This window comes from Somniosus microcephalus, chromosome 7 (genome assembly GCF_052327205.1).
Source record: "Somniosus microcephalus isolate GS21.2 chromosome 7, FLI_Smic_1.0, whole genome shotgun sequence".
Lineage (NCBI taxonomy): Eukaryota > Metazoa > Chordata > Chondrichthyes > Squaliformes > Somniosidae > Somniosus > Somniosus microcephalus.
Window position 1 is genome coordinate 70,543,065 of NC_140993.1, and position 72,089 is coordinate 70,615,153.

Consider the following 72,089-nt stretch of genomic DNA (forward strand, 5'->3'; position numbering starts at 1 on the left):
TAAAACCTCAGCGACACAAGCTGTAAACAGAAATATAGGCTTCTGAGATAAAGATCAGTTGTTTAACAAAGTTGTAAACATACAAGCTTTGAAATGGGAATTGGTTCCCACTAAAACAATGACCCTATTGAAATGGCAGTTTGGTGCTTCCGAACGGTCTGGAGTTTGGAGGGAACACAATGAAATGCCCAGTTTAAAGTGTTAAAGAACTAACACATGAAACAGAAACACAAATATTAAAAAACCCTGGCCTAGATATTCATTAAGGCGCTGCCAGCTTTGCGCCCAGTTAACGCCTAAAGAGTGATTTCGCGCCAAAAATGAGTTTGCGCAGATATTCAGCGCAGCGGTATTGGCGGCGGTAGCCGTTAGCGCTGCGCCGGCACCAATGACGTCATCAGTGTGCGCAGTGCCCCGGTACCGCCCCGAAACCGGCCCGATCCCCATATTTAGTTGCGGCCACCTCCTCCGAAGCGGCCGCAAACAGCGACCAGAAAACGGGGCCGTGCTGAATCCTTAGTGGGGCGCTTTAAAGGGGAAGGTGCGGCCGGCCGCTTTTTCGGCGGCCGCCTGCCCGCACCTCCTTCCCCAGCCTCCTCCACACCTCCCCCCCCCCGCGGCATTGCCGGCTGGTTTGCGGTAGCCCGGCACTTCTCCGTTGTGCCGGGCTCTTTTGCCGGCACTCGCGATCGGGGCTCCGGCTGTTGCAGGCACCTCCCCCTTAAGAGAAGGAGGAGGCCTGCAGTACCGCAGCCTGCCGCTCCGCAGCGGCTGGCGCAGCGGCGCCAAGAGCGCTGATATTCAGTGTCAGCGCCCCAAGCGGAGGCGGGCACACCCTGGTATAGCGCCCGCTTCCGAATTGGGGCGCTAACAATGAATATCTGATGATTGCTATAGGCTTCCCGCCCAGCGCTAACTTCTGGGCGCTAGCCAGCTGGCGGGGCCATAGTGAATTTCTAGGCCCATGTGCCTTTGAAAAGATGACATCAAGTAAAAGAAACACCTGCTGGTCAAATAGTTTTTATGTTAAACTTGGAAGACAGGAAACATAAGATTAAATATGCAACCAATTGAGATAGCTAGAAAACAAGTAAACACTCAGTCAAAGTGTCTTTAATTTATACATAGTAAATATGATACTAACAAGAACACTTTGAAGATATGACTTCAATAGATACACCAAGCAATTACATTGTGTTTGTATTGAACTTGGAGCAGTTAGGAGACTCAACGTCTGCTAAAACCAGTAAAGCCAATATTAAGAATTGAATGGAAAACCTTCGGGAAGAATGGCATCAAACAGAAACCATTGCTGTCATATTGTTTTTATGATAGTTTTTGGAACACCTAAAGGTAGAGACATAATTATGCATGCAGCAGCTAAATTGACAGTAAGAATAGAAAGCATTCAACAGAGAGAATGAATAAGACAATTAGCTTACATCAGCAGAGAACTTCAAAGAATAAACCACTGCAAAAAGGGTATAAAAGCTAGACCTTTTCAAACAGAAAGTCAGAAGTCGCTGAATGGGCCAAGCGTTTCTCAACTTTACAGGCACCATCTGTAAGTTTTTAACTTTGAGTCTCGGGGATCAAACAGTACTATAATTTGATTTTGGTGGATGTTCTGGATTTAGAAATAAGTAAGAAATGTAGAAAGGTAACGAAGTAAAAATTTGAAAATAAGGATCTCTGAGAAATAAGAAATGTAAGCTATTTGTATTTTGAATTGTTAATGTTGTGACTGACTCAACAGCTGTTAACTGAATGTCGGCTCTTAAATAAAACTATATTTTTAGAATTGTCTCAAAGAGTATTTCTGTATAAACTCACGAACCCAATTTCTGTACTCTCTTTTGTAAGTAGTTGCAGAATTCTGGGGGTTATTCCAGACCCTCATGATATCCGGAAGGTTACAGTCTAGTTAAACTTATTAAAAGTGCTAGCCGGAGGACGGTAACATCTTCAGTCATTCCTTTCCTTTAGGGAGAGATAGCCTGAACCTTTAGACCCATTTAAGCGTCTTATAAAATTCGGCTATCTCTAACTTTAGTTGAAGGTGAACGTCTGGGGAACACGCCTGATCTGGGGTAGCCCGAAAAGGGCTAGGACTTGTAATTATCCCTTCATATAGTAGTGGTAGGAGTGACCACCGTACGGTCCTTGTGGAGATGAAGTCCCGTCTTCACACTAAGGACACTCTCCATCATGTTGTGTGGCACTACCACCATGCTAAATGGGATAACAACAACAACTTGTATTTATATAGCACCTTTAACATAGTAAAACATCCCAAGGCGCTTCACAGAAGTGTTATAAGACAAAAAATTTGACACCGAGCCACATAAAGAGAAATTAGGCCAAATGACCAAAAGCTTGGTCAAAGAGGTAGGTTTTAAGGAGCGCCTTAAAGGAGGAAAGAGAGGTAGAGAGGTTTAGGATGGGAATTCCAGAGCTAAGGGCCTAGGCAACTGAAGGCACGGCCACCAATGGCTATAATCAGGGATGCTCAAGAGGGCAGGATTAGAGGAATGCAGAAATCTCAGGGGGTTGTGAAGCTGGAGGAGATTACAGAGATAAGGAGAGGCGAGGCCGTGGAGGGATTTGAAAACAAGGATGAGAATTTTGAAATTGAGGCATTGCTTAACCGGGAGCCGATGTAGGTCAGCGAGCACAGGGGTGATTGGTGAACGGGACTTGATGCGAGTTAGGACATGGGCAGCCGAGTTTTGGATGACCTCAAGTTTACGTAGGGTAGAACATGGGAGGCCAGCCAGGAGTGTGTTGGAATAGGCAAGTCTAGAAGTAACAAAGGCATGGATGAGGGTTTCAGCAGCAGATGAGCTGAGGCAGGGGCAGAGACGGGCGATTCAGAACAGATCTAGCAGCTCAAAACTGGGCATCCATGAGGCGCTGTGGGACATCAACAGCAGCAGAATTGTATTCCAACACAATCTGTAAAGTCATGGTCCAGCATATCCTTCCCTCTACCATTGTCATCAAGCCAGGAGACCAACCCTGGTTCAATGAGGAGTGTAGAAGAGCATGCCAGGAGCAGCACCAGGTCTACCTAGAAATGAAGTGCGAACCCGGTGCAGGTACAACACAGGACTACATACATGCTAAACAGCGCAAACAGCATGCTATAGATAGAGCTAAGCGATCCTACAACCAACGATTCAGACCAAAACTGTGCAGTCTTGCCACATCCAGTCGTGAATGGTGGTGCACAATTAAACAACTAATGGGAGGAGGCAGCTCTGTGAAGATTCCCATCCTCAATGATGACGTGAGTGCAAAAGACAAGGCTGAAGCGTTCGCAACCATCTTCAGCCATAACTGCCGAGTGGATGATCCACCTCGGCCTCCTCCTGAGGTCCCCACCATTATAGGAGCCAGCTTTCAGCCAATTCGATTCACTCCACATGATATCAAGAAACAACTGAGCGAGGGCTATGGGCCCTGACAAAATCCCTGCTGTCGTGTTGAAGACTTGTGCTCCAGAACTAGCCGCGCCTCTAGCCAAGCTGTTCCAGTGCAGCTATAACACTGTCATCTACCCGACAATGTGGAAAATTGCCCAAGCATGTCCTGTCCACAAAAAGCAGGACAGATCCAATCGGACCAATTACCGCCCCATCAGTCTACTCTTAATCATTAGCAAAGTGATGGTAGGTGTCATCGACAGTGCTCAGTTTGTGTTTCACCAGGACCACTTGGCTCCAGACCTCATTACAGCCTTAGTTCAAACATGGACAAAAGAGCTGAATTCCAGCGGTGAGGTGAGAGTGACTGCCCTTGACACCAAGGTAGCATTTGACCCTAGAAAAATTGAAGTCAATGGGAATCAAGGGGAAAACTCTCCACTGGCTGGAGTTATACCTAGCACAAAGGAAGATAGTTGTGGTGGTTGGAGGTCAATCATCTCAGCCCCAGGACATCGCTGCAGGAGTTCCTCCGGGCAGTGTCCTAGGCCCAACCATCTTCAGCTGCTTCATCAATGACCTTCCCTCCATCATAAGGTCAGAAGTGGGATGTTCGCTGATGATTGCACAGTGTTCAGCTCCACCCTCAGTGCTTCTTCCAAATGGTATCCACAGATAAGGAAGCAGTCCGTGCCCACATGCAGCAAGACTTGGACAACATTCAGGCTTGGGCTGATAAGTGGCAAGTAACATACGTGCCACACAAGTGCCATTGCTCCTGGCTTAGGTGCAGGTAGGAGAAGTGTTTCCTGAAGACCCTAGGTGGGTAAGGCCTCCTGCTGAGAGCCCTCCTCCCCCTCCTCCTTATCCTCCCTCTGCAAGCAGCTTGTCTTTTTTACTACAATAGCAAAATACTGCGGATGCTGGAAATCTGAAATAACAACAGAAAATGCTGGAAACACTCAGCAGGCCAGGTAGCATCCATGGAGAGAGAAACAGAGTCAACGCTTCAGGTCTGGGACCCTTCATCAGAACTGACGAAGGGTCCCAGACCTGAAGCGTTGACTCTGTTTCTCTCTCCACGGATGCTGCCTGGCCTGCTGAGTGTTTCCAGCATTTTCTGTTTGTTATTTTGTCTTTTTTACTACTTCTGCGCCATCTCCCTATCTAACCTGCAAGTTGGATGTATCCCTTTATGCAGCGCTGGTGGGGCGGGGGGGGACCTCCCTCTTTTATGCATGTTCAGCTGTGGGTGTTTAGGAGAGGGTGTTGAATGGAGTGGTGAGGTTGAAAATGGCAGGTGGTGCGTCAAATCAGTGTTACACGCTGACGTCACAATCTGCCTACTCTGCATACTGCCAGTGCATGCACATACCGCCTGCAGTATCGCCCTTACCAAGATGGCATTCAGTGCAGGCCCCGCTGGAAGTAGGCGGAAGCGAGGCGGGCACCACCTTTCCTTCAAAACCAGCCAAAACTACCGGTGCTACGGAGCCGAATTACGCGACCTCTGACTTTATTTCAGATTTCCAGCAATTGCGGCTTTCCTTTCCTCTCAACGTAGCCTGTTCTCATCGTCGTGTTCAAATCCCTCCATAGCCTCGCCCTTCCCTATCTCTGTAACCTCCTCAAGCCCTATAAACCTCCTAGAACTCTTGGTTCCTCCAACTCTGGTGTCTTGTTCATCCCCTACTCCCTTTGCCCCACCATTGACAGCTGTGCTTTCAGCCGTCTAGGCCCTAATCTCTGGAATTCCCTCCCCGAACCATTCCAGCGCTCTCACCTCCTTTAAGACCCTCCTTAAGATCCATATCTTTGACCAAGCTTTTAATCACCCATCTTAATATCTTCTACTTTGGCTTGTCTGGTTATGTTCCTGTGAAGCATCTTGGGATGTTTCACTATGTTACAGGTGCTATATAAATGAAATGTTGTTGTTTGGTTTAAACTTCAGCTGTTTTCCACCAGGTGGCGCCTGTGACCTATAATTCAACTGTATTGATAAACAGGAGAAACTGATTAAGAGTCATTTATGCAGGAGGTATTTTTATTGCTGTAATATCTTATACTCAGGGTCCCTAATATAAAATGCTATCCTATAGCATAGATTGATTCACTGTTACTGCTCCAAGGCCTATGCTTAGACTTTCTTTTAATGAAATTACCGACAGAATAGCTCCTGGCAGGTATTAGACGGAATAAAATGGAAGTGGGCTGATTACACCTAAGTTTTCTATGTCAGCTCATCGCCTGGAATTTTGGGTAAGAGATGGGCGGAACCGCCGGAGAGACCGCTAGAATTGGCCATTTACAGCATTTCTCTGAGGGTTACGTCCATCCCCTGCTGAAAGAAATAAAGACTTGCATTTATATAATGCCTTTCACGACCACCGGACGTCCCAAACCACTTTACAACCAATTAAGTACTTTTTGAAGTGTAGTCACTATCGTAATGTTTTATTTATTTGTTCATGGGATGTGGGTGTCACTGGCAAGGCCAGCATTTATTGCTCTTCTCTAATTGCCCTTGAGAAGGTGGTGGTGAGCCACCTTCTTGAACCGCTGCAGTCCGTGTGGTGAAGATACTCCCACAGTGATGTTAGGTAGGGAGTTCCAGGATTTTGACCCAGCGACGATGAAGGATCGGCGATATACTTCCAAGTCAGGATGGTGTGTGACTTGGAGGGGAACTTGGAGGTGGTGGTGTTCCCATGCACCTGCTGCCCTTGTCCTTCTAGGTGGAAGAGGTCGCGGGTTTGGGAGGTGCTGCCGAAGAAGCCTTGGCGAGTTGCTGCAGTGCATCTTGTAGATGGTACACACTGCAGCCACGGTACGCCGGTGGTGGAGTAAATATTTAAGGTGGTGGATGGGTGCCATCAAGCGGGCTGCTTTGTCCTGGATGGTGTCGAGCTTCTTGAGTGTTGTTGGAGCTGCACTCATCCAGGCAAGTGGACAGTATTCCATCACACTCCTGACTTGTGCCTTGTAGATGGTGGAAAGGCTTTGGGAAGTCAAGAGATGAGACACTCGCCGCAGAATACCCAGCCTCTGACCTGCTCTTGTTGCCACTGGAGTTATGTGTCTGGTCCAGTTAAGTTTCTGGTCAATGGTGACCCCTAGGATATTGATGGTGGGGGATTCGGCGATGGTAATGCCGATAAATGTCAAGGAGCGGTGGTTAGATGCTCGCTTGTTGGAGATAGTCATTGCCTGGCACGAATGTTACCTGCCACTTATCAGCCAAAGCCTGAATGTGATCCAGGTCTTGCTGCATGTGGGCATTGACTGCTTCATTATCTGAGGAGTTGCATCAGCGAACATCCCCACTTCTGACCTTATGATGGAGGGAAGGTCATTGATGAAGCAGCTGAAGATGGTTGGGCCTAGGACACTGCCCTGAGGAACTCCTGCAGCAATGTCCTGGGGCTGGGATGATTGACCTCCAATCACCACAACCATCTTCTTTTGTGCTAGGTATGAATCCAGCTAGTGGAGAGTTTTCTTCCGATTCCCATTGACTTCAGTTTTACTAGGATTCCTTGATGCCACACTCGGTCAAATTCTGCCTTGATGTCAAGGGCAGTCACTCTCACCTCACCTCTGGAATTCAGCTCTTTTGTCCATGCTTGGACCAAAGCTGTAATGAGGTCTGGAGCCGAGTGGTCCTGGTGGAACCCAAACTGGGCATCAGTGAGCAGGTTATTGGTGAGTAAGTGCTGCTTGATAGCACTGTTGACGACACCTTCCATCACTTTGCTGATGATTGAGAGTAGACTGATTGGTTTTGTCCTGCTTTTTGTGGACAGGACATACCTGGGCAGTTTTCCACATTGTCAGATAGATGCCAGTGTTGTAGCTGTACTGGAACAGCTTGGCTAGAGGCGCGGCTAGTTCTGGAGTACAAGTCTTCAGCACGATAGCCGGGATGTTGTCGGGGCCCATAGCCTTTGCTGTATCCAGTGCGCTCAGCCGTTTCTTGATATCACGTGGAGTGAATCGAATTGGCTGAAGACTGGCTTCTGTGGTGGTGGGGACCTCAGGAGGAGGCCGATATGGATCATCCACTCGGCACTTCTGGCTGAAGATGGTTGCAACCGCTTTAGCTTTGTCTTTTGCACTCACATGCTGGGCTCCACCATCATTAAGGATGGGGATATTCATGGAACCTCCTCCTCCCGTTAGTTGTTTAATGGTCCACCACCATTCACAACTGGATGTGGCAGGACTGCAGAGCTTGGATCTGATCTGTTGATTGTGGGATCCTTAGCTCTGTCTATAGCATGCTGCTTCCGCATTTTAGCATGCGTGTAGTCCTGTGTTGCAGCTTCCCCAGGTTGGCACCGCATTTTTAGGTATGCCTGGTGCTGCTCCTGGCATGCTCTTCTACACTCCTTATTGAACCAGGGTTGGTCCCCTGGCTTGATGGTAATGGTAGAGTGAGGGATACGCCGGGCCATGAGGTTACAGATTGTGGTAGAATACAATTCTGCTGTAATGTGGAAAACGCAGCAGGCAATTTGCGCACAGCAAGCTCCCAGAAACAGCAATGTGATAATGACCAGGTAATCTGTTTTAGTAATGTTGATTGAGGGATAAATATTGGCTAGGATACTGGGAATAGCTGCCCTAGTCTTCTTCAAAATAGTGCCATAGGACATTTTACATCCACCTCTGACAGTGCAGCGCTCCCTCAGTACTGAACTGGAGTATCAACGTAGATTTTTGTGCTTAAGTCACTGGGGTGGGACTATGAACCCATAACCTTCTGATTCAGATGCAAGCGTGCTATCAACTGAGCCACGGCTGACACTTAAAGGTACAGCAGGAGATTGGGTGAACCCTGCAGAAATTGGGCAGATCTAAAGCGCAGACTAGGGGACGGGAGAGGAAAATTGCGTGTAACTCATATTTAAAGGGACAAGACGATTAAAGGGGGGAGTCATAATAGGGGAACAAAAATTCTTACAGTCTTCAGAGAGCCTCAGAAGGCATCTCCACCATTACCTTTTGTCAAGGCTGAAGGGCTGGTAGACTAAGAAGAGACACCCCAAAACTGAAGGGAAAGGAAATCCAAGGGACAGACATCTTGTCAGCTGTGGCTCAGTGGGTAGCACGCTCACCGCTGAGGAATGTTGAGAGTTCAAGCCCCACTCTAGCGATTTGGGCATATAAATCTAGGCAACACTTCAATGCAGTACTAAGGGAGTGCTGCACTGTCGGAGGTGCCATCTTTTGGATGAGACATTAAACCAAGGCCCTATCTGCCCTCTCATATGGTCATAAAAGATCCCATGGCACTATTTTGAAAAAGAGTAGGGGAAATGTCAATATTTATACCTCAACCAACACCGAATATATATGGTTATTTATTTCATGGCTGTTTGCACGAACTTGCTGTGTGCATATTAGCTGTCACGTTTCCTACAACAGTGACTACACTTCAAAAGTACTTAATTGGCTGTAAAGCGCTTTGGGATGTGCTGAGATCATGAAAGGCGCTATATAAATGCAAGTTCATTCTTTCTTCTTTAAGAGTGTGCAGGCACAAAGGTTAAGTGAATGGGCAATGAGGTGGCAGATGGAGTACAATGTGGGGAAATGCAAGGTTATTCACTTTGGTAGGAAGAATAGAGAAACAGAATATTTTTTAAATGGTAGGAAACTATTAAAGGTTGGTGTTCAGAGAGATTTAGATGTCCTCATACAGGAAACACAGAAAGTTAGCATGCAGGTACAGCAGGCAATTAGGAAGGCAAATGGCATGTTGGCCTTTATTGCAAGGGGGCTGGAGTACAAGAGTAAGGAAGTCTTATTACAATTGTACAGGGCTTTGGTGAGACCAAACCTGGAGTACTGTGCACAGTTTTAGTCTCCTTATCTGAGGAAGGACATACTTGCCTTAGAGACGGTGCAACAAAGATTCACTAGATTGACCCCTGGGATGAGAGGGTTGTCCTATGAGGAGAGATTGAGTAAATTGGGCCTATACTCTCTGGAGTTTAGAAGAATGAGAGGTGATCTCATTGAAACATACAAGATTCTGAGGGGGATTGACAGGGTAGATGCTGAGAGGTTGTTTCCCCCTGGCTGGAGCGTCTGGAAGGAGGGGGCATAGTCTCAGGATAAGGGGTTAGCCATTTAACAACAACAACTTATATTTATATAGTGCCTTTAATGTAATAAAATGTTGAGACTGAGAGGGCGAGCAATTTCTTCACTCAGAGGGTTGTGAATCTTTGGAATTCTCTGCCCCAGAGGGCTGTGGATGCTGAGTCGTTGAGCATATTCAAGGCTGAGATAGATAGATTTTTGGACTCTAGGGGAATCAAGGGATATGGGGATCGGGCAGGAAAGTGGAGTTGAAGTTGAAGATCAGCCATGATCTTATTGAATGGCGGAGCAGGCTCGAGGGGCCGTATGGCCTACTCCTACTCCTAATTCTTATGTTCTTAAGTGACGGAACAGTCCTGCACCAGGCTACCTGTATAATGACTACTGAAATGGAGGTAGGGCTGCATGAGATGGTAGCATGGAGGGTTGCTACCACACAGTGCCATCCACACACGAGGGTGGAGCCAAGCTTCAGGCTACAGCTGTCACTGCACTACTTCTGCTGCATGGTAGCTGCCGGTCTGCTGCATGGTAGCTGCCGGTCTGCTGCATGGTAGCTGCCGGTCTGCTGCATGGTAGCTGCAGGTCCTTGCAGCAAATGTCCAAAGAAGATTTACAAGGATGATACCAGAAATGCGAGGGTATACATATCAGGAAAGGATGAACAGGCTGGATCTCTTTTCTCTTGAAAAAAGAAGGCTGAGGGCTGACCTAATAGAGGTCTTTTAAATTATGAAAAATTTTAATAGAGTGGATACAGAGAGAATGTTTCCACTTGTGGGGCAGAGCATAACTAGAGGCCATCAATATAAGGTAGTCACCAAGAAATCCAACAGGTAATTCAGCAGAAACTTCTTTACCCAAAGAGTGGTGAGAATGTGGAACTCGCTACCACAGGGAGTGGTTGAAGTGAACAGTATAGATGCATTTAAGGGGAAGCTGGACAAGCATATGAAGGAAAAGAGAATAGAGAGTTATGCTGATAGATTTAGATGAGGAAAGACGGGAGGAGGCTCGTGTGGAGCATAAACGCCGGCATGGACTGGTTGGGCCGAATGGCCTATTTCTGTGCCGTATATCCTATGTAATGTAATCCTATGTAGCTCAGCAGCTGCCTGTCTGCTGACGCTGATCCAGACAGTGCCCTGCAATCTTTGCCAAGTAGGTGTTGCAGGGCATGCAGAATTGGTTGGTGGCATCTGGATGGGTGGGGTCAATCAGGCAATGTTACCTCTTGATCACCCTGGCATGCCTTCTTTCATACAGTGTCACTGAATGCAGGATAAACGGTGATTGTGGTGCTTCCAAGGAAACATCCAATCATATTGTTACTTCAAATCCCTTTATGGCTTCTCCCCTCCCTATCTCTGTAACTTCCTCCAACCTTACAACCCTCTGAGAGCTCTGTGTTCCTCCAATTCTGGCCTCTTGTGCATCCCTCACTTCCTTCGCCCCATAATTGGTGGCCGTGCCTTTAGCTGCCTTGGCCCTAAGCTCTGGAATTCCCTCCCTCCGCCTCTCCACCTCTCAGATCCTCCTTTAAAGACACTCCTTCAAATCCACCTCTTTGACCAAATTTGCGGCCACCTGGCCTAATATCTCCTTATGTGTTCAGTCTCAAATTTTGTCTGATTACGCTTCTGTGAAGCACCTTGGGACATTTTACTATGTCAAAGGTGCTATATAAATGCAAATTGTTGTTTTGTTGCCATTAAATGGCCCATCCTTTGTTCTGCTATGTACCTTCAGTGACCCATTTTTAAATGTACAAAAAATACATATTTATCAGCTTGAGGTTATAGTAACAGCACCAGTGCTATTCAGGCTTGTCAGGAGCACAATAATTACACCATGTTATTAATAGGCACAGCTGGACAGTGGTCAAAGCTCCCTCTTGGTCTGAATGGGCTTCAGTACAGGTCAAGATGGTCACTAACACTAACATATATATATAATAAATACCGGATGTAGACTGGTTTGTTACATGTCACTGCAAAAGGTTGCAATTAGAAAGTGAGGGGGAGCAGCAACTCTTTAAAGTAATTTTATCATCCTTTGTAAGCTATCAACAGAACCAGATCTGAACTCTAACATTCTGTCAGCATCTAATAATAGCCCACTGTTCAGCCGCTGTCTTTGTTTGTCAGTCATGTGAGAGTACCCTGCATCAATAAATTCAATCATTTATTTTCTTTATTTCAAAACAACTACAAAGAGGGGACTGGGTGATGTTAATTGGGTAAGAACATTGTCCTTTCAGTGCTGGGCTCTGGCTTTGAACCCAGCCCAGACTGAGGATGTGTGCTTTTGTTTTGCAAAGCTAGGAATGATGGGCGAGCGGGAAAGGATATGATATTGAGGAAGAGACTGGGTGTGATCTTTGAGTGACAACACCCTAGAAGCTGAGTTTGAATCTACTTTGAGCAAGTAGGATGAATGTCTTTAATAGCTGTAAGGATCTGAGGTGAAATGAGTTTCATGGACGGTTAGTACAAAATGGAGTGCTCTTCTAAGGTTTAGATTAAAGCATTTTAATGGGAAAATGTTAGGGAGGTGGTGCAGCGGGTTAGTCACCGGCCTCTCACCTTTGGACCTAAATTTGAATTTAGCTAAGACATGAGATGAAGATCTTCTCTGCTGGTTGTGAGGGCACTATGTTAAAAGATTCACAATTCAAATTCTAGTTAGCATGGGCCCATAGATCAAAGCTACCCCTAATTTAGGTAAAATTGACATCCTCACTCAGAGGGGTCATAGGGTGACTGGTGTAGGAAACACATGTCACATTGGTGCAATAGCGGGTGCTCTTCTGGAGTTAGAGCTGAGGCACATTATTGGGGTAGAACAGCTGGAGTTTTACTCTGCATCTAACGCATATTGCACCTGACTTGGTAGTGTTTGATGGGGCAGTATACAGCGTTCTTTACTCTGTATCTAACGCATATTGCACCTGACTTGGTAGTGTTTGATGGGGCAGTATACAGCATTCTTTACTCTGTATCTAATCCATGTTGCACCAACCCTAGGAATGTTATCCCACTCCAGAAACTTGAGCACAAAATCTAGGCTGACACTCCAGTACTGAGGGAGTGCAGCACTGTCAGAGGTGCCATCTTTCAGATGAGAAGTTAAAATCAAGGCAATTCCCTAGCAATAATATGCCTTGCTTTGATAAGCACAAAATAAAACTATAAAAAATAATTTTAAAAGAGATGGGGCGGCTAAATTAGGATGTGTGGTGCCTGTTTTTTAGGCACTACGCGGCCAAATACACAACTTATATTTATATAGCGCCTTTAACGTAATAAAACGTCCCAAGGCGCTTCACAGGAGTGTTATCAAAAAATAAATTTGACACCGAGCCATATGAGGCAGATGACCAAAAGCTTGGTCAAAGAGGTAGGTTTTAAGGAGCATCTTAAAGAAGAAAAGAGAAAAGAGAAGTGGAGAGGCGGAGAGATTTAGGGCGGGAATTCTAGAGCTTAGAACCAGGCAGCTGAAGGCACAACCTCAAATGGTGGAGTATTTAAAATCAGGGATGTTCAAAAGGCCAGAATAGGCAGAATGCAGAGGTCTAGGGGGTCTATAGGTTGGAGGAGATCACAGAGATAAGGAGGGGCGAGACCATGGAGGGGTATGAAACATAGAAACATAGAAGATAGGAGCAGGAGTAGGCCATTCGGCCCCTCGAGCTTGCGCCGCCATTCAATGAGATCATGGCTGATCATCCAAACTCAGTACCCTATCCCTGCCTTCTCCCCATATCCCTTGATCCCTTTAGCCTTAAGAAATATATCCAACTCCTTCTTGAATATATTTAATGAATTGGCCTCTACTGCCTTCTGTGGTAGAGAATTCCACAGATTCACCACTCTCTGGGTGAAGAAATTCCTCCTCATTTCTGTCCTAAATGGCATACCCCTTATCCTTAGACTGTGACCCCTGGTTCTGGACTCCCCAACCATCGGGAACATTCTTCCTGCATCTAGTCTGTCCAGTCCTGTTAGAATTTTATAAGTTTCAATGAGATCACCTCTCATTCTTCTAAACTCCAGCAAGTACAAGCCCAATCGACCCAATCTCTCCTCATACGTCATTCCTGCCATCAAGGATGAAAACAAGGATGAGAATTTTAAAATCGAGACGTTGCTTAACTGGGAGCTAATGTAGGTCAGAAAGCACAGGGGAAATGAGTGAGCGGAACTTGGTGCGAGTTAGCAGGTGGGCAGCAGAGTTTTGGATGACCTCAAGTTTATGGAGGGTAGAACTAGGGAGGCCGGCCAGCAGTGCACTGGAATAATCAAGTCTCGAGGTGATAAAGACATGGATGAAGGCTTTTAGCAGCAGATAAGTTGAGGTAAGGGTGGAGATGGGCGATATTACGAAGATGGAAATGGGCGGTCTTAGTGATAGAACGGATATGAGGCAGGAAGCTCAATTCATGATCAAATATGACACCAAGGTTGCGAACAATCTTGGTCAGCCTTAGACAGTTGCCGGGGAGAGAGATCGAATCAGTGTAAAGGGAAGGGAGTTTGTGGCATGAACCGAAGACAATGGCTTCGGTCTTCCCGATATTTCATTGGAGGAAATTTCTACTCATCCAGTGCGGGATGCCCGACAGGGCGGCAGTCGAACACCTTTCGCTCCGGACTCCAGGCGACTGCAATCCCATCCAGGTGGACGATGGTGGAGAGGCGTTGGAGCAGAATTTTGTGGTTAACCGTGTCAAAGGCAGCAGACAGGTCCAGAGGACAAGAAGGGATAGATTACCTTTGTCGCAGTCAATTAGGATGTCATTTGTGACCTTGGCAAGAGCAGTTTCAGTACTGTGACAGGGGCAGAAGCCTGATTGGAGGGATTCAAACAAGGAGTTCAAATAAGACTCGAAAATGGGGTCCAAGATGACGGGGAGTGTGCAGAACGCTATCTTGGTAAAGGGGTTTGCGTGCATGTGCCTAATAACCGCCGGCAGCATGTAGAGCAGCGAGATGATGACGCGAATGGGTGTGCAACGCTGATTTGAAGCCACTGCTGCAATTTTACAACTCCCCACTCCAGCCAATGCCCTGTCTTAAACTCGCACAGCTGCACACAACATTAAGCTGAATGAAGGACCCTCCACCAGTGCTATTTAAAGGGAACATTAAGGTTAGTTGCTGGATTATTTCTTCTGGCTGGTGCAAATGTACACATTTTTGGAGATTTCCTATACATGGCTAAACTTTGAATACTCTACAGGAAGTGGTCTGGTTGCTCTTGCAGTACTTTTTTTGTCATATAAAATATTGTGCTGAAAGAAGTTGCTTCCAGGCATGGGTGGCCTAGTAGGGCTTCCTCTGGGAATTGAACATGACTGGGAGAATGAAGAGAGGCCACACAGAGCAGGACAAACTGCTAGAAGAGGGAAGTGGAGGAGGGGGAGAAGGGGACTCAGCAGGAGGGTCTTCGAGGATTCTCTTACCTCAACTTCAGCGAGGACCAATGCATGAAATGTCTTCGCTTCACAAAAGAGGTTGTCAGTGAAAGCTGCCAACTGCTGCAGCCACAACTGCAGCCTCAAAGCAGCGCAAGGACAGCATTGCCTATGGCTGTCAAGGTGACCGTGGCTCTTAACTTTTATACGTCTGGCTCCTTTCAGGCTGCTGGAGGTAGAAGCAACATCTCGCAGTTTGCAGTGCACTGCTGTATAAGGGGGGTCATTGAGGCTCTCTATACAAAGAGAAACACATTCGTCTCATTCCCTCTTGCCAAAGACAAGCAGGATCGGGTATCAAGATGTGTGGTAGTTGATGTGCCTTCAATAACTCAAAGACAAGGGCCTAGAAATTCGGTTGTGGGTCCGCCAGGGCTTTAGCGCCCGAAATTTTGCGCCGGCGTTAATGCCGCTGCGCCCGATGAAAATTCGGTTGCCCCGGGCCCAGACGGCGGCGGGCGCTAATGGAGGGTTTTTGCGCCTCACTATGGGCGTTCAGTGCAGTTTTGAGGCGCTAATCCCCCGCTGCGGCACCCGAGGCGGTGCGGCAGGCTGGGGTACTGCAGGCCTCCTCCTTCTGTTAAGGAGGAGCTGCCTGCAGCCGACCGCTGGCCGGTCGATTCGCCCGACAAATGAGCCCGGCACCTCGGGGAAGAGCCGGGCTCGCGGGCCACACACATCAGTGCCGCGGGGGGGTGGTGGAGGAGTCCGGGGAGGGAGGTGCGGGCAGGCGGCCGCCGGGAAAGCGGCCGGCCGCCGCTCCACCTTTATGCGCCGGCGCAAAGGTGTGTAACATCCCTTTCAACAATCGTTGGTTGCGGCTGCCACGGGCGAGGCGGCCGCAACTGAATTTGGGCTTGGGGCCGGGTTACCACGGCAACCGGGACGCTGCGCACACCGATGACGTCATCGGTGCCGGCGCAGCGCTACCGGCTAACGCCGATGGTAGGGCCCAACGCAATTTCGTTACCAGCTATAATTCCGGCGCAAGACCCTCTAACGCCTCTAATTGGGCGCTAACCCCACCGAATTTCTAGGCCAAGGAGTTTAAAGGATTCAACTAAAGGCTTTTAATCACTAAGAACATTGCAGCATTGCAGGTCTTCCCACATCGGGTTCGTCTGGTAGGAATGACTCGTACAGCTCTTGAGACCTTTATATGGCAAAAGACAGGGGCGTAGCCAATACACACAATAGGAACAAAAGGGGGCGGTTCACACAATACAAGCAGGTAAAACACATGGGCTGATGAAGGCATATATTTCATCACATTCACCCCTTCTACAGATTTAGTCTGTCCAGGGGTGTGATAGTCCTTCCTGAACATCGCAACAGTACCTCGGGTTCCGACCAGGAGTCCGTGGTGCCCTCCTGGGCATACCCATGTGCTGGGGGTGTTGCAGGTACTTCTGGGGGTGGTGAGGATACCTCTGGGGATGGTGGAGGTTCTTCTGGGGGTGGTGGTGATGGGTCGTCGTCGTCGCTTCCTGCCGAGGCGAGGTCCTTTATGGACACGGTGTCTTCACGCCCGTCGGCGTGCTTGACGTACGCGTACTGTGGGTTTGCGTGGAGTAGGTGTACTGCCTCCACGAGGGGATCCGTTTTGTGGCCCCTCACATGCTCCCGTAACAGGACTGTCCCTGGGGTTGAGAGCCACAAGGGTAGGGATACTCCTGAGGTTGATTTGCGGGGAAAAACAAACATCTTCTCGTGAGGAGTGGCGTCAGTAGCAGTACACAGTAGCGACCTTATCGAGTGGAGTACGTCTGGGAGGACCTCCTGCCAGCGGGAGGTGGGGAGGCCTTTAGACCTTAGTGCTAAGGTGACCGCCTTCCACACTGTCGCGTTCTCCCTCTCCACTTGCCCATTACCCCGGGGGTTATAACTAGTGGTCCGACTCGTGGCTATCCCCTTCGACAGCAGGTATTGGCGCAGTTCATCGCTCATGAACGACGCCCCCCTGTCAGTGTGGATGTAGTTAGGCATGCCGAACGTGCAAAACAGGTTGCCGAGGCACTTGATGACCATGGCACTGGTCATATCTGGGCAGGGGTAGGCGAATGGGAAGCGGGAGTACTCGTCCACAATGTTGAGAAAGTACACATTGCGGTCGGTGGAGGGGAGTGGTCCCTTGAAATCTAAGCTCAGGCGCTCGAATGGCTGTGTAGCTTTGATCAGGTGGGCTCGGTCGGGCCTGAAAAAACGGGGCTTGCATTCCGCACAGGTGCGGCAGTCCCTGGTCATAGACCGGACCTCCTCGATGGAATAGGGCAGGTTACGGGATTTTATAAAGTGGAATAGCCGGGTGACCCCCGGGTGGCAGAGGCCATTGTGGAGGCCCTGTAGCCTGTCCCCCTGGATGCTGGCACACATCCCTCGTGATAGGGCGTCGGGGGATTCGTTGAGGGCCCCCGGCCTATATATTATGTCGTACTCAAACGTGGAGAGTTCGATCCGCCACCTGAGAATTTTGTCGTTCTTGATCTTCCCCCCCTGTTTGTTGTTAAACATGAAGGCTACCGACCGCTGGTTGGTAAGCAGGGTGAAGCGTTTGCCGGCTAGGTAGTGCCTCCAGTGCCGCACTGCCTCCACTATGGCCTGGGCCTCCTTCTCTACCGAGGAGTGCCTGATCTCGGGCCCTTGGAGGGTTCTTGAGAAAAAGGCTACGGGCCGCCCATCCTGGTTGAGGGTGGCTGCTAAAGCGAAGTCGGACGCATCGCTTTCGGCCTGGAAAGGGATGTTTTCGTCCACTGCCCGCAGCGCGGCCTTCTCAATGTCGTGTTTAATGCTGTTGAAGGCGGCGTGGGCCTCGGCCGTGAGCGGGAAGGACGTTGATTTCAGGAGGGGACGGGCCTTGTCGGAATAATTGGGGACCCATTGCGCGTAACAGGAGAAGAACCCCAGGCACCTTTTCAGGGCCTTGGGAGTGTTTGGTAGGGGTAGCTCCCGTAGGGGGCGCAATCGGTCGGGGTCCAGACCGATTTCCCCGTTTTCCACCACGCAGCCCAGGATACAGAGGCGCATGGTGCTAAAGACACACTTATCCTCGTTGTAGGTGAGATTGAGTCTGAGGGCGGTTTTCAGAAATCTCGTGAGGTTCGAGTCGTGGTCTTGCTGGTTGTGGCCGCAGATGGTGACGTTGTCTAGGTATGGGTAGGTGGCTGTTAACTGGTTCTCATCGACCATGCGGTCCATCTCCCGCTGGAAGACCGAGACCCCGTTCGTTACCCCAAAGGGGACTCTGAGGAAGTGGTAGAGACGTCCGTTCGCCTCGAAGGCGGTGTATGGACGGTCCTCCGGCCTAATGGGGAGCTGGTGGTATGCCGATTTTAGGTCGATGGTGGAAAACACCTGGTATTGCGCGATTTGGTTAACCATATCCGCTATGCGGGGCAGAGGGTAGGCGTCTAGCTGGGTGTATAGATTAACCATCTGGCTATAATCTATCACCATCCGCTTCTTTTCGCTACCCTTAACTACTACTACCTGGGCGCGCCACGGGCTGGTACTGCATTCGATGATACCCTCCCGCTTGAGTCTTTCTACTTCCAACGCAATGAACCGTCTATCCTCCCAGCTGTACCGCCTACTCTTGGTCGCTATGGGTCGACAGTTGGGTGCGAGGTTGGCGAACAGAGAGGGCGGCTTGACCTTCAGGGTAGCCAGACCGCACACTGTGAGGGGCGGCTGGGACCCACCGTAGGTAAGCGTGATACTTTGGTGCTGGCACTGGAAGTCCAGACCCAAGATCACACTCACACAGAGATCTGGCATTATCAATAGTTTAAAATCTCTGTAATCATTGCCTTTTACCGACAACATAACTGCGCAGAAACCTGTAATTTTTGAGGTATGAGTCTTATCGGCCATGGCGATTTTGCCCTGTGTGGGGACTATCGTTAGTGAAAGTCATTTTACCAGGCTAGGATGAATAAAGCTTTCGGTGCTCCCGCAGTCAATCAAGCATTTAACCTTGTTCCCGTTTACCTCTATGTCCATCATCGATTTGGACAACGGATGTGGCCTGGATTGATCCACAGTGATCGAGGCCACTAGTGGGTCCTGGAGGTCCGTGTAGTTGGGGCAAGATGGTGGACTCCATGAGGGTGGACAAGATGGCGTCCAAGATGGCCGCCCCCACGGCGCGCACGCGGCGGTGGTGGAGTTGGAGGCGGGGTTCCCTCTGCAGACTTTGCTGAAATGTCCTTTCTTCCCGCATTTAAAACAGGTGGTGCCCTTCGCTGGGCACAGATGCCTGGAGTGTTTGTCCTGGCCGCAGAAGTAGCATTTCGGGCCCCGATGCATCGCGGCAGTAGTGGGGCTCCTGGGTGGAGGCTGGGGCTCCGATGGTGCTGGGCTGGCCTGAGACCTGGGAGGTGAAGATGGCTTCCAAGATGGCGGCCCCCACGGCGCGCACGAGGTGGAGTGGGCCACGTGGCCTGGGGAACAGGATTCAGAGTTCTTCTGGGCCATATCCAGCGATCGCGCTATATCTATAGCCTGTTTTAAGTCCAGTCCCTCCTTTTCAAACAGTTTCTGCCGAATGTAATTTGAACTGAGGCCCGCAATAAGGGAGTCTCGAATCAGCTCCTCCGTGTACACGATGGCAGACACGGCCTTACAGTTACAGTCTCTGCCCAGTACTTTTAGGCTTAGTATAAAGTCCTCTAGTGACTCACCATGCCGCTGCGTGCGAGTAGTCAGAAGATGCCTGGCGTACACCTCGTTTATTGGCCGCACGTAGTGGGCCTTCAGAATGGAGCAGGCATCCCCGTAGCTGGTGGCATCTTGGATGAGAGGGGAGACCCGATGGCTCACCCAGTTTCGCAGGATTCCCAGTTTCATGTCTCCGGTAGCGGTTGCGGCTGCTATGGCGGTGGATGAGTTTGCAATGAAAAATTCGAAGCATCGGAACCAGTATCCGAACTGTGTGGCTGCGTCTGAGGCATGGGGGTCCAGATCCAAGTGCTCTGGTTTCAGGAGTCGATCCATCTTGGTGTTTTAGTGATTAAAATTGATGTGCCTTCAATAACTCAAAGACAAGGAGTTTAAAGGATTCAACTAAAGGCTTTTAATCACTAAGAACATTGCAGCATTGCAGATCTTCCCACATCGGGTTCGTCTGGTAGGAATGACTCATACAGCTCTTGAGACCTTTATATGGCAAAAGACAGGGGCGTAGCCAATACACACAATAGGAACAAAAGGGGGCGGTTCACACAATACAAGCAGGTAAAACACATGGGCTGATGAAGGCATATATTTCACCACAGTAGTATGCTGCATAACCTGGCCATTATGAGTGAACAGCCGTTACCACCACTTATCAAGTGAGATATTGAGGAGCAGGAGCATGAGGAAGAGGAGGAGGAAGAGGAGGAGGAGGAAATGCAACAGGAAATGAAGGAACAGGAAGAGGAAGGCTACAATGTAGCCAACCCCTTCCTGCTCTACATGATCAGGTTATTCATGAGCGATACCAGTAACCTCAACTACATCTCCCCATTCAGCAACAGTCCCACAGTCCTTACCTTTCCTCTATCTCTGACCATCACATTGTCCTCTTTCTGACAACACAAAAATAAAAACCACCAGAAAATGCACATTCAAATCCAATTTTATAAATTTACTTATTAAATAATGCATAGAAAATGAAACTTATCACCCTTGTGCATTCCCTTAGTGCCTGTCTTCCATGTGCCTTTGCCTATCCTAGCACTCCTAAAGAAAGACTTGCATTTATATAGCGCCTTTCACGACCACCGAACGTCCCAAAGTGCTTTACAGCTAATGAGTACTTTAGTCACTGTTGTAATGTAGGAATTGCGGCAGGCAATTTGCACACAGCAAACAGCAATGTGATAATGAACAGATAATCTGTTTTAGTGATGTTGATTGAGGGATAAATATTGGCCAGGACACCGGGGATAACGCCCCTGCTCTTCTTCAAAATAGTGCCATAGGATCTTTTACATCCACCTGAGAGGGTAGACAGTTTAACATCTCATCTGAAAGACAGCACCTCCGACAGTGCAGCACTCCCTCAGTACTGTAGTGGAGTGTCAGCCTAGAGTTTTGTGCTCAAGTTGCTGGAGTGGGACTGTGAACCTGCAACCTTCTGACTCAGAGGCAAGGGTGCTACCAACTGAGCCACAGCTAACACTGTGAAGTCCAACAAAGTGCTTCCCCAGTGGCTACAGCATGGATGGTGGAAGGCTGCTGACCTTCAACTGAGGAGCCTGCAGATGGCCTTGGCGGATGACCTCGAGCAGCATAGGCCTAGAGGGCCTAGCTTTAGACTGCACTATCTCGGCCTGGGCTATCTGGCTGACAGGCAATAGCAAGGGAGTGGAGGAGTGGCAAAGGGTGGGTGCAGGAATGCTGTCAGCCTGAGAGAGGACAGCAGGTTCTTGTTCCATGGAGCCACTGCCACTCTCCCAGGACGACACCTCAACAATTCTACTTATCTGTTGGAGAACAAATTGATAGACTGCTGTGACGCCCTGGAAACCCCTTTGAACAGTGGTATCGATGGCAGTATTCTGAGTTTGCAAGGCAGCAGTCTGAGATTCCACTGCAGCACTCAGACTTCTGACATAAGCTGTTTGTGCTGCAATGGAAGCTGTGACATCGGTCATCAGACGCTGCATCACGGTGGGTTCTACAGGTGTGTTGGTAGAGGTAACTACCTGTTCCAGGTAGGAAAGGATGGGCTTCAAACTCTGCTTAAAGCCCTGTGCCAAGTTGGAGCTGGACTCCTGCATGCTCCTTGATATTGTGCACAGGCTTTCTGGCAGGCTTTCCAGTGCACCAAGCATTTGATTGTATATGCCCATCAGCCTCCTGTAGCCTGGGCCATCGAAGTCCTCATCTGACACCTCTGCAGCAGAACTAGTGTGCGACCTCACCCTCCGGTAAGCTGGCACCTGCGCTATTCTTTCCCCCTGCCCTGACTCCAGCACACTTGTGCTCAGTGTCTCACCACGTGCAGATCCTTCCTCTCTCCTAGCCTCTAAAATATGCGCAGTGTCAGTCTCTGAGCTGGTGGCTGTGAGTGTAGGTTCAAGTGATGGTGTCTCTTCATCTTCACTGTCTTCTTCCTCCTCTGACTGGGAAGGTTCCAGTTCTTGGGTATCTGAAATAAAAAAGGGACAAGGGTTGGGTTGTGGTGAGAGAAGAGGAAAAAGAAGTGTGTGCTTACACCACCTGCAGCTGGTGAGTCAGAAGAAATTGTGAGATGAGGGAGAAGTGGGATAAGAGGAGGATTCGCTATGCAGATAGCCTTATCATTGATCCTTCCAGCACGGCCAGTGGCTACAGCCTCAGCAATACCCCATCTCATGATGGCCAGCATTGTCTCCTCCATGGAGGTTAAAACATGCAGGTGTGCTTCTTCTCCTCCTGTTCTTTCCTGCTGCCTCCTGTTATGCGCCACCTTCTCCTGCAAGAAAGAAGGAAGTGTGTCAGTGAATGTCCTGCAATATGTTTGGGTGATGTGGCTGTCATGGTTGCCAGTGTTTGCGTGGTGTGAGTTATTGGTGCGTGGCCTGCCACAGTGCTGAGTGTGTGAGGGCGAGGTGAAGGGTTGAGTACTGATTGATAGAGATTGTTGGTAGGTGGGTGATGGGGGGTGTAGTGAATTGAGCAGTGGATGAGGCTAGTGGTGCAGTTGCTAGGATATGTCATTTGAAAATTGAACTCACTCACCCTGACAACTCATGTCAGATCGTTAAATTTCTTCCTGCACTACATCCATGTTCTTGGAGCTACACTTCTGGCATTGACCTCTGCCGCTACTTCTTCCCACTGCCTCATGAACATATGTCTCGAGGGCCTCCTGCCCCTACAGATACAGGATGTCTCTCCTCTCCACGCTGTGCACCAAGTGCATTAGCAGAAACCTTGATGCATGCTCTCTTGCAGGTTGAGCCATCTTAGAAAAATCTTCAGAAGCAATTTGCAACTCACGATACTGGGCCCCTGCTGATGTGTGCAGCCAATGAACAGCGCAGGTAGTACTGGCTGCATGCACCAATCATGAAAATCAGCAGGCAGCGCAAATTTAACGTCCTGTCTGCAGCGCAATGAACAGGCGCGGGTTAATCATTTTCGGGTCTTATCCAATTTAACCCCCACGATCTCCTCAACAAAAAATTTAATCAAAGCATTTCCACCTACACTATCCCTGTTTCTTATTGCTCACAGAACTTACTCCTCCTCAACATAGCAATGTAAATATTATTGGAATTTCATTAAGTTCCCATGGATCATATTACAGTCTGCTTCAAGTCTACTTGTCAAACATCCTTTTACATCAAAACTCACAAAGTATTTACTTAATAATTTATATAAGAGGGTTTTGTGGGTTAGCTGAGTGTCTGAAATATAGGGAAACCATCCATATTCTTAATAGTCACCAGACTATACCACTGAGAAATGTACATCAGTAGAGTGTATGCTCTCTCTTTGTCAGGACACATCCCACTTAACTAAGTCCAGATAGCTGTAATTGTGCACAGGGCACTGCTGGGGTTTAACTAGCTAAAACCGCACAGCACTGGTGAGCTTCCCATTACTTGGCTACTCGACACATCAAAGGTGTCAGCTTGGCTCAGTGGGTAGCACTCTTGCCTCTAAGTCAGAGGAACAGTTGTGAGTTTATGCCCCACCTTAGAACTTGTAGTACACAATTTAGACTGACATTGTTGAAGTACTGAAGGAGTGCTGCAGTATTAGAGGTACTATCTTTCCGATGAGATATTAAACTGAGGTCTGTTTGGGTGGTGTAGTGTCTGAGTATAAATAATACACGGACTGCAGGAGAAAAATAATAACAGGTATTTACTGAACAGAGGGTACTCTTTTTGTTTGGACCCAAAAAAAAAACCAATTGGACTGTAAATAAACAAAAGTTCAACTAAAACTTAACAAATCAAATTACAATTTGGTTTTCCGGGTTGATAATGCACTCCACTCCCCGCGGCGCCCACCGGTCGCAGAAATACTCAAGCGCGCCGGCGGACACCGCGTGCTCCATCTCCAGGGCCACCCGGGCGCGAACATGGCTGCGGAAGAGAGGCAGGCAATCCGGCTGGACGACCCCCTCGACCGCCCGCTGCCTGGACCAATTGATGGCTCTTTTAGCCAGGCCCAGGAGCAGGCCCACAAGGAGGTCCTCCAACCTGTCCGCTCCCTTCCGCATCGGGTGACCGTAGATCAAGAGCGTGGGACTGAAGTGCAACCAAAAATCGAGGAGCAGCCCCTTCAAGCAGTGAAAGAGGGGCTGCAACCTCTCACACTCCATATAAACGTGAAACACGGACTCCTCCAGGCCGCAAAAAATGCAGACGGCCTGGGAGTCCGTGAACCTACTTAAAACCTTATTGCACGGGATCGCTCCGTGCAACACCCTCCAGGCCAAGTCCCCGATGGAACAAGGGAGGACTCCCGCGTAGAGAGCCCTCCGTTGGGGACCTCCACCACCGCCAGTCGGCAAGACGCCACGCCAAGGCGTGTCTGGACGGTAGACGAAGATGGCAAAGTGGAGAGTGTGCAGGAGCAACCTGTACAGGAAACCCCTCCGCGCGGAATGAAAAGGCACGGAGGGTATTTCCTTGAGACGGCTCAAGTTGTGAGGCGCCGGTTCCCGAGGGGAGTTTCGGGGCTGGGCGCCGATGAGGAATTCCGTCCGAACGCGGGAAAGCTCGGACGGGATCGCCCCACGTGCTTGAGCCGCCTCGATACACCTAGTGGAGTCGTGGCCCAGTGCCACTTTCACCGATTCGATGGCTTCGACCGCGAGCCAGACGTTGGCCCAGGACAGGTGCCGTGCCAGCTCCTCTGGCGCCATCCAGCCCGCTCCTCCGCCATCGAGCAGGTCCCCGACTCTGGTCACCTTGCCAGGCACAGCCCTGCCCTCCGCCAGCCGCCCGAACCCGCGTTCGTGGGGGTGCGGATTCCTGAGCAGCGGCTCCCGAAGGAGAGCCGCCGCTCCTGACGGGGGCGAGCTCTGCCTGGAAGCGACGTAGTTCCAAACCCATAGCAGTTCCTGGTAGAAGACAGGCAGCTCCCGCAGGCCAGCACGCCTGCCGCCAACTTTCGCGAACAGGAGCTGCGTGTCATAATTGAGGCCGTGCAGCTGGCGGAAGAAAAACGTCGCCAGCGTACACCATCTCGGAGGATTCTCGACGTACAGGTATCCCTGCAGCGTCTGAAGACGGAAAGTCGCAGCCTGGGTGCGAAGGCACACCAGCGCCTGGCCGCCCTCCCTAAGCGGGAGACACAGAACTGCGGCAGAGACCCAGTGCTTCCTTTTGTCCCAGAAGAAGTCGATGAGCTTCTTCTGCATCTTGGCGACAAACGCAGGGGGAGGGATCAAAGTGACCAACCGGTACCACAACATGGCGGCCACCAGCTGGTTTATGACCAGCGCTCGACCCCTGTAGGACAACACTCGGAGCAGTCCTGTCCAGCGTCCTAGGCGAGCGGTGACTTTGGCCTCCAGCTCTTGCCAGTTCGCCGGCCAGGCGTCCTCGGCAGGGCTAAGGTAGACTCCCAATAGAGGAGGTGCGTGGTGCTCCAGGCAAAAGGCCTGAACTCCTCCGGCAGGGAGTCCACCCGCCACTGACCCACCAGGAGTCCGGAACATTTCTCCCAGTTGATCTTGGCGGAGGATGCGTCCGAGTAAATCTGCTGGCATTCCCGAATCCCCCGCAAGTCAGCGGGATCCGTGACCGTGAGGAGCACGTCATCGGCGTAAGCTGAGAGGACCAACTCCACGCCCGGCCCTTGCAGAGCCAGTCCCGTCAACCTCTTCCGCAAGAGGCGCAGGAAAGGCTCCACGCAAATGGCGTATAACTGACCGGACATGGGGCATCCCTGACGCACCCCCCTCCTGAAGCGAAGGGGCGCCGTCAAGGACCCGTTAACTTTAATCAGACACTCCGCGGCGGCGTACAGAAGTCGGATCCGGGCGACGAAATGCGTCCCGAACCTGAATGCGCGCAGCGTCCCGAAGAAATACTCGTGATCCACCCTGTCGAACGCCTTCTCCTGATCCAGGGAAAGGAAGGCGACCGACAGACCAGCCCTCTGGGAGTGGTGGACCAGGTCCCGGACCAGATGGATGTTATCATGGATGGTCCGGCCCGGGACCGTGTAGGACTGGTCGGGGTGGATCATGTGGGCCAGCACGGTGCCAAGGCGAACAGACATGGCCCTGGCAAAAAACTTATAGTCCGTGCTGAGGAGGGAGACCGGGCGCCAGTTCTTAAGGAGGCGGAGATCGCCCTACTTAAGCAGCAGGACAATGACCGTCCTGCGCCAAGAGAGGGGCATCTCCCCGGTCGCCAAACTTTCCCCCAGGACCCGCGCGTAGTTGCCCCCCCCAAGACGTCCCAGAACGCCCTGTGGAACTCCACGGTCAGCCCGTCCAGCCCCGGGGACTTTCCCCTAGAGAGCTGGCGGAGGGCGCCGGTCAGCTCCGCCAGGCTTAGCGGAGCATGCAATTTTTCGGCGCCCTCCGGGCTGACCTTCGGCAGGTCCTCCCACAAAACTCTGCACGCATCCTCGCTGGACAGATCCGGAGAGAACAGAGCCCCGTAATAGGCGCGGGTCTCCGCGCTGATTCCCTCCGGATCCGAGACCAGTGATCCGTCATCGGCCAGCAGCCCCAAGAGCTGCTTACGGACCCCCCGTCTTTTTTCCAGCGAGTAGAAGGGGGAGCCGCGGTCCAGGTCCCGCAGCAGCTGGATCCGCGAACTCACGTACGCGCCTCGGGACCCGACGACCTGCAGGTCCTTCAGCGCGCCCTTCTTCTCTTCGTACACCTTCCGCAGGGCCGGGTGCTCGACGACCTGACTGAGACGGGACTCCAGGTCGAGCACCTCCTTCTCCAACCGCCCGACCCGGGCCTCCCGCCTCTTGGTCGACCCCTTCGCATACTCCTGACAGAAGAGACGGATGTGAGCCTTGCCCACATCCCACCATAGCCTCAAGGAGGGGAAGCCCCACCGCTTCCTTCTCCAGTCGGTCCAGAACCGACGAAATGAATCCCGGAACCGCGCGTCCTCCAGCAGCAGGTTGTTAAAATGCCAGTCCGCGCGCGCAGCGGAGTGAGCTCCGCCCACACCAGGTGGTGGTCCGTGCATGGCACCGGCCGCATGGAAGCCGCCGGAATGCAGGAGACGTACGCCTGGGAAATGTAGAGGCGGTCGATTCTGGACCTTCCTCCCCCAGACCTCACGCTACTGAAGGCACTGGAGTCGGGGTGGAGATTTCGCCAGACGTCCACCAAGTCGAAGGACCCGACCAGGTCCCTCAACTTCTCCATCGCCACCGGGCTTCACGGGGGACCCGAACGGTCCCTCGCCTCGAGGGTGCAGTTAAATTCCCCCCCCCGAGGATGACGCACTCGCCCGCGTCGACGGAGCCCAAAAGAGCTGACACTTCGAAGAAGCGCACTTGCTGCGCACCGGTCTGAGGAGCGTACACGTTCACTAGATGGAGCGGCATGCCCCCCAGGTGAACAGTGACCTGGAGCAAGCGGCCCGGCACATGCTCCTTGACCCCCAAAATCTCCGGCTGAAAATGCGGGGCCAGCAAGATAGCCACCCTGCTAGAATTGTTGGAGAGGTGACTCATGCTGACCCCTCCTTACCACTCCAGGAGCCATGTGGCTTCGTCTCCCGGAACGGTGTGGGTTTCTTGCAGGAAACACACCGCATACTTCCCGTCCCGAAGGACCGAGAAGTTGTTGAATCTGCGGCGCGCCTCCCTGCTGCCGTTGATGTTGAGGCTGGCTATGGTTATCTTCATGTCAGAAGCATAGTGCAAACTCTACCTACACCTAACGGGGGGAGGGAGCGCAGCCGCTGGTCAGCCGCCACTTCCTCAGCAGCCCAGTGAGAAACGTTCTGAGCCAACGCAGCTCGAGCGGGTCCACGCCCTCGTCCGCGCCCATGATTTTAACGGCGGCGCGGATGGACACGATGAGCAGCGCCAGCTCCGACCACCTGTCGAGGGCCAGCCGGATCTTATTTTGCCGACGCCGGCACATGGCCATAAAGTCCCGGAGTTCCCTTACGGGAATGAGGAGAGACTCGGCGAGGGGCACGAGGTCATCCAGCGCCTCGTTGACGGTGGAGTCCAAATCGTCCTCCGTGCCCATCACCGAGTCCCCATCCTCCTCCAGGGGGTCATCACCAGCGGCCGACCCGTCCGTCGCGCAGTGCGCAGCGAACGGCTCGGCCGCACCAGCCGGCCCCGCCTCCGCCCGGATCCCACCCCCAGGATCGGCAGCAGAGGATTCCTCCCTGGGCTCCTCTAGGGGCGCCGGGCCAGAAGACGGCGAAGGTTCGGAGTCCCCCCCCGCCTCAGACGCCAGAACGACCGGAGAAACCTGGGAGAGAACAATTCCCAGCTCCTCCAGTACGTCCGGCACCAGAGACGCAGCCAGGGGGCCATCCTCCTCCCCGCCACCAGCCTCCGAACCAGCAGATGGGGTGTTTTCAATTAAAACCTCCACTGGGACGAGCAGCCCCTGGGAGATGTCCGGGTCGCATTGGGCGAGCTCATTTTCCTCGAGCTCGCCCGACCCAGACCCCAGGCCGCCCGACCCGGTGAGGGGTAACAGCACCGATAAAATGTCAATCACCGCCGCGGGTCGTCCCGCGCCCACCCCCACGGGCAGGGTCTCGTCCCCATCCCCAGGAGGCACGTGCCAGACAGACCCATCTGCCTCAGCCTCCCGAGGGACAGGCGACCCCTGCCAATCTCGGTGGTAATGACAGCGAGGGGGGGGGCGCAGTACCCGCGGCGGGCGACGACTCCCCCTGCTCGGAGGGACCTTCCTCCTCCCGGTCCTCCTCCTCTTCCAGGGGGTCGCGCCTTCTTTTTAACGCGGAGGGAGTGAGGGAGACCTCCATGTCTGCAGGGGCCTCCTCGTCCGCTCCCTCCGGCGGAGCAGGTTTGTCGGGTTCCTCGGGCCTGAGCCCGGCCGCAGGTATTGGCGATTCCGCTACGGCGGTTGCGGCCACAGGCTCGGGCACGAGGCCCCCCCCCACTAGCGTCTGCCCCGATTAACTCCGTGAGGAGCGCGGGTGTAAGGGGCGCAAGGGGCAAGGGCTGGCCATCCACGGGGGGACCCGCCCTAAGGTGTTTATTTTTTCGCCGCGCCTTCTTTCCGGCCGGATGCGCTCCCTCCCCCCCGCCGGAGGCCTTGGTGGCATCGGCCTCCGACGTCGACCGCACATCAGACGTTCCCGACGCGCGGGCAGATCCGGGGGGAGGAGCGGCGGCAGCGCCAGCCTCAGCCGCACGAGATGATCCGGCGGCCTTGGAGGCGGGGCAGTTTTTCCGGATGTGCCCCACCTCCTTGCAGGCGTGGCACCGCACACCGTCCGACGTCCAGAAGACGCGATAGGCGGTCCCCTCGTGGTGGACAACGAACGCCCCGTCGGTGTCCTCCTCCCGCGCCAGCTGGATAAACAGCTGGTGCCGGAAGGAGAAGACGTGGCGAAGGCTGGCTTCCCGGAAGCCGAGCGGGATGGGTGTAATCCCTGACCTCACCTCCCCAAGTTGGCATAAATGGGGGAGGAGGAGCTCACCAGGAACATAGGGCAGGACGTTCGAGATGACGATCCTCTGCGCGGTGGCCTCGAGAGGATCCACCGGCAGGAAGGTCCCGCCCACGGTGAGCCCCTTGGCGACGGCCAGGGACACCGCCCGCTCCGACCCCAGGAAGAACACAGCCTTCACGTACATTTTTGAGGCCACGACGATGGCTGAGGGGCCGACAACCCCAGCCATGGCTTTAACGCAGGCCTCAATGGTCATAGTGGGGTGAGTGTAGCTCTTCACCCGAAGCTTTTTTGTCATAAGTTTAAAAGGTGACGGGGCAGCAGAAGCAGCGGAAGCAGCTGTGGCTGTGGCTGCCACTCCCGCATAAGTCCTGGCTGGCCCCGCCACCGGCGAAGATGCAGTCGCCATTAAGGGGTGTTTTTATACGGGTTACACTCACCCCAAGTCACAGGCCTGAAGGTGTTAATGGCCTCAGGTATTTTTTGGTCCTCTATTGAGCAGAGGGAGCTGTTTAAAATGAAGACACACCTCTCCCCTTATTGATTGAAATTGGGAGAGGGGCCTTCTCCCCTCTGCTCAATAGGCAATTAATAAAAAGAGATTGATGCACCATCAATTACTCAAAAGACTGAGGTTAAGCGAGTAACAACCAGGCTTTTATTAACTGAAGAATGAAGGTCTAGTCTCGAGTGGTCGACCCGTCCAGAATACTAAGGGACTGGGAGGCAGTCACTTATATACCTGGAATAGTGGGAGGAGTCAGCCGAGGCATGTCCAGACCTGTACCTAATGGAATACACATACACATACAGACAGGTATAACAGTGGTTTACCACATTCACCCCTTGTTTAAAAATGAGTCCGGCGGGGTGAAGTGTATTTAAAAGTTCGTGTATTGGAGTCTCTCCGGAGGTCTTGTCTGCCGCTGTGATCGACGTGGCGACGGCAGGGGTGGTGGAGCTTCCGGCGTCGCGTCCCGTGTAGGCTGGGGCACTGGAGTGTAGTCCTCGTGGGTGACGGTCCAAGGCGAGCCGGCTGCTGGGGTTGGATATCGGGTCGTGGGGGGGGGGTGGTAATGGGTAGTGGGTTACAGCGGTCCCCGAGGGTGTCGTGGGGGGGGGGGGTGGTAATGGGTAGTGGGTTACAGCGGTCCCCGAGGTTGCGAGGTCTCGTATGGAGACTGTGTCCTCCCGCCCGTCTGGGTACGCAATGTAAGCGTACTGGGGGTTGGCGTGGAGGAGGTCGACCCTCTCGACCAGGGGGTCCGTTTTATTGGTCCTCACGTGTCTTCTCAGTAGTACCGGCCCTGGGGACGTCAGCCATGGCGGTAACGCTGTCCCTGATGTGGACTTCCTTGGGAAGACAAACATTTTCTCGTGAGGGGTGGCATTGGTGGCAGTGCAGAGCAGTGACCGAATCGAGTGGAGCGCATCGGGGAGCACCTCCTGCCAGCGGGAGGTCGGAAGGCCCCTAGACTTTAAGGCTAGTAGGGCGGCCTTCCAAACTGTTGCATTCTCTCTTTCCACCTGTCCGTTCCCCCGGGGGTTGTAACTGGTGGTCCTGCTTGTGGCTATACCCCTAGCGAGCAGGTACTGGCGGAGTTCGTCGCTCATAAACGATGAGCCCCGGTCGCTATGGATATAGCTGGGGAAACCGAACAGGGTGAAGAGGCTGTTCAGACATTTAATGACCGTGGCACTGGTCATGTCCGGGCAGGGGATAGCGAACGGGAAACGGGAGTACTCGTCAATGATGTTGAGGAAGTACACATTGCGGTCGGAGGAGGGGAGAGGCCCTTTAAAATCGACGCTCAGGCGTTCGAAAGGGCGAGTGGCTTTTATCAGGTGGGCTCTGTCTGGTCTATAAAAGTGCGGTTTGCACTCAGCGCAGACTTGGCAGTTCTTGGTCATGGTCCTGACCTCCTCAATGGAGTAAGGCAGGTTGCGGGCCTTGATGAAGTGGAAGAACCTGGTGACCCCCGGGTGGCAGAGGTCATTGTGGAGGGCCCTCAGCCTATCGATCTGCGCGCTGGCGCAGGTGCCACGCGATAGGGCATCTGGGGGTTCATTGAGCTTACCAGGCCGGTACAAGATCTCGTAATTGTAGGTGGAAAGTTCGATTCTCCACCTCAAGATCTTGTCATTTTTGATTTTGCCCCTCTGCTTGTTGTTGAACATAAAAGCAACTGAACGCTGGTCAGTGAGCAGGGTAAATCGTTTTCCGGCCAGGTAGTGCCTCCAATGACGCACAGCCTCCACAATAGCCTGGGCCTCCTTCTCGACCGCGGAGTGTCTGGTCTCCGGGCCCTGGAGGGTTCGTGAGAAGAATGCCACAGGTCTCCCCGCCTGATTAAGGGTGGCGGCCAGAGCGAAGTCGGACGCATCGCTTTCCACCTGGAAGGGGATGGATTCGTCCACTGCGTGCATGGTGGCTTTGGCAATGTCCTCCTTGATACGGTGGAAGGCCGAGCGGGCCTCTGCCATCAGGGGAAAAGAGGTGGATTTGATCAGCGGACGGGCTTTGTCTGCATAGTAGGGGACCCACTGGGCGTAGTAGGAAAAAAACCCTAGGCACCTCTTCAGAGCTTTTAGGCAGTGGGGCAGTGGGAGTTCCATAAGGGAACGCATCCGGTCCGGGTCGGGACCGATGACCCCGTGTTCCACAATACAGCCAAGGATGGCGAGGCGGTCTGTGCGGAATATACACTTCTCCTTGTTATATGTCAGGTTCAGGAGTTGGGCGGTGCGGAGGAATTTCTCGAGGTTTGCGTCATGGTCCTGCAAGTCATGGCCGCAGATGGTCACATTGTCTAGGTAAGGGAAAGTGGCCTGCAGCGCGTTTTGATCGACCATCCGGTCCATCTCCCTTTGGAAGACGGAGACCCCGTTGGTAACGCCAAAGGGAACCCTAAGGAAGTGATAGAGGCGGCCGTTTGCCTCAAAAGCAGTATGCTGGCGGTCTTCGGGGCGGATGGGGAGCTGGTGGTATGCTGATTTCAGGTCAATGGTCGAAAAGACGCGGTACTGCGCGATCTGGTTGACCATGTCAGCTATGCGGGGGAGTGGGTAGGCATCCAGCAGGGTGTAGCGGTTTATTGTTTGGCTGTAGTCGATGACCAGGCGTTGTTTCTCGCCGGTCTTAACGACCACAACCTGGGCTCACCAGGGGCTGGAGCTGCCCTCAATAATCCCCTCCTTCAGGAGCCGCTCCACTTCGGTTTTGATGAAAACCCCGTCCCCGGCACTGTATCGCCTGCTCTTTGTGGCGATGGGCTTACAGTCGGGGGTGAGGTTAGCAAACAGTGGGGGGGGGTGGGACTCTGAGTGTGGAGAGGTTGCATCTGGTGCACGGCGGGCAATTTGGAGGCTGCTGGCTGCGGACTGTGAGTGGGGGGAGGGGGCCACCGTACGCCATCATAGCGCTTTTGAGGTGGCATTGGAAATCCAACCCCAGTAGAACGGCAGCGCAAAGTTGGGGCAGGACCAGGAGTTTAAAATTATTGAACACAGTCCCATCTACTACTAGTGTCACCATGCAGTAGCCGCCAATGTCCGCTGACTGGGACTCGGCGGCCATAGAAATCCGCTGGTGCGCAGGCAGGACTGGGAGAGAGCAACGCCGCACCGTGTCGGGGTGGATGAAGCTCTCTGTGCTCCCGGAGTCAAAAAGGCAGTTTATTGCATGACCGTTTACCTTAACGTCCATTTTGGACCGAGCTAGTTGGTGCGGTCTCGTTTGGTCCAGCGTAACAGAGGCCAGCGTAGGGGTCGGTGTGTCGCTGCGGGTATCAGATGGGGGGGGGTTGGTGGCCTGCTGCGTCCCGGCTGGTGTCCAAGATGGCGGCGTCCATGATTCCCATGTGGCTGGAGTCGTCCAAGATGGCTGCTGCTGCGGTGGTTCGCACATGGCTGGGGAGGCCCAAGATGGCGGCCCACACGCGGCGCTGTTGGGGGCCCAAGATGGCGGCTCGCACGGCCCACATGCGGCGCTGCTGGCGTTCGGGGTGGCTTTGGCCTTGCAGATGCTGGCGTAGTGTCCCTTTTTCCCGCAGCCCGAGCAGGTCGCATTCTTCGCCGGGCAGCGCGCTCTGGGGTGTTTGGCCTGGCCACAGAAGTAGCATTTCTGGCCTTGGGATACTGCTGTCTGGCTTTGGGACACTGCTGCGGTGGTTGGGCCGTTGTTGGGCTGTGGCTGGGGTGGCACGGTGCTATGGGGCTGTCCTACCGTGTCCCAGGTTGTCGTTCCCCGCGGCGTCCACGGTGCAGAGGAGTAGGCATCCATGCCCCGGTAGGCTGCGTCCAGCATTAGTGCGATTTCGGAGGCTTTGTCGAGGGTGAGGTCACTCTGCTCCAGCAGTCGCTGTCGGGTGTAGTTGGACCTGTGGCCCGCTACGAAGGCATCCCGGATCAGTTCCTCCGTGTACTTAGTGGGCGTTACCGCCTTACACCCACAGGCCTGGCCAAGCACGGACAGTGCTTGGAGGTATTCCTCAGTCGATTCCCCAGGTTGTTGCTTGCGACTCCCCAGGAGGTGCCTGGCGTAAACTTCGTTCACAGGGCGCGTGTACTGGGTCTTGAGGAGCTGGAGGGCGGCTGTGTACGAGGTCGCGTCCCGGATGACTGAGTACACTCGGTGGTTCACCTTGGAGATCAGGACAGACAGTTTGTTCGCATCCGTTACGACCGCAGTGGAGGCAGTCAGGAATGCCTCGAAGCACATGAGCCAGTGAGCAAACTTGGTGGAAGCGTCCGCTTCCCGACTGTCCAGGTCCAGGCATGCTGGTGTGAGGATCTTCTCCATTATAAAAAATTTAGTTAAGAAAATTGATGCGCCATCAATTACTCAAAAGACTGAGGTTAAGCGAGTAACAACCAGGCTTTTATTAACTAAAGAATGAAGGTCTAGTCTCGAGTGGTCGACCCGTCCAGAATACTAAGGGACTGGGAGATAGTCACTTATATACCTGGAATAGTGGGAGGAGTCAGCCGAGGCATGTCCAGACCTGTACCTAGTGGAATACACATACACATACAGACAGGTATAACAGTGGTTTACCACAGAGATTAAATTGAGGTGCCTCAGAGAAATAGGCAGAGAGAGAGGGGGGTGGGAAGGAGGGAGGCCGCAAGGGCAGTGTTGCCACTCAGGATGGTGGGTGGGTGGGTGTTGGCAGGGGTGCACTCTCCGATGGGATTTAAAAGTCTTTGATGGTGGTGGTCTTCTGGCAGGGGGAGAAGATGTCTTCACCTGGGAAAGCTGGAGATGCCCAGGCTCAGTCCTGCACCAGGTCTTAACGATGCAATTAATGGAATTAAAGACTTCACCTAGGCAGCTCCAGCTGTCCCAGGTCAGGCAATAGAAGGGGTGCTTATTAGTGGTGTGCGTGGCTTAGTTTTTAACAAGAGCCACACACACACACAGACACCCCTTGATGATCCGGCCTTGTTTCTTCTTTTCTCCCCCCCACCTAAAATACAAAGTCTTTGGGAGAGTGCACCAAATAACACCCACCTGAAAGATGATGTTGTTCTTCCCTCCTTCCAAACAGTTGGTGGTTGTTGGTTGTTTCTCTCCCCTCTCTCCTGGAATGGAGGCCGATTTGGGGAGGCAGTGATAGGAAAGGCCTCTCCCCTGGTTGGTGTTGTTGCTGGCCTCCCTTCTCCTTCTCCTCCTCTGTCCTCTCTCTCCAGGCACCTCAGTTGCTGTGATGATGGTGGAGGTGGAGGTGGTGGTGGTCTATCGATATCCTCCTCTTCCTGGTCAGGGGACCACCACTTTAGTCCACTCTCCACTCTCCTAGTCTGGCTGCTCCTTCTGCTTGCTGCTGCACAGCCAGCAATGCTGTGAATGAGGTACTGAACAGAGGGTACTCTTTTTTTTTGTTTGGACCCAAAAAAAAACCAATTGGACTGTAAATAAACAAACAAATCAAATTAAAATTTGGTTTTCCGGGTTGATAATGCACTCCAGCCCCCCGGCGCCCACCGGTCACGGAAATACTCAAGCGCGCCGGCGGACACCGCGTGCTCCAACTCCAGGGCCACCCGGGCGCGAACATGGCCGCGGAAGAGAGGCAGGCAATCCGGCTGGACGACCCCCTCGACCGCCCGCTGCCTGGACCAATTGATGGCTCTTTCAGCCAGGCCCAGGAGCAGGCCCACAAGGAGGTCCTCCAACCTGTCCGCTCCCCTCCGCACCAGGTGGCCGTAGATCAAGAGCGTGGGACTGAAGTGCAACCAAAAATCGAGGAGCAGCCCCTTCAAGTAGTGAAAGAGGGGCTGCAACCTCTCACACTCCATATAAACGTGAAACACGGACTCCTCCAGGCCGCAAAAAATGCAGGCGGCCTGGGAGTCCGTGAACCTACTTAAAACCTTATGGCACGGGACCGCTCCGTGCAACACCCTCCAGGCCAAGTCCCCGATGGAACAAGGGAGGACTCCCGCGTAGAGAGCCCTCCATTGGGGACCTCCGCCACCGCCAGTCGGCAAGACGCCACGCCAAGGCGTGTCCGGACGGTAGACGAAGATGGCAAAGTGGAGAGTGTGCAGGAGCAGCCTGTACAGGAAACCCCTCCGCGCGGAATGAAAAGGCACGGAGGGTATTTCCTCGAGACGGCTCAAGTTGTGAGGCGCCGGTTCCCGAGGGGAGTTTCGGGGCCGGGCGCTGATGAGGAATTCCGTCCGAACGGGGGTAAGCTCGGACGGGATCGCCCCACGTGCTTGAGCCGCCTCGATACACCTAGTGGAGTCGGGGCCCAGTGCCGCTTTCACCGATTCGATGGCTTCGACCGCGAGCCGGACGTTGGCCCAGGACAGGTGCCGCGCCAGCTCCTCCGTCGCCATCCAGCCCGCTCCTCCGCCATCGAGCAGGTCCCCGACTCTGGTCACCTTGCCAGGCACAGCCCTGCCCTCCGCCAGCCGCCCGAACCCGCGTTCGTGGAGGTGCGGATTCCTGAGCAGCGGCTCCCGAAGGAGAGCCGCCGCTCCTGACGGGGGGAGAGCTCCGCCTGGAAACGACGTAGTTCCAAACCCATAGTAGTTCCTGGTAGAAGACAGGCAGCTCCCGCAGGCCGGCACGCCTGCCGCCCACTTTCACAAACAGGAGCTGCGTGTCGTAATTGAGGCCGTGCAGCTGGCGGAAGAAAAACATCGCCAGCGCACACCATCTCGGAGGATTCTCGACGTACAGGTATCTCTGCAGCGTCTGAAGACGGAAAGTCGCTGCCTGGGTGCGAAGGCACACCAGCGCCTGTCCGCCCTCCCTAAGCGGGAAACACAGAACCGCGGCAGAGACCCAGTGCTTCCTTTTGTCCCGGAAGAAGTCGATGAGCTTCTTCTGCATCTTGGCGACAAACGCAGGGGGAGGGATCAAAGTGACCAACCGGTACCACAACATGGCGGCCACCAGCTGGTTTATGACCAGCGCTCGACCCCTGTAGGACAACACTCGGAGCAGTCCTGTCCAGCGTCCTAGGCGAGCGGTGACTTTGGCCTCCAGCTCTTGCCAGTTCGCCGGCCAGGCGTCCTCAGCAGGGCTAAGGTAGACTCCCAAATAGAGGAGGTGCGTGGTGCTCCAGGCGAAAGGCCTGAACTCCTCCGGCAGGGAGTCCACCCGCCACTGACCCACCAGGAGTCCGGAACATTTCTCCCAGTTGATCTTGGCGGAGGATGCGTCCGAGTAAATCTGCTGGCATTCCCACATCCTCCGCAAGTCAGCGGGATCCGTGACCGTGAGGAGCACGTCATCGGCGTAAGCCGAGAGGACCACCTCCACGCCCGGCCCTTGCAGAGCCAGTCCCGTCAACCTCTTCCGCAAGAGGCGCAGGAAAGGCTCCACGCAAATGGCGTATAACTGACCGGACATGGGGCATCCCTGACGCACCCCCCTCCCGAAGCGAAGGGGCGCCGTCAAGGACCCGTTAACTTTAATCAGACACTCCGCGGCGGCGTACAGAAGTCGGATACGGGCGACGAAATGCGTCCCGAACCCGGATGCGCGCAGAGTCCCGAAGAGATACTCGTGATCCACCCTGTCGAACGCCTTCTCCTGATCCAGGGAAAGGAAGGCGACCGACAGACCAGCCCTCTGGGAGTGGTGGACCAGGTCCCGGACCAGATGGATGTTATCGTGGATGGTCCGGCCCGGGACCGTGTAGGACTGGTCGGGGTGGATCATGTGGGCCAGCACGGTGCCAAGGCGAACAGACATGGCCCTGGCAAAAAACTTATAGTCCGTGCTGAGGAGGGAGACCGGGCGCCAGTTCTTAAGGAGGCGGAGATCGCCCTACTTAAGCAGCAGGACAATGACCGCCCTGCGCCAAGAGAGGGGCATCTCCCCGGTCGCCAAACTTTCCCCCAGGACCCGCGCGTAGTCGCCCCCCAAGACATCCCAGAACGCCCTGTGGAACTCCACGGTCAGCCCGTCCAGCCCCGGGGACTTTCCCCTAGAGAGCTGGCGGAGGGCGCCGGTCAGCTCCGCCAGGCTTAGCGGAGCATGCAATTTTTTGGCACCCTCCGGGCTGACCTTCAGCAGGTCCTCCCACAAAACTCTGCGCGCATCCTTGCTGGACAGATCCGGAGAGAACAGAGCCCCGTAATATGCGTGGGTCTCCGCGCTGATTCCCTCCAGATCCGAGACCAGTGATCCGTCGTCGGCCAGCAGCCCCAAGAGCTGCTTACGGAGCCCCCGTCTTTTTTCCAGCGAGTAGAAGAAGGGGGAGCCGCGGTCCAGGTCCCGCAGGAGCTGGATCCGCGACCTCACGTGCGCACCTCGGGACCCGACGAGCTGCAGGTCCTTCAGCGCGCCCTTCTTCTCTTCGTACACCTTCCGCAGGGCTGGGTCCTCGACGACCTAACTGAGACGGGACTCCAGTTCGAGCACCTCCTTCTCCAACCGCCCGACCCAGGCCTCCCGCCTCTTGGTCGACCCCTTCGCGTACTCCTGACAGAAGAGACGGATGTGAGCCTTGCCCACATCCCACCATAGCCTCAAGGAGGGGAAGCCCCCCCGCTTCCTTCTCCAGTCGGTCCAGAACCGAAGAAAAGAATCCCGGAACCGCGCGTCCTCCAGCAGCAGGTTGTTAAAACGCCAGTACGCGGGCCCCCGCCGCACGCGCAGCGGAGTGAGCTCCGCCCACACCAGGTGGTGGTCCGTGCACGGCACCGGCCGCATGGAAGCCGCCGGAATGCAGGAGACGTACGCCTGGGAAATGTAGAGGCGGTCGATTCTGGACCTTCCTCCCCCAGACCTCACGCTAGTGAAGCCGCTGGAGTCGGGGTGGAGATTTCGCCAGGCGTCCATCAAGTCGAAGGACCCGACCAGGTCCCTCAACTTCTCTATCGCCGCCGGGCTTCGCGGGGGACCCGAACGGTCCCTCGCCTCGAGGGTGCAGTTAAAATCCCCCCCGAGGATGACGCACTCGCCCGCGTCGACGGAGCCCAAAAGAGCTGACACTTCTTCGAAGAAGCGCACTTGCTGCGCACCGGTCTGAGGGGCGTACACGTTCACTAGATGGAGCGGCACACCCCCCAGGCGAACAGTGACCTGGAGCAAGCGGTCCGGCACGTGCTCCTTGACCCCCAAGATCTCCGGCTGTAAATGCGGGGCCAGCAAGATAGCCACCCCGCTAGAATTGTTGGAGAGGTGACTCATGCTGACCCCTCCTTACCACTTCAGGAGCCATGTGGCTTCGTCTCCCGGAACGGTGTGGGTTTCTTGCAGGAAACACACCGCATACTTCCCGTCCCGAAGGACCGAGAAGTTGTTGAATCTGCGGCGCGCCTCCCTGCTGCCGTTGATGTTGAGGCTGGCTATGGTTATCTTCATGTCAGAAGCATAGTGCAACCTCTACCTACACCTAACGGGGGGAGGAAGCGCAGCCACTGGTCAGCCGCCACCTCCTCAGCAGCCCAGTGAGGAATGTTCTGAGCCGACGCAGCTCGAGCGGGTTCACGCCCTCGTCCGCACCCATGATCTTAACGGTGGCGCGGACGGACACGACGAGCAGCGCCAGCTCCGACCGCCTGTCGAGGGCCAGCCGGACCTTATTGCGCCGACCCAGGCACGTGGCCATAAAATCCCGGAGTTCCCTTACGGGAATGAGGCGAGACTCGGCAAGGGGCACGAGGTCATCCATCGCCTCGTCGGCGCTGGAGTCCGAATGTCCTCCGTGCCCATCACCGAGTCCCCATCCTCCTCCAGGGGTCGTCACTAGTGGCCGACCCGTCTGCCGCGCAGTGCGCAGCGAACGGCTCAGCCGCACCAGTCAGCCCCGTCTCCGCCCGGATCCCACCCCCAGGATCGGCGGCTGAGGATTCCTCCCTGGGCTCCTCTAGGGGTGCTGGGCCAGAAGACGGCGGCGGTTCAGAGCTCCCCTCCGCCCCAGATGCCGGAACGACCGGAGAAACCGGGGAAGAGAACAATTCCCAGCTCCTCCAGTACGTCCGGCACCAGAGACGCAGCCAGGGGGCCATCCTCCTCCCCGCCACCAACCTCCGACCCAGCGGATGGGGTGTTTTGAATTAAAACCTCTACCAGGTCGAGCAGCCCCTGGGAGATGTCCGGGTCGCATTGGGCGAGCTCATTTTCTTCGAGCTCGCCCGACCCAGACCCCAGGCCGCCCGACCCGGCGAGGGGTAACGGCACCAATAAAATGTCAATTTCTGCCGCGGGTTGTTCCTCGACCCCCCCCCCACGGGCAGGGTCTCGTCCCCATCCCCGGGAGGCACGCGCCGGACAGACACATCTGCCTCAGCCTCCCGAGGGACAGGCGACCCCTGCCAATCGCTGGTGATGACGACAGTGGGGGGGGGGGGCGCAGTACCCGCGGCGGGCGACGACTCCCCCTGCCCGGAGGGACCTTCCTCCTCCCGGTCCTCCTCCTCTTCCAGGGGGTCGCGCCTTCTTTTTAGTACGGAGGGAGCGAGGGAGACCTCCATGTCTGCAGAGGCCTCCTCCTCAGCTCCCTTCGGCGGAGCAGGTTTGTCGGGTTCCTCGGGCCCGAGCCCGGCCGCAGGTATTGGTGTTTCCACTATGGCGGTTGCGACCACAGGCTCGGGCACGAGGCCCCTCCCACTCGCGTCTGCCCCAATTAACTCCGCGAGGAGCGCGGGTGTAAGGGACTCAAGGGGCAAGGGCTGGCCCCCCACGGGGGGACCCGCCCTAAGGTGTTTAGATTTATTCCGCGCCTTGTTTCCGGCCGGACGCGCTCCCTCCCCCCCGCCGGAGGCCTTGGTGGCATCGGCCTCCGACGTCGACTGCGCATCAGCGGTTCCCGACGCGCGGACACATCCGGGGGGAGAAGCGGCGGCGGCGCCAGCCTCGGCCGCACTTGATGATCTGGCGGCCTTGGAGGCAGGGCAGTTTTTCCGAATGTGCCCCACCTCCTTGCAGGCGTGGCACCGCACACCGTCCGACGTCCAGAAGACGCGATAGGCGGTCCCCTCGTGGAGGACGACGAACGCCCCATCGGTGTCCTCCTCCCGCGCCAGCTGGATAAACAGCTGGCGCCGGAAGGAGAAGACATGGCGAAGGCTGGCCTCCCGGAAGCCGAGCGGGCTGGGTGTAATCCCCGACCTCACCTCCCCAAGTTGGCGTAAATGGGGAAGGAGGAGCTCACCAGGAACATAGGGTGGGACGTTGGAAATGACGATCCTCTGCGCGGTGGCCTCGAGAGGATCCACCGGCAGGAAGGTCCCGCACACGGTGAGCCCCTTGGCGACGGCCAGGGACACCGCCCGCTCCGACCCCAGAAAGAACACAGCCTTCCCATACATTTTGGAGGCCGCGACGATGGCTGAGGGGCCGACAACCCCAGCCATGGCTTTAACGCAGGCCTCAATGGTCATAGTGGGGTGAGTGTAGCTCTTCACCCCAAGCTTTTTTATTATCAATCTGAAAGGTGACGGGGCAGCGGGAGCAGCTGTGGCTGTGGCTGCCACTCCCGCATAAGTCCTGGCTGGCCCCGCCACCGGCGAAGATGCAGTCGCCATTCTGGGGTGTTTTCTAAAAAGGGCTACACTCACCCCAAGTCACAGGCCTGAAGGTGTTAATTGTGGCCTCAGGTATTTTTTGGTCCTCAATTGAGCAGAGGGAGCTGTTTAAATTGAAGGCACACCTCTCCCCCTTATTGATTGAAATTGGGAGAGGGGCCTTCTCCCCTCTGCTCAATAGGCAATTACTAAATAAAGATGAAATGAGGTGCCTCAGAGAGAAAGGCAGAGAAAGACAAAGAGAGAGAGAGAGGGGGGGTGGGAAGGAGGGAGGCCGCAAAGGCAGTGTCGCCACTCAGGATGGTGGGTGGGTGGGTGTCGGCAGGGGTGCACTCTCCGATGAAAAATTAAAGTCTTTGAAGGTGGTCTTCTAGCAGGTGGAGAAGATGTCTTCACCTGGGAAAGCTGGAGATGCCCCAGGCTCAGTCCCACACCAGGTCTTAACGATGTACAATTGGGCTGTTCACCTTGGCAGCTCCAGCTATCCCAGGTCAGGCAATAGGAAGGGGTGCTTAATTAGTGGTGTGTGTGGCTGAGTGTTTTACAAGAGCCACACACACACACACACACCCCTTGATGATCCGGCCCTTTTTTCTTCTTTTCTCCCCCCACCTAAAATACAAAGTCTTTGGGAGAGTGCACCAAATAACACCCACCTGAAAGATGATGTTGTTCTTCCCTCCTTCCAAACAGTTGGTGGTTGTTGGTTGTTTCTCTCCCCTCTCTCCTGGAATGGAGGCCAATTTGGGGAGGCAGTAATGGGAAAGGCCTCTCCCCTGGTTGGTGTTGTTGCTGGCCTCCTTTCTCCTTCTCCTCCTCTGTCCTCTCTCTCCAGGCACCTCAGTTGATGTTATGATGATGGTGGAGTTGGTGGTGGTGGTGGTCCAGCGTTCTCCTCCTCTTCCTGGTCAGGGGACCACCACTTTAGTCCACTCTCCTAGTCTGGCTGCTCATTCTGCTTGCTGCTGCACAGCCAGCAATGCTGTGAATGAGGTACTGAACAGAGGGGAACTTAAGACTGACGTACAGAAGCCTGCTATGGCTTTATATACAGGGGTGGTCACTGCCGGTACTGCAGTATAGAATCAGTTCTTCTCTTAAAGGTACATACACAACAGGTGGATATAAAAGATCCTATGGCACTGTTTGAAGAAGAAGAAGGGACGTGTCCTGGTCAACACTTATCCCTCCATCAAAACTAGAAATCTATATCTGTGGGATCTTGCTATGTACAAATGAGCTGCTACATGTGCCTACAAAACAACAGTGACTACACGCCAGTGTTTTTAAAGCACTTTGGGACATTCCTAGGATGTTGCTACATAAATGCAAGTTCCATCTTTTTCTTTATTATGTTTATAAATAAGAGATTTATATTTTAGTGCTATCACTTTCAACCAATATCAAACCTGCAAGAGGAATTGAGCATGTTCTCACTGGAAATGAGAAGGTTGAAAGTTGACATGATTGTGTTTTTAGGATTCTAAAGGAACTAGATAATGTAGACCATGACAAGCTGTTTCACCTTGTCCAGAACAGTAGAATCGGAGGACACGGCCTGTGTTTGAAGGAGACAAATTCATAACTAATCTGCGGAAACAATATTTCAGTGAGTGAGTGGTCAATCTATGGAACAGGTTCCCTAGCAAGATGGAAGAAGCAGTTAGTATTGATTAATTCAAATGCAAATTAGATGCATTTCTTTCAGAAAATAACATTTTGGGATACAGTATATGAGTAATTTGGGACATAGCATGTGGTAAGAGTAGTGTACTTGGGAGGGATAGGTGACTAAAAACAGAAAATGCTGGAAATACTCAGCAGATCAGGCAGCATCTGTGGAGAGAAAGTTAACGTTTTAGGTCAATGACCACAGATGCTGCCTGACCTGCTGAGTATTTCCAGCATTTTCTGTCTTTATTTCAGATTTCCAGCATCTGCAGTATTTTGCTTTTGTCCAGGTGACTTTGGACTTATGGTTCCAAAGACTTTCCACCACTGGGTCATGAATGGGTCTGCTGTAGACAAATTGATAGATTGATTGCCATTATTGGTGAACAACTCCATTATCATTGTATCATGCGACTACCAGGATGGTAGCAATTCCTATGAATCAATGTTAAAATCTTAGCCAGAGCAACCATTGGGGTACTTCAACTGATCTTTGCACCACCAGAGAGAGAACAGAAAAAAATTGCCAGGACTCCTGTTCTTTATTTCTAACTGGTGACCCCTGCTGGAATGTGCGTGCGTGTGCAAGACATCAGGAGAGAACAGGATCAGGTTCCGTGGTGATGGCCGATGCGGTCAAATAATTTGCCAACACTTGCTGCCTGGGCTCATGTATGCTGCTGCTTGTGGGACCACACCCCACCACGATTAGGCACATTCAGGGGAGGAGGGGAGAAACTTGGAGGGATTAAAATATATATGTATGTGTGTCTATCGGGAGCCACCAGGAAAGCTTCAGCAATGGGCACTGCAAGCTTTTTGGTAAGCAGAGGACAGACTCGCACATTCCTGTGTCTCAGTTTCTTTTGCATTTCAATCATTTAGATGGGAATATTTTTAGCCTGGAAGCAATATGTGGCTTTGACATGTTTTTGTCAGGCCTCGCTGTGACAGAGGACAGTGTTTCAGCTGAGCTTAATCTAAGTAGAAGCTGTCACTGGGAATCTATCGCTTTGCCACCCAGCAATCTAGCACAGTAAAACATTGAAATTATGAATATTTTATCATTATTTTGCAATTAAGTTTAATGCAAATATACATGGGCACTGCCCGGAAGCTGCTCCCTGCGGGAAGCCTGCAGCCTGTCTTTCTCAGTAGGGGTCTTTCATTTGCTTCAGAACCACAAGTAAGCTTGAAGAGGCCGACAGCATCACTGCAGAAGCCATCAACAACAGAGATGATGATAAGTTTCTGTGATGGCTCAGTGGGTAAATGCAGCATGTTACTGATCCATACAGACCAGGAAGACCCCATGTCCACTCCTTAATCTGTGCTGATTAGGCTGATGCTGTATAATTGTTTTCAGTGCCCTTGATTAGAGGGAGGGAAATCAGACAGAATGTCAGACAGTGTAGATGGAAGCATAAAATTACAAAGAGATATTAATAGAATAAGTGAACAGGCAAAAACTGTGGTGAATGAATTTCAATGTAGACAAATGTGAGGTCATCCGCTTTTGACCTATAAAGGATAAAACAGAGTACTTTCTAAATGGTGAAAAGCTAGAAACAGTGGAAGTCCAAAAGAGGCTTAAGAGTTCATGTACATAGATCATTAAAATGTCATGGACAGGCACAGAAAATAATCTAAAAGGCTAATGGAATGCTGACCTTTATATCTAGAGGACTAGAATACAAGGGGGTAGAGGTTATGCTGCAGCTATACAAAGCCCTGGTTAGACCACACCTGGGGTACTGTGAGCAGTTCTGGGCACCACACCATAGGAAATGTATCGTGCCCTTGGAGGGAGTGCAGCGTAAATTTACCAGAATGATATCTGGACTCCAAGGGTTAAATTACGAGGAGGGATTTCACAAACAAGGGTTGTAGACCCTGGAATTTAGACGGTTATGGGGTGATTTAAAAAAAAAATTGTTCATGGGATATGGGCGTTGCTGGCAAGGTCAGTGTTTGTTGTGATTGATCTAAGTTTTCAAGATATTAAGGGGAACTGATAGGGTAGACAGAGAGAAGCTATTTCCGTTAATTGGGAAGTCTAGGACTGGGGGCATAGCCTAAAAAGAAGAGCGAGGCCTTTCAGGAGTGAAGTTAGGAAACACTTCTACACACAAAGCATGGTAGAAGTTTGGAATTCTCTTCCGCACACAGCAATTGATGCTAGGTCAATTGTTAATTTTAAATCAAAGATTGATAGATTTTTGTTAACCAAAAGTATTAAGGGATATGGGGCAAAGGCGTTAGGTCACCGATCAGCCATGATCTCATTGAATGGCGGAACAGGCTTGAGTGGCTAAATGGCCTACTCCTGTTCCTAAGTCCCAGCTTGATCTTTATCCATGACTCTTGCTTGGAAAAAAAGCATGTAGGGTGGACTTTCTTTGAGCATAGAATCAGGTTTGGCTATGATGCCCCACCATAGTTCAGATTAGTGGCACCCTTTGCCAAGTCATAAGGCTGGTGGTTCAAATCAGAAAGAAAGACTTGGATTTATATAGCACCTTTCAAGATATTTACAACAACAACAAGTAATATAACGTCCCAAGGCGATTCACAGGAGTGTTATCAAGAAAAAGAAAAATTTGACACCGAGCCATATAAGATGTTAGAGCAGATGACCAAAAGCTTAGTCGAAGAGGTGAGTCTTAAAGGAGGAAAGAGAAGTGGAGAGGCGGAGAGATTTAGGGAGGGAATTCCAGAGCTTAGGACCTAGGCAGCTGAAGGCACGACCGCCAGAGTGGAGTATTTAAAATCAGGGATGTTCAAAAATAAAAGACTTGCATTTATATATAGGCCTAGAAATTCAGTAAGGCCCCGCCAGGTCTTTAGCGCCCGAAATTTAGTGCTCGCCCGGATTCCCGTAGCGCCCACCTGAAATTCAGTTGCGACGGGCCAAGACGGAGGCGGGCGCTATTGCAGGGTTTGGCCGCCTCGCTTGGGGCGATGAAAGTCTATTTCAGGCGTCCAGCTGCTGCTGCGCCACCCGATGCGGTGCGGCAGGCTGGGGTACTGCAGGCCTCCTCCTTCTCTTAAGGAGGAGCTGCCTGCAGCCGTGAGATCGCCGCTGGATTCCCCCGGCAAATGAGCCCGGCACCACGGAGAAGTGCCGGGCTCGCGGGAGTCAGACAGCAATGCCGCGGGGGGGTGGTGCAGGAGTCCGGGGAGGGAGGTGCGGCCATGCGGCCGCCGGGAAAGCGGCCGGCCGCCCCTCCACCTTTATGCGCTGGCCTCTCGGAGCTGCAAGGCCCCGTTTTTCAAACGTTGTTTGCGGCCGCTGCGGGCGAGGCGGCCGCAACTGAATTTGGCCTTCGGCACGGAATCGCGTTGGAACCGGGGCGCTGCGCACACCGATGACGTCATCGGTGCCGGCGCAGCGCTACCGGCTAACGCCGCTGTTAGGGACCAACTTAATTTCGGGCACTAAAAAACTTCCGGCGCAACCCACTCTTTCGCCCCTAAGTGGGCACAAACGCGACTGAATTTCTAGGCCAGCGCGCCTTTCACGACCACTGGACGTCTCAAAGCGCTTTACAATGAAGTACTTTTGAAATGGAGTCACTGTTGTAATGTGGGAAACGTGGCAGCCAATTTGCACACAGCAAGCTCCCACAAACAGCAATGTGATAATGACTAGATAATCTGTTTTTGTTATGTTGGTTGAGGGATAAATATTGGCCAGGACACCGGGGATAACTCCCCTGCTCTTCTTCAAAATAGTGTCATGGGATCTTTTACGTCCACCTGAGAGGGCAGACGGGGCCTTAGTTTGTCTCATCCGAAAGACGGCACCTCCGACAGTGCAGCACTGCACTGGAGTGTCAGCCTAGCTTTATCTGCTCAAGTCCCTGGAGTGGGTCTATGAACCCACAACTTTCTGACTCAGAGGTGAGTGTGCTACCAACTGAGCCACAGTTGACAAAAGGCCAGAATAGATGTAGTGCAGAGGTTTAGGAGGATTATAGGGCTGGAGGAGATTACAGAGATGAGGGGCGAGGCCATGGTGGGATTTGAAAACAAAGAGGAGAATTTTTAAATTGAGGCGTTGCTTAACTGGGAGCCAATGTAGGTCAGCAATGAAGTACTTTTTGAAGTATAGTCACTATTATAATGTAGGAAACAAGGCAGTCAATTTAAGCACAGCACGGTCCCACAAACAGCACTGTGAAAAGACCAGATAATCTGTTTTTAGTGATGCTGGTTGAGGGATAAATATTGGCTAGGTAACCAGGAGAAAATGTCGGCTCTTCTTTGAATAGTGCCACGGGATCTTTTACAGGCACCTGAGAGGAAAGATGGGGCCTCGGTTTAATGTTTCATCCAAAAGATAGCACCGTCCAACACTCCCTCAATAGTGCACTGGAGTGTCAGCCTAAGTTATGTCAAATTTCTGGAGTGGGATTATGAACTGTTAGATCCGTGTATCTTGATGTTGTATCCTTCAATAATTAGACAACCAGACTGCAGGGAACAATTCAACAGGTGTTTACTGAATGAGGGTTACTCTAGAACTAACTATACAGATCACTACTCAGGGTTTATATACAGGTGTGGTCACTGCCGGTACTACAGTATACAGGAGCTGTAAAAAGTAGTTCTCCCCTTAAAGGTACATACATTACAATTCCTCCCCTTTTAGATTAACAGTCCATAACACTCATTTAACAATTAAATATCAAACTAATTACAATTAACACTTTTAACATGCAACATTAGCTGAAAATAGTCTATTTATCAATTCAGTCTTTGGGGAGGCTTCCTGATCCATTCTGGATAGCGCCTTTCCCGAGTGTCTTGCTCTTGGTGCGGAGGCGATTCTGGCCCCCTGTCGTCGGTTGGTTCATCCGCTTCCGATGCTACTGTTTCTGGGGTAGATGCTACCTGTACGTCGGGTTCATCACCAGGTACGTATGGGCGAGACATGGGGTTGACTCGTTCCTGTGACTCTAGGATCTGGTCAGCATGGCGTCTCACAATGTTCTCCCCAACATCCACTGTGTACATTAGTGGCCCCTGCCGTGTACATATCGTTCCTGGTTGCCATTTCTCTGTTCGGTAGTCGCGGGCCAAGACTGGTTGCCCTACATTGAAGCTCCTTGTTGGCTTCTCATTGATGTGCTGGAATTGCTCACTCTCAACATCTCTTCGTACATTTGGTCTGAGCAAATCCAGACGAGATCTCAACCTTCGGTTAAAGAACATCATGGCCGAGGCTTGGTTGGTGACTGCATGTGTCGCATTTCTGTAGGCTAACAGGAAATTGTCCACCTTATGCTGCAGTGGAATGTCGTCATCGCACATGGCCCTTACTGCTTTTTTAAAGGTTTGTACGAACCTCTCAGCCAATCCATTTGTGGCTGGATGATACGGGGCGGATGTGTAATGCCTTACCCCATTCCTTTTCATAAATCTTCAAAACTCTTCGGACATAAACTGTGGCCCGTTATCAGAGCAAATCTGCTCTGGCAAGCCATTCCTGGCAAAAATGGTCCGTAGGACTGCAATAGTTTTCTCCGTGGTGGTGGAGGACATTTTGATCACCTCAGGCCATTTCGAGTGCGCATCCACGGCTATTAAAAACATTGAGTCCATGAATGGACCAGCAAAATCAATATGCACCCGTTGCCATGGAGATGAGGGCCACTCCCATGGGTGTAGAGGGGCATGTGGTGGTGCATTTTGGACCTTCTGGCATCCTGAGCAGCTCTTTGTCAGGTCCTCGATTTGTTGATCGATCCCCGGCCACCACACATAAGCCCTAGCAAGGCTTTTCATTTTCACCCCTCCCAGATGACCTTCGTGAAGCTCATTGAGCACTCTCTCCCTTAACTTGGGTGGAATTACCACTCGGGATCCACACATCAAGGTCCCCTGGCATACTGACAGCTGTTCTCTTCTGGATGAGAATGCTGGCAACAGTGAGTCGCCATGTGCTGGCCATCCCTTCACCGTCAAATCATATACCCGAGACAGTGTCGGGTCATTTCGGGTCTCCTTCTCTATACCAGCGTTAGTTACTGGCAAGCATTCAATTATAGTTGAATTAAATATTTCGACAGGATCCACTGCTGGTGCTTCCTCCGCAGTAGGCAGTGGCAGGCGTGATAGCCCATCAGCGTTTCCATGCTGTTTGGTGCCCTTATACTCGATTTCATATTGGTGCGCCCCTAGAAAAAGGGACCATCTTTGTAGCCGTTGCGCAGTCATCACCGGAACGCCCTTCTTTGGATTAAAGATGGAGACAAGTGGTTGGTGGTCAGTCAGCAAGGTGAACTTCTGCCCGTGCAGATAGTGATTGAACTTTTTCACTCCCCACACTAGGCTGAGGGCCTCCCTGTTAATCTGGGCGTAGTTATGCTCGGCTGAGGTTAGTGACCGAGATGCAAAGGCTACTGGCCTCTCCGAGCCGTCTGGGAATTTGTGCAACAGCACCGCTCCAATGCCATAGGGTGATGCATCACACGCCAACCGAATTGGTAGTGCTGGGTTGAAATGAGCCAACACCTCTTTTGATGTGATCAATGCTTTGCTCTTCTGGAAAGCTCGTTTACATTCGTCACTCCACTTCCATGGTACCCCCATTTGCAGTAGGGTGTTCAGTGGGTGTAGTACGGTAGACAAATTCGGCAAGAACTTATGGTAGTAGTTCACCAGCCTGAGGAACGACCTCAGTTGTGACACATTTTCCGGTGCTGGAGCCTTGACTACTGCCTCAATCTTTTCAGGGGACTTATGTAACCCCTCTTTATCAATAACGTGGCCACAATAGGAGATCTGCTTCTGGAAAAACTCGCATTTGTGGCGATTAGCTCGGAGCCCATATTCCTTCAATCTAGTGAGCACCTGCTCCAGGTTGGCGAGGTGATCACTGTCATTTTCGCCCGTGACCAGGATGTCGTCCAAATAACACTGGGTCCCTGGAATCCCTTGCAGGACTTGTTCCATTGCCCTTTGCCAAATAGCCGGAGCTGATGCTACCCCGAACACCAGCCGATTGTATTGGTAAAGACCTTTATGAGTGTTGATCGTGAGGTACTGTTTCGAGGCTTCTTCTACCTCCATTTGCAGGTATGCCTGGGCCAGATCAATCTTAGTGAAGCATTTCCCTCCCAATAGCGAGGCAAAAATATCTTCAATTCGCGGAAGCGGATATTGTACAGTGTGAAGGACTGGGTTCACTGTCACCTTAAAGTCCCCACAGATGCGAACCTTCTTTGGTTCCCCAGGCGTATTACTCAACGACCTCTTCATTACAGGAACGATGGGTGTAGCCCACTCGCTCCAGTCCACTTTGGACAGTACTCCTGAATGTTCCAAACCTTCCAGCTCTGCTTTGACAGCTGGGCAGATCGCATAAGGTACCGGTCTAGCCTTAAAAAACTTTGGGCTTGCATTTTCCTCTATTTTGATCATCGCTGTTATGCCTTTTAGTGTTCCGAGTCCCTGCTAGAACACTTCTTGTGCGTCAGTTAGCATTTTTGACAGTCGTCCAGGTGTGACGTCGTCATCCTTTTTGGCATCTACAGTCAGTGCTTGTATGGAATGCCAATCTAGCTGTATCTTCCGGATCCATTCACGTCCTAGTAGTGGTGGTCCTCCATCTGGCAATACATATAGGTCCATTTTTGGTGTTTCCTTGCCGTTATATATAACGTTCACCCTTATTTTTCCTTTGGGGTAGACTTTTTGCCCCGTGTACGTCTTCAAGACAATCTTTGTATCTCTCAAGGGTATATGTGAGAATAGCCGCTTGTAGGCCCTTCGGTTTATGACTGTTAGGGCTGATCCTGTGTCCAATTCCATTTTCACTTGGACTCCTGCTATCTTGAGCGTGACCCAGATAGTTTGGTGATCCTCCGTTTTGATCACATTATGTAGTTTCAGACAACCCAGCTCCTTGCTTCCGGAGTCTGTATCACTTTTCTGTTCGTCTGAGCTACTCTCCGTCACCTTATGTACCTTCTTGTACTTCTCCTGTGGAGATTTCTTGCTGCTGGTTTTCTTTCCCGACCTGCAGACTCTTGCTATGTGTCCTACTTTTCCACACTGTCTGCACACTTTGTCCTTGAACCAGCAATCCTTATGGTCGTGTGTTGTTCTGCCGCAGCGATAGCACTTCACTCTTCCGTATGACATTTCATTTGTGCCATATTCTTGCTGTCTCCGTTGTATCGCTGCCGCGCCCCGTGCTGCTGCTTCGTGTGATACTGCAATGCTGAAAGCCTTGTCCAGCGTAAGATCCTTTTCTGATAGAAGCCGTTTCTGGGTTCCTTCACTTTGAAGCCCACACACAAACTTGTCCCTTAAAGTATCTGCTAGTCCCGTTCCAAACTGGCAGTGTTTCGATAGCTTGCGCAGTTCCGTTAAATACTCAGCATTACTTTCATCTTTATGCTGGTTCCTTTTGTGAAACTTAAATCTTTCTGCTATCAGCAGCGGTGTGGGGTTTAAGTGGTCCTGTAGGATTGACACTATGTTTTCAAAATCCTTTTCTACTGGCTTCTCTGGGGTTACTAGGTTTCGTAGTAAGCCATACGTTTTTGCACCCATTGAATTCAACAATACCAGCGCTTTCTTGTCATCTGGCACTTCATTCGCCTTGCAGTATACTTCTATGCGTTCGACATATGTCGTCCAATCTTCGACTTCATTGTCGAATGCTGTGATACTGCCACTCTTCGGCATTTTTGGGTGTGGTTAGACTGGCTTAAAATGGCATTTCCCGCGCTTTCCTTTCTTCCCCGCTGTGGCTTAAAATGGCGTCTCCCGCGCTTTCCTTTCTTCCCCGCTGACGCTGCTCGGCCCTTGAACACCGGCTGCGCTCTGTGCGTTTTCCTGCGCACCTCTCTCCCCCATTGACGCTGCTCGGCCCTTGAACACCGGCTGCGCTCTGCTCTCTCTCGCCTCTCTCCCCCGTTGACGCCGCTCGGTCCTGAACACCGGCTGCGCCCTGTGCGCTCTACCCTCTCTCTCTCCCCCGTCGACGCTGCTCGGCCTTTTTCTGTGCCGTCGGTCGGCTCTAGCCGCCGCTGTCCGGGAAGGGTCTGCGCAGTACCTGTTGCCAGCCCGTTTTGCTGGACCACCATGACTGGAAAGCCAAGCCTGGCTCTTGACAGCCTCCCCTGCGATGCTCAAATCTCTGCTGGATGACTGGGGGGTTTCCCGTGGTCGACGCCCGTGCTTCTGGACTCGGCCTTCTTCCACTGTTCTCCAGGAGCGACTCCCTGGGAGGTGATGCAGAGTTGCAGGTAGGTTTGAATCTGCTCGTCACCAATGTTAGGTCCGTGTATCTTGATGTTGTGTCCTTCAATAATTAGACAACCAGACTGCAGGGAACGATTCAACAGGTGTTTACTGAATGAGGGTTACTCTAGAACTAACTGTACAGATCACTACTCAGGGTTTATATACGGGTGTGGTCACTGCCGGTACTACAGTATACAGGAGTTGTAAAAAGTAGTTCTCCCCTTAAAGGTACATACATTACACCCACAACTTTCTAACTCAGAGATGTAGGGGTCGATTTTAACTCAGGTGCGGGGAATTGGCGGGTTCCCCAAATTTAGTGATTCCCACACGATTCTAAATGGGTCTGTGAGATTGATGCATTTTAACTCAATTGGCCAATTGATTTCCAGCATGTGGTAAGCCTTGGCAATTGAGTATTTCCAGTCAGAAAGTCGCAGAATATGACGTCATCATTGCTGCTGCTTTTAAGGTCCACAGCAAGCCTTGCTTCCTCTGCAGGCTCCCAAACTTCACCATTAAGATGGCACAGGAGCCTGCAGGAGCAACAGCCAGCGGGAGGGCCAGATCTGCCCCCAAATTTGATGAGGTTTCACTCCAGGCATTACTGGATGGTGCTAGGGCCCACAGGGAGGTCCTGTTCCCTTCTTCAGGGAGGAAGAGGCCTCCCAGCCAGACCAAGGCTGTGTGGCTACAGGTAGCAGGTCAAATCAACTCCTTGGGGCTCACACGAAGAGCGTGGTTGCAGTGCAGGAAAAGATTCCATGACCACCTTCGCACTGGAAAAGTAAGTAATGTATGAAGTTTCCATCACCCTCAATCTGATCCCCATTGCCTTTCCTCACCAGCACTCAGCTTTACCAATCTCTTCCTGCACATCCCACTAGACACTCACATCCATGCACCCTTACCCATTCCCTCTCTCTCTATGCTCACATTCACAGAACTATTCCACCATGCAGCCCTCACACCCCCTCTCACTCTGATGCTTTGAACACAACTGACTACACACAGGGAGGGCCCTTGGTCTTGCAACCTCACTCCATCTTTGTCTCCTTCTAAGTATCTATGCTATGCAATCTCTGCACTCACTCCTTCATTCTCACTCAACCTCCACTTGTCTCCCTCATTGCAGGAAAAGAGAGCTCACAACAGGAGAGAGCGAGCCAGGACAGGAGGAGGGGCGCCCTCAGTAGCCCAGCTCACCCCCTGGGAGGAAGGCGTCCTGGAGATTGCCAGAGCTGACCGAGATGTGGAAGTTGGGGAAGGACAGACAGAAGCATCCCCGCAAGCTGGTGACAGAATAGTTTTCCATCTCTCTCATTGGCATGGCATGAGTCGCTGATAATGATTCTGAAGCTACATCATATAGACTTATGATCATCTGCAAAATGCAATGTGCATGTAACCTTGGCAACCTTGGTTGAATTCCATATTCAATTAGAGGGTGAGAAGGTTGGATCTCAAACAAGCGTGCTGAGCTTGAATAAAGGCGATTATGAAGGTATGAGAGCGGAATTGAGTAGAGTGGACTGGGAAAATAGATTAAAGGGTAAGACGGTACATGATCAGTGGTGTACATTTAAGGAGCTATTTTACAACTTCCAAAAAATATATATTCCACTGAGGAAAAAAGGGTGTAAAAGAAAAGATAGCCATCCGTGGCTAAGTAAAGTAATTAAGGATAGTATCCGACTAAAAACAAGGGCATATAAGGTAGCCAAATCTAGTGGGAGGATGGAAGATTGGGAAGTCTTTAAAAGACAGCAAAAAATAACTAAAAGATTGATTAAGAAAGGGAAGATAGATTATAAAAGTAAATTAGCAAAAAATATAAAAACAGACAGCAAAAGTTTCTATAGTTATATAAAAAGAAAAAGTGTGGCTAAAGTAAATGTTGGTCCCTTAGAGGATGAGACCGGGAAATTAATGGTGGGAAACATGGAGATGGCAAAAACGCTGAACAATTATTTTGTATCAGTCTTTACAGTAGAGGACACTAAGAATATCCCAACACTGGACAAACAGGGGGCTCTAGGGGGGGAGGAACTAAATACGATTAAAATCACTAAGGAAGTGGTACAGGTAGACTACCCTTTATCCGAACTTCCGAAAACCGAAACCCTCTAAAAACCGAAGGTTTTTTCGGTCAGCGTAAGTCGTGCGCACGACATGACCAGAGTGGCGCACGACTTACGCTGAGCAGAGGGTCAGCGTAAGTCGTGCGCACGACCCCCCGCCGACCCCAACCCCCGCCGACCCCCCCGCGGACCCCCGCCGACCCCGACCCCCGCCGACCCCCCCGTAGACACCCGCCGACCCCGACCCCCGCCGACTTACGCTGAGCAGAGGGTCAGCGTAAGTCGTGCGCACGACCCCCCGCCGACCCCCCCGCGGAACCACCTGACTCTCTTCTAAAGGCTCGAAAGCAACGAGAGCTCTGAGCCCGCGGCGGTGCCGGCCCCTGTTCCGACCGAGCACAACGACCTGTTGGTGGAAATGCGGAACTTCATTGCATTCCAGGCTAGCAGCGACGGACAAGCCACGACTGCGGACCCCCCCCCCCGCGGACCCCCGCCGACGCCGACCCCCCCGCGGACCCCCGCTGACCCCGACCCCCGCCGACCCCCCCGCGGACCCCTGCCGACCCCAACCCCCGACGACCCCCCCCGCGGACCCCCGCGGACCCCCCGCGGACCCCCGCTGACCCACCTTCCGAAATCCGAAATTTTCCGAAAACCGAAACACGGCTGGTCCCGAGGTTTTCGGATAAAGGATAGTCTACCTGTACTTGGTAAAATAATGGGACTCAAGGCGGATAAATCGCCTGGACCTGATGGCTTGCATCCTAGGGTCTTGAGGGAAGTGGCGGTAGGGATTGTGGATGCATTGGTAATAATTTTCCAAAACTCCCTGGACTCAGCAAAGGTCCCGGCAGATTGGAAAACTGCTAATGTAATACCCTTATTTAAAAAGGGTAGTAGGCAGAAGGCTGGAAACTATAGACCTGTTAGCCTAACATCTGTGGTAGGTAAAATGTTAGAGTCCATTATTAAAGAAACAGTAACGGGACATTTGGATAAACATAATTTAATAGGACAAACTCAGCATGGTTTCATGAAGGGGAAGTCATGTTTGACAAATTTGCTTGAGTTTTTTGAGGAAGTAACATACAGGGTGGATAAAGGGGAACCAGTGGACGTAGTGTATTTAGACTTCCAAAAGGCATTTGACAAGGTGCCACACAAAAGATTATTGCTCAAGATAAAAAATCATGGGATTGGGGGTAATGTTCTGGCGTGGGTGGAGGATTGGCTCTCTAACAGAAAGCAGAGAGTTGGGATAAATGGTTCGTTCTCAGATTGGCAACCAGTAACTAGTGGTGTTCCGCAGGGGTCAGTGCTGGGTCCCCAACTCTTTACAATCTATATTAACGATTTGGAGGAGGGGACCGAGTGTAACATATCAAAGTTTGCAGATGATACAAAGATGGGACGGAAAGTAGTGAGTGAGGAGGACATAAAAAACCTGCAAAGGGACATAGACAGGCTAAGTAAGTGGGCAGAGATTTGGCAGATGGAATACAATACTGGAAAGTGTGAGGTTATGCACTTTGGCAGGAAAAATCATAGAGCAAGTTATTATCTTAATGGCAAGAAACTGGAAAGTACTGTAGTACAAAAGGATCTGGGGGTCCTGGTGCACGAAACTCAAAAAGTTAGTATGCAGGTGCAGCAAGTGATTAAGAAGGCCAATGGAATGTTGGCTTTTATTGCTAGGGGGATGGAATATAAAAACAGGGAGGTATTGCTGCAGTTGTACAAGGTATTGGTGAGACCGCACCTGGAATACTGCATACAGTTTTGGTGTCCATACTTAAGAAAAGACATACTTGCTCTCGAGTCAGTACAAAGAAGGTTCACTCGGTTAATGCCGGGGATGAGGGGGTGGTCATATGAGGAGAGGTTGGGTAGATTGGGACTCTACTCATTGGAGTTCAGAAGAATGAGAGGCGATCTTATTGAAACATATAAGATTGTGAAGGGGCTTGATCGGGTGGATGCGGTGAGGATGTTCCCAATGATGGGTGAAACTAGAACTAGGGGGCATAATCTTAGAATAAGGGGCTGCTCTTTCAAAACCGAGATGAGGAGAAACTTCTTCACTCAGAGGGTGGTAGGTTTGTGGAATTTTCTGCCCCAGAAAGCTGTGGAAGCTACATCATTAAACAAATTTAAAACAGAAATAGATAGTTTCCTAGAAGTAAAGGGAATCCAGGGTTACGGGGAGCGGGCAGGAAATTGGACATGAATCTAGGTTCGGAATGGTCATGGCCCTGTGGGTAGTGGAGTGGGCCCAGGGGCCGTGTAGCCTGGTTCTGCTCCTACTGTGTTCTAATTCTGTGTTAGATTTCAGGAGATGGTTTTATTCCTGTTCCTGGCTGGGGTGGAGATCGCCTTTACAGAAGGTAAGTACTGTAGAAAATATAGGGACAGAGTGATCTCCTGGAAGAATTTCGATCGCCCAGATGGGTCGGAGAGGAATTTCCCAGATTTTTTTCTCCCAAATTGGCCATTGGGTCTTTTATCTGGTTTTTCGCCTTTCCCGGGAGATCACATGGGTTCGGGTGGATGGAGAGTGATAGAAGATTTGAGGTTAGGATCAGATCAGCCATGATCTTATTGAATGGTGGAGCAGGCTCGAGGGGCTGATTGGCCTACTCTTGCTCCTATTTCTTATGTTCTTATGTTCTTATCTCTAAGTTTTTCCTTGACTCCCCCACAGGACCATCGGGAGCCCCCGTCCCCAGTGTGCAGGAGGAAGAGCCTGAGATGCCAGACTCCTCAGAGGAATCTGCAACCTCTGAGGGCGCAGCGTCAGCAGAAATAAGCATACCCAGCACCAGCGCAGACACTCACACCTCGGTGGGACCTTCGGGACATAGAGTAGTGTTGTCACCTGGTATATCATAGCTCACAAGTGAGCATCAGCAGATTGTGGAGACAGGGACAGCAGTGGAGAGTCCTCGTCGGAGGGCGCAGGACTCTGCCAGCTCGGCTCAGCTGCATGTCAACCCTCTGCCTCTGGGTCCATCCGTAAGATCAGAGGTGATGGAACTCCATGCACAGATGCAGGAGTCTCTGGCAGGTTTTGTCTCCAGGGTCGCTGCGAGTGTGGAGCGAATGGAGGAGTCCATAGCGAACATGAGCAGAGCCTTTGTGGAGTCAGTGGCGCATGAACGCATCAACACGGAAAGGATGGCTACCTACGTAGAAATGATTGCTGCCTCCGTGGTAAGGCTGACTACGGTAGAGGAGAGGAGGGCTACAGCCATGGAGGAGGTTAGTCGCCAGGGTATGGAAAACATGGTGAGTGTTCAGAATAGAATGACATCTCTTGAGGAGCGATGGGCATCTACTGAACAGAGAAATCAGACCTTCATGGAAATCCTTCTGAGTAGGACTGCCATCGTAGATACGGGTCCCCATGGCCCCCCTGATGTGCAGCAAGCTGCTCTCAAGCCACTTGCAGGCACTGAGGGGGACCTGACCCATGATGGCAGGCCTCAAGGAAGTGGGGGCTCCTCTCCAAGCGCTCACACTTCCATGCCACTGCAGAGCCCTCGGTCAGAGCCCCGCCGGAGATAGAGGTCTCAACCCCTGCACAGCTGCAGGAGCAGCAGACTGCTGGCGAGCCCTCACAGACTCGCCACCCCAGAGGACGCCCGCCAAAGGTGTCGAGACAGGAGCAGCAGGAAAGTGAGCAAGGGGCCTCCACATCTGCTGAAGCCACAGGGGAACCACTACGTAGGAGCACACATAAGACGAAAATAAAGCACAAATAGTCACAAGGGTAGCCACTTGGGTGAAATGCTGTGTATTTTGTAAAAATGCAATCAGTTGTTTGTTTTTCATAAAAATTCTGATGGCAACTTCTGCAGTTGTGGAGTGTGTCATTTCGCAAATGGGGCTGGAGGTCCTCTAATGCCAAGCGGGGAAGGAAAAAAAGGCCTCCCATGCTTCTGGTAGATGCCTCAGTTGAGGAAGCGCTGAGTGAGGGTGGCGAGAGGGGTCTCACAGGAGGTCACACTGGAGAAGTGTGTGAGGCTCGAACCTTCCACAGGTGTGGTTAGGCCTGGTAAAAGTTGGCCCAGACCTGAGACAACAAAGTCCTGCCACCTGCAAATGATGGCTGATCAAATATCCTCTTTAATGTTGGGCCTGCAGCTGATAGTCAGCAAGCCAATAGTGTTCACGCCAGGTTTCACAGGCGTGATCCCCACCAGGCGTGTTTTACGTGGGAAAAGGGTTAAACAGGCAAGGGCCTGTTAAAATGGGATTATAAAGGCCAATTAGTGCTGTTTAAGGGCCCTAAAGACCAGTCCCGCCTGTTGCAGGCGGGACTGATTCGGGTCCATCAGACACACCTAGGTTAAAATGGCGTGGAGGCGGGAACCGCAGGCGGGGGGGGGGGGGTCCCGACCCTCAGGTTTTGCAATTTTAACCCCCCACACGCCTAAAAGCCCGCCTGTTGGCTGCGTTAAAATCGAGCCCGTGAGGTCTACCAATTGAGCCATGGCTGACACTCCAAAAATCCTACTCCAAGACTTGAGCACATAATCTAGGCTGACACTACAGTGCAGTACTGAGGACGCACTATCTTTTGGATAAGACATTTAACCATGGCCATGTTTGCCTTTGTCACTGGTTCAGGTAGACTTTAAAGATGCTATGACACTTTATGAAGACCAGAAGGGAATCTTTTTTGGCCTGCAGTCTCTTTGACTGACACTGGGTGGCAGCTATAGGAAGAGGCAGGGATGGATCTGAGTGGTGCAGGTTGGTCACCACAGTCTCAAACCAGCTGACTCACTCCTTTTTTAGTGTAAGACTGCAGAAGATTATGACATGTTTGCAGGGACTGAGTAGCACAGCATAATTGAACAGTATCCTTTCATTACTCAGACATGAGGCTGGAGCTGACAGATGCTATAAAAGTCTCCGCTCTCTCTGACACCTGTTCAGAATCCTAAGAGGAGGCAAGCTTCAGTCTCAGCCCAGTTCCAATTCATGAGTCTGCAGCATAAAACTGTACCCTTGTACTATCATCGCACATCTTCATGAAGACAAATTTAGTAATTAGATTAAAATGCAGTGAATAAATTAAAGTGTCACGTAGCAGCACACAAGACAAAACGTTCCTGCTGGACCGCAAGCAGAATTGATTCTGAGAGTTTTTTTTCTTCCCATCTTCCTCTCCTGAAGAGACAAGCCTGGATTTTCTGATTGGTTATTATTTTAACGCTGGTGTTAACCCGTTTGAAATAAATGGAGTATCACTGGTATTTAAAATAACGCCGACTGGAAAATGCGGGTAGAGTTCCGTGGGTCCCAGACGCTCTCCAATCTCTTGGTCAAGTGTCCACTCTTCATACGTGAATCTGGAAAGTGAGTATGATTAGGTTGCTCAGTCACAGAGAGGATTACAGCCAGACGCTGATCTGGTCCTCACCCATGAACAATTTTCAGTGGGAGTTACTTGACAGCAATTAGAAGTGGGAATCATGGCTGATTTTTCCTTATCCTACAAACATTAAACTCAATTAAGCCACTGACTTTAGCTCTTCACAGCGCCTACTTATCTATGGCCTGAACTTAATCTCTCTGATTGCTCCCTCTGGTTATATCTGGAGGTACAGAATCTTGGGTGTCCTGTTTGATCCTGGACTGAGCTTCCTCCATCACAGTCAGTCTGTTGCCAGTGATTCAACTCCAGAACGTTAGCTGTTTATGCTTCAGCTCCTTCACTCTAATCCATGCTTCCAAGACCTCAGGGAATGATACTTTTCTTGGCAGCCATCCTGCCTCTATCGTTCACAAACTCCAGCTTATTAACAACTCCGTGGCCCACAGCCTCTCTCGCACAAAGTCACGTATGCTCATGAACCCTGCCCTTGGCCCAGTGAATCAACTTCAAATTCATCTCTTAAAACCACTCCACCTTGCTATCTCTCCCTCCCTTCAAAAAACTCCTAAAACCCTTCTCCTTGACCATGTCTTTGGTCTTTCCCTTCCCAAATCTTTCCTGATCAGCTCCAACTTTTCCAGCTTGTTAAGTGGTCTGAGGTATGTTGAGCACTGTTGTAATGCCCTTGTCGTTGCCCTGGCTGAGACCAGCTAACTCAGTATGGACTGGAGATCAAAGGCTCAGTTCCACACTGACTTTCCTTCTGATGAATTATTTCACTAAAATATGTATCTTGTGCTCCTTGAAATGTCTTAAGTGAGATTTGGTAGCCTTTTTGCTTTAGTTATACTTGGTATAATTAAATAAATCACCCTCATTAATAAAAGTCAACTGCATTATATCCAGGATATTCTTCTACCTGCTTCAGATGAGATGTTTATGCAAGGTACTGTCTTCCTGTTCCAGTGGTTCAGGTGGGTGTTAATGATCTTATAATTCAGGAGGCTGTTAAAGATCCTATGGCACAGGTTGAAGAAGAGCAGAGAGCTGGCCTGGCCAACATCCTTCCCTCAACTAACAATCAAAAGTAGAGGAACTGGTCCTACTTCTCATTGCTGTCTGTGGGATCTTGCTGTATTTGTCTACAAAACACAAATAATTCATTGCATGTGAAGTTATTTGGGATATTTCTGAGAGAAGCTATATAAATGTGATTTCTTTCAATTTAAGATGTTGAATTTTCATCTAATGTTTATTTACCATATTAAAAAAAATAATAATTTTGTGATCAATGTGAGGGATGTTAGTGCAGGGGAATGGAACATTTCCCATTTCAGGCAGCCTATGCTAGCATCAAGCAGTCCCATGTCAGATACAGCACTGATGCAGAGTAAGGCTCGCTCAACAGTACCCCATCATTGTACCTCAGCCTTAATTTCAGAAGAGCAACCCCATCTTCACCAATGTGCCATTTTCCCATTTTGTACACCAACCATTCTGTGAGCTCTTTGAGATTGCCAATTTAATGTCTAAACTAGGAGCAGTTTTATTTCCTAGGACCATTGCCCGCTAGAAATGGGAATGATAATCCCAGAAGTAGTTTCACAAGAACTAGCAGACAGAGGAGTGGTAGTATGTGGTATTTTAATGATTTGGTGGTCAGTGTGCATGATTACAATCAAAGTCGGATTAAGAATTCTTTGAGCCCTGAGCACCAAGAACATTCAGGGCTTCTCTGTTCCCCTTGCTCAATCCTGCCCCCCTACCCCAATCCATCAAAACACAAATGTATTGTGAAATGCATGAGTATGTCCATAGAATGGTTACTCACTACATTAATAATAAAGCAAATCATATTGCAATATACGCTTAAATGAAAAATATTTGCATGGGGGCCTTGGTAGAGGCCCAATATTTGGCTGGGGCCCCCTGGCATGGGTCCTGTAGACCTGTGCGTTAATCTGCCCCGGTTACCATGCACTTACTACCCAACTGGCTTTAATGCCCGAAGGCAGAACAATTCAGCCAGATTCTTTTTTTCAAGAACCAAGGCCTGGGTTGAAAAGAGTAGCAAAGTTGACAAAGTATCTGAGTAAGGTAGTGGCTGTGTGATGCTCAGCCTGGAGTTTCTTTGTTGCCAGTTTTCTCTCTGCTTCATCCTCTCCTGAACAGCAACCAGTATATGTAAATAAAAGCTTTAACACAGTAAATGTTCCACTTAGTGAGCAATAGCAGGATAGAAATTAAGAAAGAACTTGCGTTCACATAGCATCTTTCACTCTGTGAAAGAATGAATTACTTTTAAAGTGGCATTGTTGCTTTATAGGCAAACTGTAGTGTCTGAGTATCAATAATACACGGACTGCAGGAGAACAATAATAACAGGTATTTACTGAACAGAGGGTAAGCTTAAACTGAAGTACAGAAGCCTGCTATGGCTTTATATACAGGTGTGGTCACTGCCAGTACTGCAGTATAAAATCAGTTCTCTCTTAAAGGTACATACACAACAACTCCTCCCCTTTTAGATAAACAGTACATAACATTCATTTAACAACTAAATAATAACTAATTACAATTACAATTTTCTCTGTACTATATACATCAACTGAAATAATCATTTATAAGTTCAGTCTTTGAGGAGGCTTCCTGATCCTGACTGGATAGCGCCTTTCTCGAGTATCCTGTTCTTGCGGCGGAGTCGATTCTGGCTCATTGTCATTGGTTGGTTCAAATGTAAAAAGTCACACAACACCAGGTTATAGTCCAACCCCAGGTTATAGTCTCTGACTATATAAGCTGTGTCTTTATGCATTTCTCCACTTCACCTGAAGAAGGAGCAGCGCTCCGAAAGCTTGTGATTTCAAATAAAGCTGTTGGACTATAACCTGGTGTTGTGTGACTTTTTACATTTGTCCACCCCAGTCCAACTCCGGCATCTCCACACCATTGGTTGGTTCGTCAGCTTCCAATACCACTAATTCTGAGGTAGACGCAATCTGTACTTCGGGTTCATTACCAGGTGCACATGCTCGTGGTATGGGTTTGGCTTGTTCCTGTGACTCTAGAATCTGGTCAGCATGGCGTCTCACGATGCTCTCTCCAACGTCCACTGTGTACATTAGTGGTCCCTGCTGTGTGCATATCGTTCCTGGCTGCCATTTTTCTGTTCGGTAGTCGCGGGCCAAGACTGGTTGCCCTATCTTGAAGCTCCTGGTTGGCTTCTCATTGATGTGCTGGAATTGTTTATCCTCAACATCTCGTCTTATGTTTGGTTTGAGCAAATCCAGGCGACATCTTAGCCTTCGGTTGAAGAACATTGTTGTAGTGGTATGTCGTCGTTATACATCGCCTTTATTGCCTTTTTAAAGGTCTGAACAAACCTCTCAGCCAATCCATTTGTGGCTGGATGATATGGAGCAGATGTGTAATGTTTCACCTCATTATTCCTCAGAAACCTCCGGAAATCCTCGGACACAAACTGTGGTCCATTGTCGGAGCAAATCTGTTCTGGCAAGCCATTCCTGGTGAAGATGGTCCGTAGGACTGCAATAGTTTTCTCCGTGGTGGTGGAGGACATTTTGATGACCTCTGGCCATTTCGAATGGGCATCCACGGCGATTAAAAACATTGAGTCCATAAATGGACCAGCAAAATCAATGTGTACCCGTTGCCATGGAGATGAGGGCCACTCCCATGGGTGTAGCGGGGCCTGTGGTGGAGCGTTTGGACCTTCTGGCATCCTGTGCATCTCTTGGTCATATCCTCGATTTCTTTATCGATTCCCGGCCACCACACAAACGTCCTGGCTAGGCTCTTCATTTTTACCCCTCCCAGATGACCCTCATGAAGCTCATTGAGCACTCTATCTCTCAACTTGGGTGGAATTACCACTTGGGATCCACACATCAAGGTCCCCCGGCACACTGACAGCTGTTCTCTCCTTGGCGAGAATGCTGGCAACAGTGAGTCGCCATGTGCTGGCCATCCCTTCACCGTCAAATCATAGACCCGAGAGAGTGTCCGGTCATTTCGGGTTTCCTTCTCTATACTTGAGTTTGTAACAGGTAGACATTCGACTATGGTCGCATGGAATATCTCAACAGGGTCCACTGCAGGTGCTTCCTCCACCGTAGGCAACGGTAGGCGTGACAGCCCATCAGCGTTTCCATGCTGTTTCGTACCCTTGTACTCTATGTTGTACTGATGTGCCCCTAGAAAAAGTGACCATCTTTGCAGCCGTTGCGCCGTCATCACCGGAATGCCCTTCTTTGGGTTAAAAATGGAGACCGGGGCTGATGATCAGTCAGTAGGGTGAATTTCTGCCCGTGCAGATAGTGATTGAACTTCTTCACCCCCCACACCAGGCTGAGGGCCTCCCTGTCAATCTGGGCGTAGTTACGCTCGGCTGAGGTTAACGAGCGCGACGCAAAGGCTATTGGCCTCTCTGAACCGTCAAGGAATTTGTGTGACAGCACCGCTCCAATGCCATAGGGAGACGCATCACATGCCAACCGAATCAGTAGTGTTGGATTGTAGTGGGCCAATACTTCTTCTGAAGTGATTAGGCATTTACATTTCTGAAAGGCACGCTTACACTCATCACTCCATTTCCATGTTACTCCAGTTTGCAGCAGAGCGTTCAGTAGGTGCAGAATTGTAGATAAATTCGGCAAGAACTTATGGTAGTAGTTCACCAACCCGAGAAACGACCTCAGTTGCGACACATTTTCCGGTGCTGGAGCCTTGACTACAGCCTCAATCTTGTCTGGAGACTTATGCAACCCTTCCTCATCAATCATGTGGCCACAATACGAGATTTGTCTCCTGAAGAACTTGCATTTGGGGCGGTTGGCTCGTAGCCCATATTCTTGTAATCTAGTGAGCACCTGCTCCAGGTTGGCAAGGTGTTCACTGTCATTTTCGCCCGTAACCAGGATGTCGTCCAAATAACACTGGGTCCCCGGGATCCCTTGCAGGACTTGTTCCATCGCCCTCTGCCAAATAGCCGGGGCTGATGCTACCCCGAATACCAGTCGGTTGTACTGGTAAAGACCTTTGTGAGTGTTTATCGTGAGGTATTTCCTAGATGCTTCTTCCACCTCCATTTGTAGATACGCTTGGGCCAGATCAATCTTCGTAAAGCGTTTCCCTCCAGATAGTGAGGCAAAAATATCTTCTATCCGTGGAAGTGGATATTGTACTGTGTGCAGGACTGGGTTCACAGTTACCTTGAAGTCCCCACAGATGCGAACCTTCTTCGGCTCCCCAGGCATGCTGCTCAATGATTTCTTCATTACAGGAATGATGGGTGTGGCCCACTCGCTCCAGTCCACCTTGGACAGCACACCTGAACGCTCCAGACTCTCCAGCTCTGCTTCAACAGCTGGGCAGATCGCGTACGGTACCGGTCTGGCCTTAAAAAAATTTGGGTTTGCGTTATCTTTGATTTTTATCGTTGCCGTTACTCCTTTTAGAGTCCCAAGTCCTTGTTGGAACACCTCTTTTGCGTCAGTTAGAATTTTTGACAGTCGTCCAGGTGTGACGTCATCATCCTTTTTGTCAGTCACAGTTAGCGCCTGAATGGAATGCTAATCCAATTGTATTTTTCGGATCCATTCACGTCCCAATAATGGTGGTCCTCCATCTTGTAGTATATATAGATACAGTTTCTGTGTTTCCTTGCCGTTGTATTTAACTGGCACCCTTATTTTTCCTCTGGGGTAGACTTTTTGCCCCGTGTATGTCTTCAATACAATGGACGTGTCCTTCAAGGGTATGTGTGAGAATAGCCGCTCATAGTCTCGTCGATTCATGACAGTTAGGGCTGATCCTGTGTCCAATTCCATCTTTACTTGGGACCCTGCTATCATGAGGGTGACCCAAATGGTTCGGTGATCCTCCTTTGCAATCACGTTGTGTAACTTTAGACAACTTAGTCGCCTGCTCCCGGAGTCATTATCACTCTCCTGATCTTCCGAACTACTGTCTGTCATTTTTTTTACTTTCTTGTACTTTTCCTTAGTAGTTCTTGTAGTGTTGGTTTTCTTTCCCGACCTGCAGACTCTTGCTATGTGTCCCATTTTCCCACATTGCCTGCATACTTTGTCCTTAAACCAGCAGTCCTTCTGATCATGGTTTATTCTGCCGCAGCGATAGCACTTTTCTGCTCCATATGCCATTTCGTTAGCGCTGTATTCTTGTGGTTTCTGTTGTATTTTCGCAGCTCCCCGTGCTGCTGCTTCGTAGGATACTGCCACGCTGAAAGCCTGTTCTAGCGTCAGGTCCTTTTCCGAAAGTAGTCGTTTCTGGGTTCCTTCACTCTGGAGCCCGCAGACAAACTTGTCCCTTAAGGTGTCTGCCAGTCCTGCTCCGAACTGGCAGTGCTTCGATAACTTGTGTAGTTCCGTAAGATAGTCAGCATTGCTCTCATCCTTGTGCTGGTTTCTTTTATGGAACTTGAATCTTTCTGCTATCAGCAGCAGTGTAGGGTTTAGGTGCTCCTGTAAGATATTAACAATCTCTTCAAAACTTTTCTCCATTGGTTTAGCTGGGGTAATTAAATTCCGCAATAGGCCGTACGTTCTCGCGCCCATCAAATTTAATAATACCGCCGCCTTCTTTCCATCGGCCACCTCATTTGCCTTGTAGTACACTTCAATTCTTTCCACATACGTGGTCCAGTCTTCTACCTCGTTGTCGAAAGCAGTGATACTGCCACTCTTCGGCATCTTGGGTGGTTTAAAATGGCGCCTCCCGCGCATTTTCTTCTTCCCCAATGGATTAAAATGGCGCCTCCCGCGCTTTTCCTTCTTCCCCAATGGAATAAAATGGCGCCTCCCGCGCTTTTCCTTCTTCCCCTTGCTGCCACGCTGCTCCTAGCGTTCTACGGGGTAATGGCGGCGACCCGCGGCTTCGGCGCATCTCACTTTTCCTTCCCCTCGTTTTATTTTCTCTATGCTTCCCGGTTCTTGAGCACCGACCGCGCCCTGTGCGCTCCACCCTCTCTCCCTCTTTTTTCCTCCCGACGACGCTGCACGGCCCCTTTGCAGAGCCGCTCGATCGAGCTCGAGCCCGCCGCAGTCGGAAGGGTCAGCGCACTATCTGCTACCAGCACGATTTGCTGGAACACCTTGACTGGGGAGCCAAGCCCAGCTCTCCACAGCCTCCCCTGCAATTCTCCGAACTCCGCTGGATCCCTGGGCGGTTGCCCGCGGTCGACGCCCGTTGCTCTGACTTCAACCTCCAAGAAGCTTCTTTTCAGGGAAAGATCCCCGTGAGGTGATGCAGTACTGCAGGTGAGTTCGAACCTGCTCGTCGCCAGTGTAGTGTCCGAGTATCAATAATACACGGACTGCAGGAGAACAATAATAACAGGTATTTACTGAACAGAGGGTAAGCTTAAACTGAAGTACAGAAGCCTGCTATGGCTTTATATACAGGTGTGGTCACTGCCGGTACTGCAGTATAAAATCAGTTCTCTCTTAAAGGTACATACACAACACAAACATGCCATGCCACAGCAAGGTTCCACAAATTAGATAAATGACCAGTTAATCTGGTTTGGTTGAGGGATGAATGTTGACTAGGAGACTGAGAGAATGCACTGTTCTTTGAATTTTGCCATGGGATCTTTTACATCCAGTCAGACAGGGCCTTGGTTTAGTGTCTCCTTTGAAAGACGGCACCTCTGACAATGCAGTGTTCCTTAATAGTGAAAAATCAGCCTAGATTATGCCTTCAAGTCCTGGCGCGGGGCTTGAACAAACTATTTTCTAACTCCGAGGCTAAACTGCTACCAACTGAGCCAAGCTGACATTTAGGGGAGGTAACAAAAGGCATGGTTGAAGAGGTAATAAATAATAATTCAACTTTATTGTCATTGTACAAGTACATGAACAACGAAATGTGATCTTGCACGCTCCCATGAGTCCAGTACAAATAACATTAAACGTAAATAGCACTGTGCTGGGAGAAGCAAAGCCGCTGCGTCTGTGCACGCCGCCATTCCATTTCCACCATTCCTCCTGTCCAACAATCTTCAGCCCAACGCCCAGGCCTGCTCACCAGCCACCCCTCCCGGGGCTCCTTCCGTGACCTTCTCACCAACCGCCCCTCCTCGGGGCTCCTTCCGTGACCTTCTGCACCTGGTCTTCCCTGATGGTCACCCCTCCAGGTACTAACCAGGCCTGGCTCTACTTAGTTTCCAAGCCTTGCCAGTGACCCTGTCCCTAGTCCTTGAGGAGACTTTGAAGGTGAGTGGAGAGGCAGCAAAGTGGAGGGGTTTAGTTCTGGACTGTGGAGCCAAGATGGCTGAAGGCTCTGCCACCAAGGGTACGGTGGAGAGAGGGGGATGCAAAGGAGACCAGAGTCGAAAAGTGGAAATATGCCTTGAATGTAGAACTTGAGAATGAAGAGGTAGGCTGGGATAAGGCCATGAAGTGATTCGTAAACAAGGATGGGGATTTTGAATTCAATGAGTTGAGGGACAGAGAGCCAGTAGAGCTTGGCATGGAAAGTGTAGGAGATATGTCCTAAGAATTGCCTTAAATGTGTCCTCAAAATGGAGTCAATAGTCTGACTAAATGCTAGGAGAGAAAAGGATTACTGCTAAGTGAAAGTGAAAGCTGTGGCTCAGTTGGTAGTACCCTTGCCTCTAAGTCAGAAGGTTGTGGGTTTAAGTCCACTCCAGGGACTTGAACACAAAATTATAGGCTGATACTCCAGTGCAGTACTGAGGGAGTGCTGTGCTGTCTTTTGGATGAAACGTTAAACCATCTGCCCTCACAGGTGTAAAAGATCCTATGGCACTATTGCGAAGAGGAGCAGGGGAGTTATCCCTGGTGTCCTAGCTGATATTTATCCCTCAATTAATATCACTAAAAATAAGATTATCTGGTCATTATCACATTGCTGTTTGTGAGACCTTGCTGTGCGCAAATTGGCTGCTGCATTTCCTACATTACAACAGTGACTACACTTCAAAAAGTACTTCATTGGCTGTAAAGCGCTTTGGGATGTCCGGTGGTCGTGAAAGGTGCTATATAAATGCAAGTTCTTCTTTCTTTTAAAGCTTATATAGACAAAACATTCCTAGGCAGGGATAGAAAACAATCCAACAGCACCACAGGCCCTGAGATAGCTTGTTATGGCAACATAAATATGTCCAACCTTTTCTGGACCTGCGTGTAAGCCCTTCGTTAGCAAAGACCTGAGAAACCAATATTCAAAGATATTCAAAGATCAGGCCCAGTGCCCTGACCAAATTGTTCCCTCAACAACAACTAAAATAGATGAACCATTCATCTCAATGTTGTTAGTGGAGGGCTTGCTGTGTAATGCTTGCCTACGTAACAGTGACTGCACTGAAAAGTAATTAATTCCATATGTTTCTGAAAGAAATGAAAAGATGCTGCATAATGCAAGTCTTTTTTCTTCCTGCTTAATCCAGAAATGGCAAGTCATTAAGTGATGTTTGACATGAATCAGTCATTCATGAAAGAAAGACTTATGAAATGGAAACATAGAAGCATAGAAGATAGGAGCAGAAGTAGGCCATTCGGCCCCTCGAGCCTGCACCGCCATTCAATGAGATCATGGCTGATCATCCAAACTCAGTACCCTGTCCCTGCCTTCTCCCCATATCCCTTGATCCCTTTAGCCTTAAGAAATATATCTAACTCCTTCTTGAATATATTTAATGAATTGGCCTCTACTGCCTTCTGTGGCAGAGAATTCCACAGGTTCACCACTCTCTGGGTGAAGAAATTCCTCCTCATCTCAGTCCTAAATGGCTTACCCCTTATCCTTAGACTGTGACCCCTGGTTCTGGATTCCCCCGCTATCGGGCACATCCTTCCAGCATCTAGTCTGTCTAGTCCTGTTAGAATTTTATAAGTTTCAATGAGATCCCCTCTCATTCTTCTAAACTCCAGCGAGTATAAGCCCAATCGACCCAATCTCTCCTCATACGTCATTCCTGCCATCCCAGGTATCAGTCTGGTGAATCTTTGCTGCACTCCCTCCATGGCAAGAACATCCTTCCTCAGGTAAGGCGACCAAAACTGCACACAATACTCAAGGTGTGGTCTCACCAAGGCCCTGTACAACTGCAGCAAGATATCCTTGTTCCTGTACTCGAACCCTCTTGCTACGAAGGCCAACATTCCATTCGCTGATTTGCAATAATACTGAGCGGCCTGCAGGTGGCACTGTCCAGGGAGAGTATAAATACTCGGGCACAGGCCCAGCTTGTGCAGGGCATTCTTAACAGGAACTAGTGAAGGACACAACTAGACCTCCATGTTGTAAAACAGTTGATTAAAGCTTTGTTTAACGCTTAGACCAAGTGCCTAGTAGTTTTCTTACGTCAATGTTATTAAAAAAAGAACCTGTGCCTTTTATGATCTCAGGATGGTCCAAAGTAATTCATTGGCTACTAAGTTGTAATGTAAGGAAACTTGGCAGCCAATTTGCGCACAGCAAGGTCCTACAAACAGAAATGAGATAAATGACCAGATAATTTGTTTTAGTGATGTTGGTTGAGTGATAAATGTTAGCTAGGACCTCGGGAGAACACCCCTGCCATGGGATCAGAGAGCAAACAGATCCTCAGTTTAATGCCTCATCTAAAAGACAGCGGCCTACAAATGAGATAAGGCCCAAAAAGGGGTGGGGGCATTGCCCAGCGCTGTTTGCCTGCGCCCGTTCTAAGTGGTGCAGGAAGCATGCAAAATTCTTGCTGCCTCGTTCATTTACATGATTGCAATGCTGATCTCAGCGCTAAACGCGTTGCTGATTGACTTAGCGCTCAACAGGGGGGCTAATATTGGGTGCAGTCTACTGCCAATAAAGTTTGGCCTAGGCTGTCTCCACTACTTAAAGGGGAGGTGCTTTGTTGCAGAAGCACCTCATTGTCAGTTGAAAGGAAGCCATGGCCCAACAGCTGAGAGAAAGGGCGAAACAATTTTCTGATGCAGCACTGGAGGCCTTGGTCCTGGGGTCCAATGGCGCCGAGACGTCCTCTACCCGCAGGGGCCAAGAGGCCTTCAAGGATGACCACAAGAAGGATCTTGCTCAATCCATCATTGTGACAAGTGTTGTCCCCAGGACCTGGATCCAGTGCCGCTAAAAGTATAACGACCGCACACGAGTGGTCAAGGTGACTGAATCTTCAAATGCCATATCCCACCATCTGCACCACAAGCCTCACATACTGCTCACTGCACCACACCCCCATCACGCACCTACAATCTCTAGCTATCACCACTCATACCTCAGAATCAACTTCACTTCACCCTCACACAGGTACCACTGCTGCAACCCTCACACCCACATCTTGCACACACTGCCAGCTATTCAACCATGGCTGGCACATCACCCAAACACATTGCACTACACTCACTGACACACTTCCCTTTGTCTTGCAGGCCAAGCTGGTGCATAACCGGAGAGAGCACCAGTAGATGGGAGGCGGCCAAGCAAGACTTGACAATCTGACGGACCTGGAGGAAGCAGTGCTGTACATCATTGGAGGGGCTGTGACAGAGCCCATAGCGAGCGGAGAAGTGGAAAGTGTTAGATCCGTGATTCTGAGAGTATGATGTTTTTCAATAACCACACGGATGCTGTAACTTAACAATCAACAGGTATTTACTGGAGTAGGGTAGTCTCAAGGCTGGGGTACAGAGGCATGCTCAAGGCTTATATACAGGTGTGGTCACTGCGGTACTACAGTATACAGGAGCTGTAAAAGTAGTTCTCTCTTAAAGGTACATACACTACAATTCCTCCCCTTTTAGATTAGTAGTACCCATAATATTCAAATAACAATTAACACTTTAACATGTACATTAAACAACAATAGTCCATTTATAGATTCAGTCTTTGGGGCGGCTTCCTGATCCTTTTGGGATAGCGCCTTTCCTGAGGTTCTTGTTCTTGGTGCGGAGGCGATTCTGGCCCCTTTTCATCGGTTAGTTCATCGGGTTCCACTGCTACTGGTTCGGAGGTAGATGCTACCGGTATGTCGGGTTCATCCCCAGGTACGCAAGACATGGGGTTGACTCGTTCCTGTGACGCTAAGATCTGATCAACGTGGCATCT

General features: G+C 51.1%; 1 pseudogene; it reads right to left on the reverse strand.

Annotated features, from left to right (window-relative positions):
* Positions 1–20,645: 20,645 nt before the first annotated feature.
* Positions 20,646–22,732, reverse strand: LOC147114708 (uncharacterized; annotated as a pseudogene).
* Positions 22,733–72,089: the final 49,357 nt, after the last annotated feature.